The sequence below is a fragment of the Citrus sinensis genome, chromosome 1 (genome assembly GCF_022201045.2).
Source record: "Citrus sinensis cultivar Valencia sweet orange chromosome 1, DVS_A1.0, whole genome shotgun sequence".
Classification (NCBI taxonomy): domain Eukaryota; kingdom Viridiplantae; phylum Streptophyta; class Magnoliopsida; order Sapindales; family Rutaceae; genus Citrus; species Citrus sinensis.
This window is the reverse complement of record NC_068556.1, coordinates 24,020,342-24,089,976: the sequence shown is the minus strand read 5'-3', so window position 1 is coordinate 24,089,976 and position 69,635 is coordinate 24,020,342. Positions and strand designations below refer to the sequence as shown.

The 69,635-nt window shown below is 33.7% G+C and overlaps 9 protein-coding genes, 1 long non-coding RNA gene and 2 other non-coding genes across 25 annotated transcripts in view; 6 read left to right on the top strand and 6 right to left on the bottom strand.

Moving 5' to 3' along the window:
* LOC102612710 (probable pectinesterase 67) overlaps positions 1-1,013 on the top strand; it is a 1,999-nt gene extending 986 nt beyond the window's left edge. The window contains exons 3-5 of the mRNA XM_006488925.3: positions 38-244; positions 340-587; positions 712-1,013. Coding sequence (XP_006488988.1) covers positions 38-244; positions 340-587; positions 712-865 — 609 coding nt within the window. The 3' untranslated portion in view covers positions 866-1,013. The remainder of the gene's footprint in view (positions 1-37; positions 245-339; positions 588-711) is intronic.
* Positions 1,014-3,650: 2,637 nt separating this feature from the next.
* LOC107178368 (glycine-rich cell wall structural protein-like) lies at positions 3,651-12,609 on the bottom strand. Of its 10 annotated transcripts, none has more exons than XM_052442671.1 (3): positions 12,178-12,572; positions 11,827-12,129; positions 3,651-3,853 (listed from the first exon to the last, which is right to left on the bottom strand). In XM_052442671.1, exons 1-3 carry the CDS (start codon positions 12,497-12,499, stop codon positions 3,789-3,791), a joined length of 690 nt encoding a protein of 229 aa, XP_052298631.1. In that variant the 5' UTR covers positions 12,500-12,572; the 3' UTR covers positions 3,651-3,788. The 10 variants fall into 10 exon arrangements, with proteins under 10 accessions (XP_052298631.1, XP_052298662.1, XP_052298641.1 ...); XM_052442702.1 differs by lacking the exon at positions 3,651-3,853 and having other exon boundaries at positions 11,596-12,129; positions 12,178-12,249; positions 12,385-12,609; XM_052442681.1 differs by lacking the exon at positions 3,651-3,853 and having other exon boundaries at positions 11,596-12,129; positions 12,178-12,249; positions 12,298-12,577.
* Positions 12,610-16,393: 3,784 nt separating this feature from the next.
* On the top strand, positions 16,394-18,274 carry LOC102617621 (uncharacterized). The gene is made up of 4 exons (XM_006488774.4): positions 16,394-16,641; positions 16,746-16,801; positions 17,733-17,799; positions 17,892-18,274. The coding sequence occupies exons 1-4, from the start codon at positions 16,510-16,512 to the stop codon at positions 17,970-17,972; spliced, it is 336 nt and encodes a 111-aa protein (XP_006488837.1). The 5' UTR covers positions 16,394-16,509; the 3' UTR covers positions 17,973-18,274.
* A 1,985-nt stretch (positions 18,275-20,259) lies between these two features.
* Positions 20,260-26,160, bottom strand: LOC102617905 (uncharacterized). Of its 3 annotated transcripts, none has more exons than XM_015533496.3 (13): positions 25,318-26,158; positions 24,773-25,187; positions 24,032-24,698; positions 23,670-23,710; positions 23,129-23,200; positions 22,907-23,007; positions 22,633-22,711; positions 22,300-22,398; positions 22,103-22,171; positions 21,919-21,968; positions 21,693-21,774; positions 21,418-21,512; positions 20,260-20,859 (listed from the first exon to the last, which is right to left on the bottom strand). In XM_015533496.3, the coding sequence occupies exons 1-13, from the start codon at positions 25,779-25,781 to the stop codon at positions 20,742-20,744; spliced, it is 2,352 nt and encodes a 783-aa protein (XP_015388982.1). In that variant the 5' UTR covers positions 25,782-26,158; the 3' UTR covers positions 20,260-20,741. The 3 variants fall into 3 exon arrangements, 2 of the variants coding, with proteins under 2 accessions (XP_015388982.1, XP_006488838.1); XM_006488775.4 differs by having other exon boundaries at positions 23,129-23,197; XR_008052991.1 differs by having other exon boundaries at positions 20,844-20,859; positions 21,418-21,523; positions 25,318-26,160.
* A 2,867-nt stretch (positions 26,161-29,027) lies between these two features.
* Positions 29,028-35,674, bottom strand: LOC102618185 (phytochrome B). Of its 3 annotated transcripts, XR_371833.4 has the most exons (5): positions 33,383-35,673; positions 31,831-32,638; positions 31,022-31,315; positions 29,444-29,720; positions 29,028-29,346 (listed from the first exon to the last, which is right to left on the bottom strand). XR_371833.4 is itself a non-coding variant. In XM_025102629.2 (4 exons), the coding sequence occupies exons 1-4, from the start codon at positions 35,469-35,471 to the stop codon at positions 29,410-29,412; spliced, it is 3,306 nt and encodes a 1,101-aa protein (XP_024958397.1). In that variant the 5' UTR covers positions 35,472-35,674; the 3' UTR covers positions 29,028-29,409. The 3 variants fall into 3 exon arrangements, 2 of the variants coding, with proteins under 2 accessions (XP_024958397.1, XP_006488839.1); XM_025102629.2 differs by having other exon boundaries at positions 29,028-29,520; positions 31,018-31,315; positions 33,383-35,674; XM_006488776.4 differs by lacking the exon at positions 29,028-29,346 and having other exon boundaries at positions 29,348-29,720.
* Positions 35,675-38,107: 2,433 nt separating this feature from the next.
* LOC102618571 (ATP-citrate synthase beta chain protein 2) lies at positions 38,108-44,134 on the bottom strand. The gene is made up of 17 exons (XM_006488777.1): positions 43,905-44,134; positions 43,408-43,531; positions 43,180-43,282; positions 42,597-42,662; positions 42,390-42,513; positions 42,128-42,262; positions 41,544-41,604; positions 41,376-41,452; positions 40,914-41,069; positions 40,683-40,811; positions 40,416-40,548; positions 40,201-40,328; positions 39,920-40,025; positions 39,595-39,671; positions 39,427-39,497; positions 39,038-39,322; positions 38,108-38,507 (listed from the first exon to the last, which is right to left on the bottom strand). The coding sequence occupies exons 2-17, from the start codon at positions 43,505-43,507 to the stop codon at positions 38,432-38,434; spliced, it is 1,827 nt and encodes a 608-aa protein (XP_006488840.1). The 5' UTR covers positions 43,508-43,531; positions 43,905-44,134; the 3' UTR covers positions 38,108-38,431.
* Positions 44,135-51,505: 7,371 nt separating this feature from the next.
* On the top strand, positions 51,506-51,701 carry LOC112495672 (U2 spliceosomal RNA). The gene has a single exon (XR_003062003.1). It is a non-coding gene; the product is annotated as a U2 spliceosomal RNA (small nuclear RNA).
* Positions 51,702-52,194: 493 nt separating this feature from the next.
* Positions 52,195-52,354, top strand: LOC112495682 (U1 spliceosomal RNA). The gene has a single exon (XR_003062011.1). It is a non-coding gene; the product is annotated as a U1 spliceosomal RNA (small nuclear RNA).
* A 30-nt stretch (positions 52,355-52,384) lies between these two features.
* On the bottom strand, positions 52,385-53,063 carry LOC102618859 (dirigent protein 11-like). Its single transcript, XM_006488778.4, has one exon. The coding sequence runs from the start codon at positions 52,940-52,942 to the stop codon at positions 52,400-52,402; it is 543 nt and encodes a 180-aa protein (XP_006488841.1). The 5' UTR covers positions 52,943-53,063; the 3' UTR covers positions 52,385-52,399.
* Positions 53,064-54,544: 1,481 nt separating this feature from the next.
* LOC102619156 (receptor-like protein kinase ANXUR1) lies at positions 54,545-58,328 on the top strand. The gene has a single exon (XM_006488779.4). It carries the CDS (start codon positions 55,497-55,499, stop codon positions 58,083-58,085), a length of 2,589 nt encoding a protein of 862 aa, XP_006488842.1. The 5' UTR covers positions 54,545-55,496; the 3' UTR covers positions 58,086-58,328.
* Positions 58,329-59,490: 1,162 nt separating this feature from the next.
* Positions 59,491-60,811, bottom strand: LOC112499523 (TPD1 protein homolog 1-like). Its single transcript, XM_025102471.2, has 3 exons — positions 60,334-60,811; positions 60,154-60,249; positions 59,491-60,048 (listed from the first exon to the last, which is right to left on the bottom strand). Exons 1-3 carry the CDS (start codon positions 60,491-60,493, stop codon positions 59,741-59,743), a joined length of 564 nt encoding a protein of 187 aa, XP_024958239.1. The 5' UTR covers positions 60,494-60,811; the 3' UTR covers positions 59,491-59,740.
* A 6,053-nt stretch (positions 60,812-66,864) lies between these two features.
* On the top strand, positions 66,865-69,210 carry LOC127902672 (uncharacterized). Its single transcript, XR_008055101.1, has 2 exons — positions 66,865-67,993; positions 68,771-69,210. It is a non-coding gene; the product is annotated as an uncharacterized LOC127902672 (long non-coding RNA).
* Positions 69,211-69,635: the final 425 nt, after the last annotated feature.

The window sequence follows — 69,635 nt, the reverse complement described above, 5'->3', positions numbered from 1 at the left end:
AGTTATATTTTATTTTTTTCATATTTTTTGGGCACAGAATGAGGCACCTACGGGAGTTGCATTTACCTCGCAAAATCAGTCAGTGGCAGCGTTTGTGGGTGCAGATATGAATGCATTTTACCACTGTGCATTTTACAGTACCCACAACACTCTCTTCGATTACAAAGGCAGGCACTACTATCACAATTGCTACATCCAGGGCTCAATCGATTTCATCTTCGGCCGCGGCAGGTCCATTTTCCAGGTAACTCAGCTAGACAGCTAATATTCCATTTTTGGATCACAATTTAAGCAAGTTAATTATAGAAATAATTTTGGATTTTCACTTGCTGATTGCAGAACTGTGAGATCTTTGTGATAGATGACAAGAGAGTAAAGATTCATGGTTCTATCACAGCTCAAAATAGAGAAGATAACACTGATAATAGTGGATTTGTGTTTATTGAAGGCAAAGTCTATGGAACTGGTGATGTGTATTTGGGAAGAGCCAAAGGTGCCTATTCAAGGGTAGTTTTTGCCAAGACCTACTTGTCTAGGACCATTGTGCCCCATGGCTGGACAAATTGGAGCTATGTTGGCAGCACAGAGTAAGGAATTTAATTCCATTTTCTCAGAAAAAAAATGATACTAAATCACATCAATTTGAAGATTTAGCATTAGTAATTTTAATTTTAATTTTCTCTAAAATCTTGATGTTGTGAATTGAAACAGCAACCTATTCCAGGCAGAGTACCGGTGCCATGGACCGGGAGCTGAGGCAAAGCACCGGGTCCCATGGTCGAAACAACTTAGTGATCAAGAAGCAGAAAAGTTCATGTCCATTGATTTTGTAGATGGCAAGAATTGGCTACCAGCTTGGGTGTAAATGTTACTTTTAGCAAGAAGTTGATTCCAGTTTAGGAAACCAAAAATGTACTTGATTCGAGTGGTTCTAACTAGCCACCGATTTAGCATTCTTCCTTAATTTAAGCTTGTTAACTTTGGTATTTGTACTTTGGGCTTTAGCCTTATGCTACAGGAATTTGATAGTATCTTAGAAAATGAAGCTACTTTTTACGTATCACATTCACATTTACAGACTCTTACTAATGAGAGAATAATATTGGATTTTGTAACTAATATCTCAATATTTTATTTTAGATATTGACGTGGCACTTATTTATTTTATAAAATGATAAATTTCATAACTTGTAAAATTATTTATTATTCTAATTATATCATTTGATATCATACTAATAAATTAATGTCATTTCATTTGAAATTAAGCGATATACTTGAAAAGTATTGAATTACTTATAATAAAAATTCCATATCAACCATTACTAATATTACTAGTATACATTTATCATTGATCATAATTTATTACTTTTTACAAATCTTTTTTTATTTAAAAAAAAAAATCTTCGGCCACATATATATATATATAAGTAGCAATTCAAAATCTCCTAATAATAATTGGAACTCGAATCTACTCTCATAGGAATTTATATATCTTTCCTCTTTATAGGGATCTACCTAATATATATAATAAAAAAAAAAATTCCGTGGCCCACCACATCTTTGTGTCTTATGCACCATAGAATTAATTGTTCTCCATAAGCAAAACCCAGATCACTTTTATTCCTAGAACCAATCTCATAAACAGTATTCACGATTTCGCATCACCATCAAAATTACCACCAGCAACTTGCTTTTCAACTCTTGCGGCTGCAGCTTCAGCGTCAATCAAACTGCCGCCACTAATCCTTGCACTGTCCCCTAACATTTCTGCAAGGATTCCGCTGCGCGTAACGCCACGTACAAATGCACAATAACAGTAGTAGATCTCACCATAAAAATTATTACTGTGTGTTACTGTGTGTGTAGCTATACGTTACGTTTAACGTAACGTAGCACCAGTCTTTCTGCAATAATATTAGTTGCATGTGGATGATAAATCATCTTTTAGAGCTTCCGGCATTGGCTGTCCCAATCGTCAGTACAAACATTAAAGCCACCAAGCTAACACGTACATTTTGAGTTTTTAGCCATCTTTCTATTGTATCCAAGCAAACGATCGATCGAAAGGAAGAAAAGAAAGCTTGTTTTTATGGCATTGGCAGGCTCAGTGGGAGGCCCCATTTGTAGCGTATGAAATAGTGGAAAATATTAATGCAATCTGTTCATATTTGTTCTTCAAATGTTATTGTCATCGATCAGGAGTACGTAAACGTAATAAACTTGAATTCCGAAGTAAAAATTTTGAAAAGATTTAAGCTCAATAATTTTAAGACGTGCATAGTTGCACGATAAAGATGTATAAGAAATCCTTTTTTTTTTTTCCTTTTTTAGGGGGGTGGCGCAATTGATCCGCTTAAATTTACTGTATGTATGTCTAAAATCTGAAACACAAATAGTATAATTGATTTGAAAAGTTATCTTGGATCCAATACACTAAGGTCATGTTTGGAATTAAGGTATTGTAACTTTTAAACTACAGCTGCTGTAGAAAAAAAACTGTAATTATGAAATAAAAAAGTTAATAATATGTAGTAAATATAAAATTTAAATAATAAAATTATCAAAGATATAATAGATTTTTCATCATATAAATAAAAAATTATATCAACATAACTTCCAAGTTACAACAATTAGTGTTTACCAAACACTTTAATACCGTAACTTTTAAGTTACAGCTGCCTAACCTCAATACCAAACACATTCTAACAATCATCAGTCAAGTAAGTGATTATCAAACAAAATTTGAGAATGGATTCTCATAAAAAAAAAAGGTGATAATCAGAATATAACCCTGGTCCTTTATTTACTTTCACATGCAAATAGTGAGAAAGGGAGTGGAACTTTCTATTTCACTATTCATAAATATTTATTCCTAGTGGGAGAACTTAGTCATATATTTATGCTATCATTGGTTACTGAATTCTAGAAAATTAGGAAATCGCCCACAATTGTATCCCCATGCCACCACATCTTGGGAGCCCTAATTGGTACCTCCATCATTAATAATATTACAACTAGCAGATCCTATACTCCCATCACCATGCATCCAAACCAACTCGATGTTCTACTTTTGCAGCTGCAACACCAACGCCAACATTAATCACAGTGCCTTTTTTAAATCCTCCGTCCATGTGATTTGCCGCCGCGCGCGGCCAACACTTGTTTTTTCTCCAAATCCATCTTCAAAGCAGCCTTCAGAAGTTTCGTTTTTCTCAATTTGCTTCCGGCATTGAGCTATCCCTATAACCAATATTAACCGAAAAGTCACAGGCAGCACGCCGATGTACTTGGAATGTTTTCTCATGTTTTAAAAAGACAACACACAGAATGAGCAATAGATATGATTATGCTCTTGCTTGGTGTTACAACGCTTGGAGTGGTGACCCTTATTTGTAGTGCTAAGAGTAATGGAAATAAATTAAACTTGGGATACATAGACGCAGCTGTTCATCTTTATTCCATGCAGACGAGAAAATTCATGGATCCACGTACGTGCAGCACAAAAATTGTATCGATATGCAAGAAAACATGCATGCAAACGCGAAATGATAATGTGGCTAAACTGGCCATAATTTTACGCGCAAAGTTTGACATAAGACGAAAACATAATTTCTCGCCATTGAGAACAACTGCATGCACAGAGATATTGATTGAGAGCACGCGTCAAATATCATTTTATTTATTCCAGAGATAGGTGTTGTTACTTATTGAGACACTTGGTATGAAACAACCCATGCACGCACAAGCATGGTTTTATAGCAGGCTCGCTAGCTAGGAAAATATTAGAATCAAAAGTTGCCTCCAATTCCCCCACCAGCACCACCACCAAAACCTCCACCACCTCCTTTGCCTCCTCCAATGCCACCACCAGCACCAACACCTCCACCAAATCCTCCTCCACCTCCTGCACCACCACCAGCTCCACCTCCTATGTCGCCACCTTTTCCACCCCCAGCACCACCTCCTACGCCACCTCCAGCTCCACCTCCTATACCACCACCTTTTCCACCCCCAATGCCACCACCAGCACCTCCTCCAGCTCCACCTCCTACGCCACCACCAGCTCCACCTCCTATACCACTACCTTTTCCACCACCAATACCCCCACCAGTGCCTCCTCCGGCCCCACTTCCTAGTCCACCACCTTTTCCACCTCCAATGCCACCACCAGCACCCCCACCAGCGCCCCCACCGCCTCCTATTCCACCACCTTTTCCGCCTCCAATGCCACCACCGGCGCCCCCGCCTAAACCACCACCATGTCCACCTCCAGCACCATCACCGCCTCCAAGACCTCCACCTGCTCCTGCACCACCCCCACCACCAAAACCACCTCCAATGCCTTTAGAAAATTCATCTTCCTCAAGTTTCCTACATTCCGAAATTCCTATGACCAACGCAAAGAACACAACCATCACACCAACAGACTTAAATATTAGTTTCCCCATATTTCTAAAAGAGTCGAAGAAAGACACAAATGCTTGCTTTGTGATGCTAAGCTTCAAAGGCTTAGTGCTCTATTTATAGAGTAACCAAGTGGCACACTTTATTGCGTGTACTAATCTTACTTAATGAAATGTCCCAAAATTCAACTCAGTTTGAATAGAATCGTCAATTGCCGGTGAAATAATAGTGAAGCTGTCACCATTACTCAACTACTAACCTAATGCATGTCTCCACTCACCACCGTCACAAGTAATTTACAATTAAACCATATATTTCTGACCACTAAGATTATCAACTAAGATTATCAGAAGAAAAGCTCAATTAAGAGATTTGGAAATATGATGGCATGGTATCAAATCAAATGGACCGCACTATATATTAGCAAGAAGTTGATTCCAGTTTAGGAAACCAAAAATGTAATTGATTCGAGTGGTGCTACCGATTTAGTGTAAGCTTGTTAGCTTTGGTATTTGTACTTTATCAAAAAAAAAAACAAAAAAACTTTGGTATTTGTACTTTGGGCTTTAGCCTTATGCTACAGGAATTTGATAGTATCTTCCAAAATGAAGCTACTTTTTACGCATCACATTCACATTTACCAGCTCTTAATAATGAAAGAATGATATTGGATTTTGTAAGTAATATCTCAAATTTTTATCTCGAATATTGATGTGGCACTCATTTATTATATAAAATAATAAATTTCAGTACTTGTAAAATTATTAATCATTCTACTTACATTATTCAATATCATACTAATAAATGAATGTCGTTTCATTTCAAACTAAACAATACTACTCAAGAAGTGTTGAATTACTTATTATAAAAATCTCCATATTAACCATTTTTTTTGCCAGCATGGAAGGAGTGGAAAGGGGAAGCATCTATACATTTATCATTGATCATAATTTAATACTTTTAACATATTTTTTCTTTTTAAAAAAAATTATTTTCGGCCATATATATATAGTCGTTCAAAATTTCCATAGGCCGCCAATGGGTTCATAGTCCATTGACATCCTGTTCTTGAGCGCATGGATTCCAGTACTAGTAATGACTCGGACACGACTCTCATCTCAATAAGGATCTATTTGTCTCTCTTCTTAGTGGGGATCTACCTTATTGTAATGCATCAGCATATAAAAAAAAAAAAAAAAATTCCTTGCTCCACTACATCTTTGGTGTCCTATGCATCATAGAATTGATTGTTCTCCATAAGCAAAACCCAGATCACTTTTATTCCTAGAACCAATCTCATAAACACTATTCACGATTTCACATCACCATCAAAATTACCATCAGATCCTTGCTTTTCAACCCTTGCGGCTGCAGCTCCAGCGTTAGTCAAACTGCCGCCACTAATCCTTGCACTGTCCCCTAACGTTTCTGCAATAATACTAGTTGCATGTGGATGATAAATCATATTTTAGAGCTTCCGGCATTGGCTGTCCCAATCGTCAGTACAAACATTAAAGTCACCAAGCTAACACGTACATTGTGAGAATTTTGCCGTCTTTCTATTTTATTCAAGCAAAAGATCGATCGAAAGGAAGAAAAGAAAGCTTGTTTTATGGCATTGGCAGGCTCAGTGGGAAGCCCTATTTGTAGCTTATGAAATAGTAGAAAATGTTAATGCAATTTGTTCATGTTTGTTCGTCAGATGTTACTGTCATCGATCAGGAGTACGTAAACGTAATAAATTTTAATTCCGAATTAAAAATTTTGAAAAGATTTAAGCTCAATAATTTTGAGACGTGTACATTTGCACGATAGAGATATATAAGAAATCCTTTTTTTTTTGGGTGGCGCAATTGATCCACTTAAATTTACTGTTTATATGTCCAAAATCTGAAACACAATTATAATTGATTTGAGAAGTTATCTTGGATCCAATACACTAACAATCATCAATCACGTAAGTGATTGTCAAACAAAATTTGAGAATGGATTCTCATAAAAAAAAAGGTGATAATCAGAATATCACCTTGGTTCTTTTTTTACTTTCACATGCAAATAGTGAGAAAGGGAATGGAACTTTCTATTTCACTATTCATAAATATTTATTCCTAGTGGGAGATCTTATTCATATATTTATGCTATCATTAGTTACTGAATTCTAGAAAATTAGGAAATCGCCCACAATTGTATATATCCCCATGCCACCACATCTTGGGAGCCCTAATTAGTACCTCCATCATTAATAATATTACCACTGGCAGATCCTACACTCTCATCACCATGCATCCAAACCAACTTGATGTTCTACTTTTGTAGCTGCAACACCAACGCCAACATTAATCACAGTGCCCTTTTTAAATCCTCCGTCGTGTGATTTGAAGCTGCGCGCGGCCAGCACTTGTTTTTTTGTCCAAATCTATCTTCGAAGCCGCCTTCAGAAGTTTCGTTTTTTTCTCAATTTGCTTCCGGCATTGAGCTATCCCTAGAATCAATGTTAATAGAAACGTCACAGCTAACACGCCGATGTACTTGCAATGTTTTCTCATGTTTTAAAAAGACAACACACAGAATGAGCAATAGATGTGATTATGTTCTTGCTTGGTGTTACAACGCTCGGACCGGTGACACTTATTTATAGTGCAAGAGTAATGGAATTAAATTAATGCATTCAGTTGAAGATGTTTCTATGACAGAAATTTCTATAATGCGGTGTTTAAAATTATGTTGTCAATGACATAACAAACATAAATTTTGTATAAGATTAGTAAATAGAAGGTAAAACAAGTAAATTAATATAAGAGTGGTAAATATGTGTTTTAAAATAACAAACAAAATAAACAATTATAAAAATAATACAAAATTTGTAAATCAACATTAAAATTTAATTAAAAATATTTTATTCATTTAATTTAATTAACCAAAGAAAAAAATTCACTCATCAATTTGAAAATAAAAAAAAATTGTATTGAGAACAATTGGAATAAGGATTGAATTTTATTGAATTAGTATAACCATGAGTTCTATATTCATCCTAGGACATTTATAATTTTTTTTATCATAGTATTTGTTTATTATGAAAAATTATTTTTCTTGATGTGGATCAAGCCAAAAACAAAAAGATATTCATATATTAGTAGACATATATGATATATGATGTAGGATGTTATGTGTCGCGAGTAGAGTACTTTTCAGAGGCCATAACTTGGACTACATGTGTCTGTTTTTGGCATATAATATATTATTTCGAAGCTTACGACGAGACGAACAAAATTCAAAACTGCCTAAGTCGTTCTGCCCTGTGGTCAAGCTGGAAATTCTACTTCTTTCCTGGTCATTTTATAGTTTTAAGATTTTTCCCTATTTTTTCTATTTTTTCTTGGATTTTTATCTTCTCTTTAGAATTCGAATTTGAGTGTCATTTGTTTTTCTTTTCTTATTTTGATTAGAAAATTTTAATTATTATATTATATTTCGGATTTTCTTATTTTGGTACATTCACGATAATTAGGCTTATTATAAAAGAGGCTCAAAACTCTAATATTATTCAATCAAACTTTCAACAAGATTTACCATTATTCAGAAACCTAGTTTCTTTTATCAGCAAACTCAACAACGTTTGTGTTTTGTCAATATATTTATAACATTGGATATATTTTTGAGTTTTATACATATTTCATGTAGTTTCAAAATTTGCTTTTGACTATACTTAGGGTGCGTTTGGAATTGAGGTGTTATAGCTTTTAAGATATAGCTACTGTGGAAAAAAATTGTAACTATGAAATAAAAGTTAATAATATGTAATAAATATAAATTTTGAATAATATGTTAGTCTAAAGGGCTACACATATTGTAATTTTGATGATAACAAACATATGTATTAAGTGATTTAATAAATATTATATTTCACATTTTCATTAGTTTTTGAAGGGTAATATTTATACAAGTGAATCAAGTGAAATCAAGCTCAAGACACTCAACGGACAACGACGAAATCAAGAATAAAGTTTAGAGCTCAACGGATAAATTAGTGTGATAAATTCTTGTAAAGCCGGTATGATTAAATTGATGCATGATTTAGCATTTGAGAAGCTCAAGAGATTAATTTAATTAATCACTTTTTATAAACTAAAAGGTTTTATTTTTATAAGATAAAGCACCTTGTGGTTTTGAGTAATTTGGACTTAAATGCTAAGTTTTAAAATCTTTGATTTTAATAAGTATTATTATTAAATTTCGGAGTTGGACATTTTTACAAACATTTGAAATGTTTTGGGTCATACTATAATTTATTAATAGTTTAGACTAAAGTGAAAGGTTTCGAGAACTTTGATAAATATGGGTATTATGTTGAAAAGGACTTTTTTGTGAAATAATAATATATTTGGGGCCATGTCATAATTTCAGAAAGTTTTGAGCTGACAATCATTATTAAGAAATTTTGAAATTGGACCTATTTATAAAGTTTTATAACATTTAGGCCATAGTATAATTATATAAAGTTTTGGGCTAAAGTGTAATTTTAATGAACAATGTTACTATAGCAAAATTCAAAAATAACGGTAATATCACTGTTCATGAGTGGCTAGTTGGATAAATCAAGCGGCTAACCGCTTGGGCGCTGGAATTTACCTATAACGGCTAACCGTTTGGGAGCTGGAATTTACCTATAACGGCTAGTTTTCGGACTTTAACTATAAAAACTCAACTCTAACTTCATTTTAAGAACTAATACAAGGAAAAACAACGTCATATAACATATATTGAGCTTCCATTTCGTAAATCATCATTTGTTGAATCATCGTTGAGCTATAATTTGTTATCTACTCTTAAAGAGAGTTTCATTGTTGTGATTTTCATTTCTCATCAAATTGTGAGTGTATAAGTGTGAGAAACACTTGGGGTGAAGAGATTGGGGAGATAATCTCTTGTTGTAAAGGTCCATTGACATCTTGGAAGTCAATTGTAAACATTTGAAGCATTGTGAGGCTTGGATAGTGAAATCCTCAAGCCGGGTGTGCTTGAAGGCGTGGACGTAGGCAGGGATAGTCGAACCACGTAAAAATCTTTGTGTTTGTTTTCTCTTCCTTTACTCTTTTAATATTGTGCTTGATTGAATTTATTATTTTTTATTTGATTAAGGCAATAGATTAAATTGTTGTGTGAATTATATTGCATAATTTTAAAATCCCAATTCACCCCCCCTCTTGGGTTGCATAACTTGCATTTCATAATAATTTTGATAAAATTATTAAAGATATAATATATTTTTCATCATATAAGTGAAAACCCATATTAATATAGCTTCCAAGCTACAAAAGCTAGTATTTACCAAATACTTTAGTGCTGTAACTTTTAAACTACAGCTGCCCAACCTCAATCCTAAACGCACCCTTAAAGATTATTTGATGTTGTTTAAGGAGCTTCAAAATGATAAAAAACATGAAAAGTATCATTTTTTAAAAATCTAATTTTGAGATAAATTTTATCCTTAACAAATCATCACATAAATTACATAAACTCAAAATTATCATTATTCAATTTAGATATAAAATCAGAAAATATATAAGGTAATTATTATTATAATGAGTTTTTAATTTGTATTTGTAGGTTTTTATTTTTATCAATAACTCTTATATTAATTTATTTGTTTTACCTTCTATTTACGAGTCGTGTGTTTTATTTATATAATTTTTGTTTTATTTTTTATTTAATGTTGATTTACAAGTTTTATATTATATATGTAAGTTTTTGTTTTGTTTACTAATGATACACTAATTTACCACTCTTATATTAATCTACTTGTTTTATCTTCCATTTATAATTCTTATATTTCATTTACCTAATTTATATTTTATTTTACACTTATTATTGATTAACAAGTTTTATGTTAGATTTGCCCTTTGTTTTGTTTGCCATTGATACACCAATTTGACACTCATACGTTACTTTAGTTTTTTTTAATCTTCCATTTACATCATTTATAGTTTATTTACACTTAATATTGATTTAAAAATTTTATATTATATCTGTAATTTTTTTGTTTACTAATAATACATCAATTTACCAATATTATTACGTTGATTTTATTTATCTTACCTTCCATTTACAGGTCTTGTGTTTTATTTACATAATTTATATTTTTATTTTACACTTGATTTACACATTTTATGTTACATTTGTAAGTTTTTGTTTTATTTATAAATAATATACCAATTTGCCACTCCTATGTTAGTTTACTTATTTTACCTTCCACTTAAAACTCTTATGTACCATTTACATAATTTATGTTTTAATTTATATTTAATATTGATTTATAAGTTTTATATTAAATTTACATGTCTTATGATTCATTAATAATTAATGTTTGATTATGGTATTAATGCCATGATTTTGATTACGACATCATAAACTGAGATAAAATTAGGTTTTACTTTAAGTTAACATGAAAGTGGCATGTGGTTTTTTCCCCAAAAAAATAAAAATTAAATGGTTGGATTGGTATTTATTAGATTTGAACACATAAGTCCATAATTAATCCAATAACATTGGATTTTCCGTTTTGCAATCCAATACAAAAAATGGTTTGGTTTCGATTAGATCTATTAGTTTGATTGGATTGAATTAAATCTTAAATACCTCTAATTTGTTCAACATCAATTTGTTTCATTTGAATTTATGGATACGCGGGCTCAATTTGATCTTTAATAGATCTCTTCATACCGGACCTATTGATAATATACATGATCTATCCGAATAATATTGGTTCTTTTTAATTTCTTCTTCTCGTAACTTTTATTAAAAAAAAAAAACTACAATCCTCTAGACTTTGCTATATACAGAGGTTAATTAAAAAAAAAAGGTCTTAAAAAATTTTATAAATTAAGTTTCACTTTCAATGGATTAGAAATTTTGAACTTGGGATGCATAGATGCAGCTGATCATCTTTATTCCATGCAGACAAGAGAAAATGCATGGATCCACGCACGCGCAGCACAAAAATTATATCGATATACAAGAAAACATGCATGCAAATGCAAAATGATCATGTGCAAAAACTCGGACGCGAGAGTCACGACCTCTTGGCTAAACTGGCCATATATAATTTTACGAGCAAAGTTTGAAATAAGATGAAAACATAATTTCTCGCAATAAACCTACCATTGAGAACAACTGCAGGTATAGAGACATTGATTAAGAGCATACGTTAAATATCATTTTATTTATTCTAGAGATAGATGCTGTTACTTGTGAGATACTTGATTTTCTCGCTACATATCTATGAAACAGCCCATGCACGCACAAGCACGGTTTTATAGCAAGCTCGCTAGCTAGGAAAATATTAGAATCAAAAGTTGCCTCCAATTCCCCCACCAGCACCACCACCAAAACCTCCACCACCTCCTTTGCCTCCTCCACTGCCACCACCACCAGCACCACCACCTCCACCAAATCCTCCTCCACCTCCTGCACCACCACCAATGCCACCCCCAGCACCACCTCCAGCTCCACCTCCTATGCCGCCACCTTTACCACCCCCAATGCCACCACCAGCACCTCCTCCTATACCACCACCAGCACCGCCGCCAACTCCACCTCCTATACCACCACCTTTTCCACCCCCAATGCCACCACCAACTCCTCCACCATGTCCACCACCAATACCCCCACCAGTGCCTCCTCCGGCCCCACCACCTTTTCCACCTCCAATGCCACCACCATGTCCACCTCCGGCACCACCACCATGTCCACCTCCAGCACCACCACCATGTCCACCTCCAGCACCACCACCATGTCCACCTCCAGCACCACCACCAAATCCTCCACCAGCGCCACCACCATGTCCACCTCCAGCACCACCACCAAATCCTCCACCAGCGCCACCACCATGTCCACCTCCAGCACCACCACCAAATCCTCCACCAGCACCACCACCACCAAGACCTCCTCCTCCTCCTGCACCACCCCCACCACCAAAACCACCTCCAGTGCCTTTAGCAAATTCATCTTCCTCAAGTTTCCTACATTCCGAAATTCCTATGACCAACACAAAGAACACAACCATCACACCAACAGACTTAAATATTAGTTTCCCCATATTTCTAAAAGAGTCGAAGAAAGACACAAATTCTTGCTTTGTAATGCTAAGCTTCGAAGGCTTAGTGCTCTATTTATAGAGTAACCGAGTGGCACACTTTATTGCGTTTACTAATCTTACTTAATGAAATGTCCCAAAATTCAACTCAGTTTGAATAGAATCATCAATTGCCGGTGAAATAATAATGAAGCTGTCGTCATTACTCAACTACTAACCAAAATAGATGTCTACACTCACCACCGTCACAAGTAATTTACAATTAAACCATATATTTCTGACGACTCTTAATTCTTATCAACTTAGATCATCAGAAGAAAAGCTCAACTAAGAGATTTGGAAATATGATGGCATGCTATCAAATCAAATGGACCGCACTATATATTAGCTTTTCAGAGTAGTGGTACACACTGTCACATGCGTATTAATTGATCAGCTCTAAAGAAATCAGAAATATATTGAGGGGCTGTCTGGGCTTGTTTTAGAGAAGTTAAAAAGTGATTACAAAAAATTAAAAGTTGATTTTAGTGTTTGATAAATTTTTTTAAAATTTTTGGTAAAATCACTTTATCTAAAGAATAGTTATTTAAAATTTAATTTTGAAAATTACTTTTTTACTTAATGTAATTCTATATATATCCTCTCATATACTATAAAATATAAAATTATAACTATCATATTCAATTAGGAACTAAAATCATTAAAGTTGAAGAGATTATAATTATTATTGATTATATTAAGATAACAAAATAAAAATATTTATTTTAGTTGTCAACTATTGTCTACACAATAAAAAAAATTATTTATACATGTTTATAAATGTCTATATAAATTTTATTCAACATTATATTTATTCTCATCATTTTCATTCTTATAATAGATTAATATAAAAAGATGATTTAAAACTCACAGTATTTTAAAAAATAAAATTTATCAAATATTTAATTTATTCTCTTTAAATATACTTATTCTTATTGCACAACTAGCATCAATTGTTTTAAAAGTTACAACATTACCAAACTGGTCTTGAGATGGGACAAGGCCTTTCCTGTTGCATGCTAACTTTATTATTGATTTTTTATCTGATAATATTTTATTGTTATTTTTTCAATTGCTGTTGGAGGGATATTATTACTAGCATTTAATTCCAAAACAATAATTTATTATTTTGATACTTGGGAGGCCAACAAGACAAAGATCCTGTAACCTGAAGAATTATTTTAAGAATATTTAAGATATACATATATAATTAATATGAGAATTAGAGACGACAATATTCTGTTAGGTCTATACCCATCGGTCGTCGATTAATTCGGGTTGGGTATGGGTCTCCGAAAAACTTCAAAATTGAAAACGGGTCTATTTAGGGATTAGTCCAAGCTCCAAATATATTTCGGTTTAGGTTTGAGTTATCGGGCCCCAAATCCAAAACCAAACTCGAACTATTATTTTTTTAAACAAAATATATTTTAATTTAATCAAATAATATAAAAATTTAACAAAACCATGTATCTAAACTCACCAATTCACAGCCTCGCCACCTTCTCTACCATTTGATCAATCAAGGTAATTTTTTTTTGCAGCATTTTAACATATGATATCACTGAAAATAAAATAAAAAATAAAAATAAATAAGAAGAAGAATAGTTGAAGAAGGCCAATTAATTGCTTGTGTTTTCATGCACAAATAAGTCCATATAATTTACAAATAGAGATGGCAATAAGACGGGTTCGGGGCGGGGTTCATGATCCTCAAACCCAAAATTAATTTGAAGGCAATCCCCAAACTCGTCCCATACTCAAAAAATTATAATTGGGGATAATTCGCGTATGTCCCCAAAACTCTCCGAATTCGGCAAGAATTAAAATGGGACCCGATCTCCATTTAGTTTCTTTTTTTTTTTTAAATAATTTTAAATATTCGGGATTTTGGGTCTTTAAGTTCAACAAATTAATGATTTCATATTATGTAGCGGGACCTGAAAACATTATCCATATAAATTTTGCAGATCTGAACCATGCTTACATTCTCTTAGATCTTCATGTTAAACATTTTAAAGTAGATTTTGCTGCAAAATCTACTTTGACATTATCAATTAAGCTTATAATCATATTTATGGCCTGGAAAATTACAAAACCCATCAATTTTATAGCCAGCTTTTTAGAAAACCCATTATTCAAGACATTGACATCTTATCCTAGTTCCTAGCTATTTAATAAAATTATCTGTATTATAAATGATCAAAGTTCATGGCGTTTTATCTTGAATTTAAGTTATTCAACAGTCAAAATTTTGTGCATATTGTCTGTATTATAAATTATCAAAGTTCATGGCGTTTATCTTGAATTTAAGTTATTTAACAGTCAAAATTTTGTGCATATGTGCTTGTCGTTACTTCAGATTAATTATAGCATCTCATTTTTCCCTGTTAATCAAATTCATGACTCGTGGATGGAAAAAGAGAGCACTGGTGCATGAATTTTTAACTATATTTTTTTCAATCAAGGTAATTTTTTTCTTTTTTTTTGCATTATTTTAACGGATCAGGCTACGGTGTAACTGTGGTATCGTGCCACAGTTGCATCCAGTCGTTGGATGCACTTGGATTGGTGGGGTCTTGGCATCCAACAGCTGGATACAACTGTAGTACGGTAACACAGTTACACCACAGTTTTCCCTATTTTAACATATAATATCACTGTAAATAAAATAAAAAATAAAAATAAATAAGAAGAAGAAGAAGAAGAGTTGAAGAAGGCCAATTAATTGCTCGTGGTTTGATGCACAAAAAGGCCCATATGATTTACAAAATAGTTAGAAATTCATGCACCAGTGCTCTCTTTTTCCATCCACGAGTCACGAATTTGATTATCAGGAAAAAATGAGATACTATAATTAATCTGAAGTAACGACAAGCACATGTTTACAAAAATTTTGACTGTTAAATAACTTAAATTCAAGATAAGACGCCATGAACTTTGATAATTTATAATACAGACAATTTTATTAATTAGGTAGGATAAGATGTCAATGTCTTGAATAATGGGTTTTCTTAAAAAGCTGGCAATAAAATCGATGGGTTTTGTAATTTTCCAGGCCATAATTATGATTATAAGCCCTAATTGATAATGTCCAGGTAGATTTTGCAGCAAAATCTACTTTAACATTAATTGTTTATCATGAAGATCGAAGACAATGTAAGCATGGTTCAGATTTGCAAATTTTTTTGGTTAATGTATTTAGGTGCCGCTACATAACATGAAATCATTAATTTGTTGAAATTAAAGACCCGAAATATTGAATATTTAAAATTATTATTATTTTTTTAAAATGAGGATCGGGTCCCTATTTTAATTCCTATCTACTTCGAAGATTTTCGAGAATATACCTATATTATCTTCAATTACAATTTTTTGAATATAAAGCGGGTTTGGAGATTGCTTCTAAATTGAGTTTAAATTTGGAGATCATGATTTCCGTCCATTGCCATCAGTAATGAAAATCCCTCTAAATTTTTGTCTGATTCTGAAATTTAAAAACAAAATTGGGTAAAAAATTTGATGAGTGATTATCAAGTAATCTACCCACAATCGCAAAGATGCACTAATATTTAGATTAACCAAGATTCTTATTTTCCATTTTTCACTTGTAAGATAAAAAAACGTGTGAACGAGAGAAATGAAGAGTTCAAAAAAGAAAAAGAAAAATTGACTGCATGTAGGTAAAGTCAAGATTCAAAGACAAAGCTGAGAATGGGCTGAGCTTGCTTACAAGATTGGTCCAATCAATTCTTGTGAGCCCAAAAGATTAATTCTATTGGGCCCCATCAGATTCGTTCGAATCGGGTCAGAAAATTCGGATCCAGTCAAGGGCTAAATTCGTTTACCAACACCACGCTGTCTCTGCTCTGTAAAACTGAGAAGTGTCACCCTTTGGAGTCCGCAACAAAAACAAAAGTTAGGGTTTTCATCAGGACGAGAATCCGATTTTATTATTAAGAAAGATCAAAAAAATGGACGGAGCAGATGGAGGGGAAGTGGATAGAATTGTGGATTCAAAGGACCTACAGCAACAGAGTAAAGCTCTCGACAAGCTTACCGACCGTGTCGAGGATCGCCAGCTCGATTCCACTCGTGTGCAAGAGGTAAATTAATTAATTTAAATTAGATATTAAACGTATTTAAATTCCATCATTAATGTGATAATTTCGTTAAAACAGAATTTTTTAAAAATGTTGTGATATTGCAGGCTATGGCCTCCATTGCTGCATCAAAAGCAGGTGACTTGAATGCTATGAGAATGAGGTTTGACTTTATAATATATTATTATTATTATTATTATTGGCAGTAGCTAGCTAGTTGATTCGAACTGCTTGGATTGCTTTTGCTGCATAGTTTGTTTATCTGGAGTGTGTGGGTGTGTGTGTATATCAACTGAACTATTTACCAAAGCTTTAATCTCCAGAAATATATAAATGAGTAACCAAAGATAGGACTAATAGTCTGAAGATGTTGATTAGTTGAGGAATCTGTTATTTATTGTAATAGCACTTAACAACCTTTTATACTTAATAGAGTTCATTTAGAAGGAGAAATTCTCAGTGAATAACTACTAGTACTGTTGACATTAACATGTACCGTAAAACTGTATAGTTTTAACATAACTGCTAGCAGTTTGAACCGGATACTAAGCACCCTTATCAGAAATGTACTTTGGTAAAACCGATAATACACAATGACCTCTATTAGGCGTATCTTTGTAATAGCAGTTATATTCAGGTCTTCTGAGGTGTGCTACTGGGGCTCATCATGAGCTCAAGTATGACTACTCGTTGAGACCGCAATCATCAGCATATGATGAGCTTGCTGGTTAGACCATCACATCATAATGCAGTTATGTATTCTTTATCCAATGGTTTAACAACATAATTCGCTATAATCGTGATAATTTATTTTTATCTTTCGGGTGTATTGTGTTTCTTGAAGTATCATTTTAGAAATCTGGACTTTTTAGTTATATGATTTCAGTTATTTCCTCTTTTACTTAGGAAGTTGTATTCATATCCATTTCTCAACAGAATTTAGGTTAGCTTTTAGTTGCGTGATCTTGACATTGGTTGACTGTTGCATGAACTCTGAAAATTTAGTACCCTCATTTTGTGAATTTCTTTTATCCATTGACTTTTGTATTTGGCATGCCAATAATTTAAGCAAATCATATTTTTGTTACTTACAGGGAGAAAGAATTAGCTGCTGTTAAGATCAATGCAGCTGATGTCGACATAATTGCAAATGAACTAGAGGTCTGTTTCCCTCTTTGCAAGTCTTTAACACAAATCCCTTTGCATCTGCCAAATGGTTCTAATATTTGTCTTTTCTTTGATGTTGAGAACAGTTGGACAAGAAGGTGGCTGAGAGAACCCTACGCGAGCACAAGGGTGATGCTGTTGCTGCCATACGACACTTGCTTCGCTAGAGAACCACCAGCCCAGAGTTGGAATTTTCTAAAAATTCTGAGAATCACATTTATTTCTGAAAAATCAACCCAAATACATACAGCTAAGCCTTTTATTCCTCCTCGCTGTCTGTATAATCTATAGCCAAAACCATTTGCCTTAGAATTGAAGCATGTTCTCAAGGTTGTTTGCTCTAATGCCCATTGCTTTTGTCATGCCAAATGCTGGTATCATTCGGGGATAGCAATCGATGATTGATGATTGATAATTGATGGTCAACGATTGATGGTTTATAATTGATAGTCGATGATTGTTGATTTAATGCCGTTCTACCTTTTATCCGCATTGCGTACCATCTTATCTTCAACTAATAAATGCCCAAAAGAAATTTGTGGGGCTTAACACTTAGTAGGCCACAGCAATGTTTGGGCTTCTTCCGAAGCCTTAAGGCCCGAAAGCTCTAGCAATCACTTTCTGCTTGCGCAATGTTTCGCCTAATGGAGGCCTATTCTCATTTTGTTTAAAACATTGAGGCCTTTTGATTTAAACTCTCAGGGTTTTAAAGTATCGATCACGTATCTAATCATATTATCAGTCATATGTTTATATCTATCTTGAAAGATTCATATTATGAGAGAATCTTGCTCTAAGAAAGCAGCAAGCACCACAATTGAGTAAAATTGCATTTGCCAAAATATCTTCTTGGAAAAAAAAAAATTTATATAAAAGATATCTCATGTTTTGATTTACCGATATCAGAATAAAGAATTTAAAGGTCATTGTTGGACAAAAATATAATAGGTCCCACTACGGCTCAAATAAATTTAGTTTCTATACAGACCATGAAGAAATAAAAACCTAGTAGAAACCTACTAGGTGGCAAGACTTCAGGGAGCAAAAGGTTCTTAAGGTTTCTAGAATCTTACTTTAAAACAACTACTTAGGATAAACCTTCTATGTTCCAAGGACAAATCATTTAATACAAACCCCTAAAGGTTATAAGGTTTATAGGATCCTATTTTAGGATAAACTTCCGAGGTTCCAAAGTTCTTATGATCACAGGATCTTAGAAAAAAAACAACCCCAGATTAAAATGCTTCCTCGTTTATTATGTAGACAAGCTTGTATGTTCATGTGTCAATTGGCATAGGCACAAGAAGATAAATGTTGCCAAATGTCACAAAAATAATGACACTTCTCATCAAAGTAATTAGAACTCAAGTCGAATCAATTTCATCTACAAATCTCACCAAACTAAAACTCAAGTCTAATCAATTTCATCTATAAATGTCTCATATTCGCATTGAAAGGTAAGAAAAAAATTGACTCAAGAGGAGAAATGTTGACTTTCTTTCTCTAAATTTATATTTTTAAAAATCTAGTGATTGACTCGACCGTCAGAGGGTTTAAGCTGATAAAGCTGGCGCTCTAATCGTTTTCTTATGTTTGCAAAGCATTATCGGGCAAAGATATCCTCATCCCTTGAGGAAGTGGACTTCTAAGAGAAAATTCAAAGGCTTATTAGGATCAATAAGGAAAAATTTATCATCGTATCTAATAAAGGGAAGCCCAGTCTTAATGGAGTCATCTTAAGTTAAAATTATCATATAATTAGTTGGGATAAAATTTACACCAACAATCATGATGAATTTTCAACCATGCGCTGACATGGAAGAGTTATTGCTTCACTAAGTGCACGTAATTAGCAAGATCATGCGTACGGTTTATAGAGAATCTTGAGCGAAGATTATAGCCTCTCGTACATTAGTTTCATAGTGGAATCATACCGTAGAACAGTAATTTTAATTGTATCTGCTCCACAATTGCTGCTTGACGCAGACCGGCAAATAAATAAACAAAGCTAAAAATGTTTTTGAGTCATTACGCACATAGAATCTTTTAGCTGACAATAAAAATCAATGTGGAGTTGGTAAAGAGTTGGTACAGACTGAGACCCAGCAATAAAAGAATGGCAACGCCACAACACCTCTACCCTCATTCTCCATTAAAAAAAAGAAACAAAAAAATCTGTCATGTTTCAATTGGAACATTCCAAATTATTTTTAACTTCAACTTAATAGAAAATTTAAAAATATAATGGACAATCTAAGGTTCTCAACGGAGAGTGAAGGCTCCGTAATCCGTACCAAACAAAACAAAGTTGTAGTGTACACATACTCCAAACGTAAACTAATTGAACATGTACCCCAACAACAAACTTAAAACGGTATGATGAAACGCATCATTTAAAATTACGGGTTTGCTAAAGCTGAAAAAGAAAGCATGTATTGACAGTACAAATGTTAATATCACTAATCACTCTATTTACTGGAGTGAAAATTTGTGCTTTTTTCTGTACAACTTTCGTAAAGAGGTCCTGACATTTCTCTCATGCAGAGCCTCGAATGGGTGACGTGATTCCACCAAACATGACTCCAGATCACAAAGCACTACTGACAGATACTGAAGATTTTTGCTACATCAGGTTATATAAATAAATAAACATTTCACAGCCAAGCAAACTAGCAAAGCAATCACCATCAAAATTAGACAGCTCACATTATGCCAACTACCAACCCTTTGGCCTTTTTAACTTTTTTTTTTTTTATTTCTTTCATTGTCTGGTAGCTATGCGGCGCCAATAGCACAAGCCTTTTGAGTGGCAAATCTGTTGTAACCAGCTGTTTACCAGCCAAGAAAGTAAATCTTTTGTGAAAAATAATGCCTGATTCTTCTACTTGCAATGACGTTGTTTCAGCAACGGAACAGGGAAACAATGTGAATATGGTCTACAATTCCTTCTGGGTGCTATCTCCTACTGTTGATCGAGATGCCTGGAAGTATTGTCTCTGCAGATCTCGAAGCTTGTCCACCAGTTCCTGGAATGATGGCCTGCACTGTGGATCACTGGTCCGACAAAGAGGATCCACATATTAGCCATAATAAAAATTTGTGTATGTTCTATGCTAAGGAACTACTAAAGAAAAATGAATATAAAAGGATTTAACCATTGAATAAGATGATGTCCCAATCATAACTACACTGACTTAATGTAAGGATTCCCGAATTCCAACACCACTAAAGGTATGGGAATCCATGAGATCAAATGCACTTAGACAGCTATTAGTTAAGAGGACGAACTCAAACCTAAGCCACTAATGTTACTCGACTATAAGGAAGTTATTGCACCAAATCATGAGCTCCTTATTGGGCCACAGCATTCTACCCCAACATTCATGGTTTTCAGAAAAATCTCTTGTAAGCTGGGAAAAATTGTAATTGACAAAGAGGAAATGGCAGTATATTTGTTGGTATGCTCATAACATGGGCACATGTAATCAGATTAATTACCCCTAACAATATCTTCATCCATCATGATCAATGACTGAATTTCTCATTTATTTTTTCTGGAGGGCCTTTATGGGAAGGTCAGAGAAGGTTCTAGATAAATGAATAAATAAGCACCTGTGCCAGCAGCTCTCAACTATAGCAGCCCACCGTGGATCCACATCTTTTGGGATCTCTAAGCGTTGGTTCATGAACCCTACAGCTCCAATCACCTGCAAGAATCCTAAAAAAATTGTTGTTCATATACAGAAAATGCATTTTATCATTACTGTTTAACAAGTTGGGGTACCAGAAAGATTCATTTAGAATGCATATCATGACCATAATTCCTCAGCCTGAGTAATTTAACTTAAAAGGAATGTCCAGATAATTTTGCAAATGACAAACTGTACCTGCATTGAGTTGAGATTATCCCAAGGGATCTTCTCAGTGGCGAGCTCCCATAATATAACTCCAAAGCTGTATACATCAGACCTAATTTAAGGCAGCAAGAAAGAATCCATTAAGTTCGGCATTTCAGGGGAAAAGCAGAGGCAACATAAGGAGGGGATTATTTAAATAAGAAGATTCACAGTCAACTAAATTTATTTCTTTTCCCAGTTCAAATAGTTCACTTACTTCTCATCGGAGGGTTCATTTCGGAGAACTTCCGGTGCCATCCATTGAGGCTAGAAAAGTTAAAAGGGGTAAACTGGTTAGATTGGGGGTCAACTGAAAACTCAAATTGCAAGGAAGCATTATATAAAAAGTAAATGGACTTATTAGATTGATAAAATAAAGGTCAGGATGCAAGATAAGTTACAGTTCCCTTCCCAGTCTTGGTGGTGAGATATGTCTCATGCTTCAGACGTGACAGACCAAAATCACCAACCTGTTTCACATCATAATTAGATAAGCTTTTTACTTAATTACAAATATGAATACAGAAATTCCAAGGCAATGGGATCAAAATGGTGAAAAAAAATGGTAAAAACAAAAATATACAAATTAATGGCAGACCTTGACAGTCCAGTGTTTATCAACTAGAAGATTTGAAGACTTCAAATCGCGATGAATGATTGGTGGGTTGCAATGATGAAGATAACTCACGCCACGTGCCTGCAACAAATTGAAGCAATAAAAGAAAACATGAATTAGTCATGAGTTAGACCAAAGGAAGTACTATCAAGCTATACACACACGAGTCACTACCATCATGCCTAACACGTTGCAAAAAGAGACATTACATGAGGAAACAACACCAAACAAGTGCAAACACGTGGTACCACTGTACCCAATATGATCTAATCACCACAATGAAAATAAAAAAATTCAAAAATACTTATTACTTACTATATCCAAAGCCATAAGAATACGCCGTCTCCAGTCCAGTTTGGTTGTGTTCCTCTGGAGCAAGCGAAACAAACTTCCTCTGCATCAATAACATATAAATTTAAGTGATGACCTTCGGCCCAAGGAGAGGACCATGTTTTAAAATTCCAAACATATTAAATCAATAGGAGTTCTACCCTGCAGAATATTAGGAGTCATTGGATGGGTGAACGGGGGAAAAGAATATCATAGTGCTTCTGAAGTGAAGTATTAATCAAGGGATTTAAGAACATACCGTGGAAGGAACTCAGTAACAATGCATAGGCGCTGAGGTGAGGTCACAGCACCCATAAACAACAGAACATTTGGATGTCGAAGTCTTTTCATCAGAGATACCTTCATAGACAAACCATAGAAAAAACAAGGCAAGTAAAAAAGCAACAAATTATATTGAGAAAGAAATTCACAGCAAGCGATAATCATAAACAAGTTAAGAGGAATCAATGCAAAAGCACACCTCCTGTCTGAAGGAATGTATCACTTCATCTGAATATTCCTGCCTAGAGAATACCTTGACAGCCACATCCTGCTATAACACGTAGATCACTGAATTACACATTTTATCACGTGAAAATTTTATTTTGATTGTTCCTTTTTCCATCTAAATACAAAAAACATTAAGCTTAAGAAAAATCCCAGGTGCTACACCGACAGCACTATTTGCTAAAATGTAAAAGAGCAGGGTGAAAACTTATTGCACAAGTACAAACTATAAGTTTGGGTTAATTTGTAAAATTTTATCCATAGGCATAAAAAAAACTGGAAAACCTATATTTGGCATATAAGTGAAGGGGCAAGAGGTCTCGGGTATTTTGTGCAAGCAAAAATCTAGCAACAGTCTGTCATTGGAATGCATGATACCTCATATCAAATAATTCAGTAGGGATAGTATAATCAATTTATGCATGTTAAACTGAATTATTTATTTTTTAAATATTATTATTTTTTAAAGCAGTTAAATGGAATTAGTTAATCAAAAGTAGAGAAATAGGACATACTGATCCATACCACACGGCATGGTACACAGTGCCACAAGAACCTGCGGAGATAGGGGAAAAATTTAGCATTTTATTATCAAAATGACACATAAACAAGCAAAAGCAGAAGCAAAGCCAAGATATCTGCTGAGATTCTGAAAAACAAAAAGGAACCGCAACCATTGGCAATGAACAAAATCATAGCTAATGACCAATTACCGTTCAACAAAAATTCATGATTATCAAAATCCAATAACAATGCTGAGTAAAAATTAGTCATAAATAAGTCATGCCACTTAAGAACGTAATATTCTAGTCATTCATCGAATATCTTGCGAGCTTTAAATGATATTACTATTGCCATTCACTTGAAAGAAGGTTACCTTGTCCAATTTGTTCTCCGATCGTCAAGTCTTCCCACAATATTTCATAATCCAAGCAGTCATTGTCCAAATCCACCTTATTAACAGCACTACTGCTGGTACTTCCACAGCTGCTAACACTGCTTGTGCTGTTAACATTAACAGATGAGGACCATGACCCCCAGGCTTCATTATTGACAGACCTATTTCCTTCGTACATGTGGCTTTCAGGTTTTGTACCATAAGAGGGACTCTTCTGCTGAACTGATTCATTGTCTTGATCACCATGCGACCACGGCCAAGCAAAACGAGCAGTCTTTGCATCTGAACCTTCCCGCTCATTCCCTTTCCACGGCCATGATAAACCTTTCTTCCCCATCCATTGCTCAGCCTTAGATGTAATAATCTTGTGAATAGCAGGCTTTCCTTCACTCTCATCACCAGAATCTCTTACAGATTTTCCTGGGGACTTCTCGTCAACATGAGAAAATACCCCAAAAGGACATGGGGGTACGTCTCCTCTGGGTGTGCTAGCACCACTGGACATTCCATCGTCCCTATGGTCAGAGAGGGCAGCATCAGAGAATCCATGATCAGAATGATGACTATCTCCACTTCCACCTTCGCGATCCATGAAATTATCCCCTGTCCGAATCCTCGACTTAACTTTGTTGCTCACCTTGGTGGCCTGCTTTTAATAGTTCCACAATCAAAATATGCCAATCTAAAGCAAAAAGTGCAAAAACCAAAAGCAAAACTAACCAAATTTGATATCTTTGAAGCAATTGTAGCTTGCAGAGGCTGCTGAGAATCAAGCCCAAGTTTAGCTGTAACAGTATTCCTAGGCCTGTTAATGTTGGAATCAGTATCCGAATTCTTAGTATCCCACAATGCAGCTCTTGTTTCTTGAAACGGCCGAGAATCAGTAGACACACAAACGATCCCAACCAAAGTACCATCATCATCATAGAATGGGGTATTAGTTGCCACAACTAAAACCCTTTCCTCCGTTTTAGTCTTTGCCGGAAACTGCCCTGTCCACCTCTCTCCCATCTTTATACGATGAACTATATCGTAGGCCACATCAAAGTCCCGACCATCAGTTAAAAGTTCAATAGCATCCTGACCAAGTGCCTCCTCAGCTGAGTAACCATAAAGCAATTCCGCTGACCGGTTCCTGCATAAGCAAGCATTCGCAAATAAAATACCCCTAACTTCAAATTAATACTTAAAAACACATTTTCATCTATTCTTTAATTTAATCACAACCTCACTTCATCAAAGCCAATTATAATAGTTATACTCACCAATAAATAATACGATCGCTAAGATCAAATATATGAACAGATTGCCCCATAGATTGCAAAATATTCAAATACTGCCTATCAGTAAAGTTAAAAGCCGATGGTCCACTGTTACTATTTCCAGCAGCATCACTACCACCACTATCGCCGCCTTTGCTTTCGCGTTGCAACGGCGAGGAATGTCTAAACGACGCCGAATTGCTAGCCTTCCACGCTGAAGCAGCGTCCGGTCCCGTCCCGCCCCCTTTTCTCCTGGAAGCGGGCCCCGCCAACCTCGGCCGCCTCGGCGACACCGAATGCGACCTCTGTTGGTGGTGAGTCGTAGTAGTAGTAGTAGTAATAGTTTCCGATTTCGGATCGTTTGAGATTTTCAACTTGGACAGCTCTTGCTTCAAGTGCTCTTGTCCAGCTTCTAGCTCTTGAATCTTTCTTAGGAGCTCTTCAGCTGGCCCCGTGTTTGCGTCCATTACAAGTCAAAAACAAATACAAAACAAATATGTATAAAGTTTCAAAGATTCAAGAAACTTACGACTCCGAAGTCCAAACAAAACGAAGCTTTGTTTGTACAAGGAGAAATGAAAAATCAGTATTCATTTACTGAATTTTTTTATTTTAATTTTCATATATGTCTTGAAAACACTCTCTAGAAACTCCTCTTATCTAATTTGTGCAGTCAATTCATTGCAATGAAAATGAATGAAGAAGAAAACAAGAAGCTCTCTCTCTCTCTCTCTCTTTTATTTGGGGCTAATTTTTATTTTTTAAATATATCTCTTTTTCAACTCCTTCCTTTTCCTTTCTTTTTAGGTCTTCATTTCATTTTGTTTATTCTGCCTTCCTTTCTTTCTTTCTTCAACTTTCTCTCTCTTGTTTTGGGCGGTTTGGTTTTGTTTTTATATTGAGAATAATAACAATGGGATTCCTAGTTCTTTATATTTTCAAAATTAATGTTATTGTTTATCCATTTCTACCAACTAGGTTCCTAACCCCACCACCATCGCAATTAACATATAATATTAGATTTTTAGAAGAATAGTCAAAATTCAGTTTACTTCAATTTTTGTGGTAATGGAGTAAAGATGAAAATTACTAATTTTTTATACTTTTGATTTATGTGTTGATTTTTCTTTTTCTTTTTCTTTTTTTACAATGAATTAAAATCGAACTGAATTGATCAGTCCGTTCAATTTAATTCAATTATGTTATTTTTTTATCCACTTTTAATTATGGTCTTCTCAAAAAATAAGAGTACATGAATGGTAACAAATTAGTTCAGGCCAAAAAAAAAAATAAAAAATAAAAAAGTTTGATTTGATTTTTCTAATTTTGATGATGTTAAAAGAAAATATAATTTAAATCCAAACAAGATAGGGCTCACTGAGAATGAACATTAATTATAAAAATGATAAAATTAATCATAATTATTATAATAAGTGGGATTCAAAAAATAAGTAATTTGATAAAAATAAAAAATTCAATAGATTTTGGAGGATATAAAAATAAGTTCGAATTAATAATGAGATTATTTGTGATTCCCGGAAATTTGGATTTATTTTTGCACAAATGAACAAACTATGTAATCTTTTGTGAAAACATAGAAAAGCAGGGGGATCCTGGTGTTATTACTCCTTTGTGTTTTATTGAATTTCACCTTTTATTTTCTTTTTGTTTCTCTCTCATCTATCTCTCCATTATCATTTGACTCCAACTATTTATTAGACCAGAGCCGGATGTTTATTTATTCTACAGACCAAGCCGCTCTTTCCACGCGCCAAAAAATCACGTGGAAAGTCATGGCCTATCGCGGTGCCTGATTTTTAACTACTGGTCCAATACTCTTGGCGCGTTTAGTACAATCAAGATTGGGAATATGTTGAAACTTATTCGACTTTTAATATTATGGCTTCTCCTTTTCAGCCAAAAGGCCTCCATATTGGGCTGCCCTAAAAGCGTATATTTTCACTTCTGTTTCCGATACTTCCACGACACCCATCTTTTGTGAGTTCATGCAGAGTCATTTAGATAATAATAATATTATTATTACTTTTAATAATGGGTTTAATATAATACCCAAATTGAGGTTAGCTTCATTCTTGGATTACCTAAACAGCAATTGCACATTCATTGGACTGACTTGGATTTCACAACACAATGAACTCACACCATTGTTGAAATAAATTAATGTCAATTGTTACCTAGTAAAAAAAGTACTTCCCCGATTAATTAGCTAAATTCAACTAGTAAAATTTCATTGAGTACTACAAAGGAAAAAAAAAACTCGATTTGAGATAAATTTATAAAGGAATAACTAAATTCAACCTGATAAATTCAAAAAATCATGAATTAAATCGTTAATTTTTTAATTTTATTTGCAAAAGAGTCAAGAATCGATTGATCAATTTTTACATGATTAGTTGTGAAATATATGTGAAAATAATCTAACGGATAAAAAAAACGTACACTAAAAGACCTAAAACTCTCCCCTCTCCTAGTAGGTCAAAACATTTCAAATCGAATTCCACTCGAACAAAGAAAAAAGAGACCTTAAACTAATGCAAACGGGTACAATTAGAAAATGTAGTTTTGTTGTATAGAGCGGCTTAAGAAGAGAAAAATTAAGTTTGCTTTTGGGCAAGTCGATCTTGAAAAATGGGTCCGACTACGGTATAATAGTGGTACCATACTACTATTGTATTCAGTCATTAAATTTAATTAAATAAATAAATCTATTGAGATTTAATTAAATAAATGAATCTATTGAGATTCAATGGTGCACCGTAAAAAAGTTTTCTGCTCAAAGAATTATGCTTGAAAAGGAGAAGAATCTTTATGGCAACACTTTTTAATTATTAATATGTCTAATAAATAAGTCTCCAAGTCGTCAAATTTCAATTCATTCAATCTGAACTTCCTGCAAGAGAAAGCAAGCAGGAATTATAGCTCTGACTTTTTCCTTTTTTTTTTTCCAGACCCATATACAATGTAGCGATTTCCGTGTCCTCTTTCTTTATCTTGGTCTTATCTTATCAATTTTTTTTTTTTGGGAACTTGGAAACGAGTGTCACTCTAGAAACTTGTTTTTTTTTTTTTTCTTTTTTAGGTGTTTAAATCTTTGTTTGCGTGCACAGCATCATTAAGCTCAGGGGGGCGCACGCACACAAATTTAGTGTGACAAGAGACAGAGGCCCAGTTTAATTTATGGCTGTCAAAAAGTTTTCTAAAAAATGGAAACTTCCAAAGCGTTTATTGCGATGCATGCCATCTGCCCATCTCGTTATCTTCTTCATGCGTGACCCATAAATTTGGAGATAATGTTGTAAAACTCAACATTCTATTACAACTTTGAATCGATTGACCTTTTTCAAGTTCTGCCTCATCACTAATCAGACAGCAAATGCCTCTGGCTTTTTCATTTTTGGAACCTGTTTGGTAGGCTGCTTACATAAGATTTTACATTGAATCTCGCCTTGGAATTAGGTGAGCGAACCATTTTGTTTTGGAAAATTAAGTCTATATAAACTTATCAAGTTGTGTTTCTCATTTGTTAAAGATATTCTTATTTTTGCCTGCAAATGGTCATCTGGGTCATTATACGGGTGGGCATTCGCGTTTTGGTTGGTCCTAATTGTTAGCAAAGCTCATGAACTTATCCATATTCTTCTTCTTATCTTCTGAGTTGCCCTATTTATATGGAACGTACAAATTCCACCACGTGAGCAAGAGAATTTACATTATCGAACATGAGATAAAGTTCTAGCATTCAGGGAGTAACACCGGACGATATGTTACAATTATCATGGGAGCTTGATATGGTACACATGTAATATAATCTAGAATACATGCTTACAACAGGGGAAACAAGTAATTTAATCCGCCAGTCCGCCATGACTTTTTGTTGTGAAACCTCTACAACCTACAAGACTACAACAATCTCAAGTGAACCCAGTCATCTGAATCCTTGATACGTGAGGCCGCACAACATTCATGAGATCTGGAAGCTTCATGTGCAAGGATGTTGATAACATTACAGAGCTGGGTAACCAAAAGTTCATAGGATTATTAATGCCCATTGGCCAAATCTACCTGGGTTATGCATTACATCTTCAAAACTATATGGAGGATTAGGCACCTGACGTTAAGTCCGAGAAAGGTCCTGATTTTGTGCATCTCAAGTGGGAATAATCTAGTCAGTGATACTCTTTGAGCCTCTCCGAGGCATGGGAAGTTCAAAAATAATTAAGAAATAGCATCTTTCGGACTCTCTGATATATTGGACTTCACCATTCATTAGCTTCAGAATCTTCCGGCACATGCTCAGCCCTAAGCCCTCCTGTGTCATCCACCGACTGCTATGGAACATGTCTTGCACCAGCTCAGGAGGAAGCCCTTCACCAGGGCATACCATCCTTTGTAAAGTGCATTTATGTTAGTTGACTCAAAGGGCATCAAGAGGATTTACATTTAAAACAATACTGAACATAAACAAATATCCTCACACTGTCACAATTCGTGATTTATACTTTGCAGTATACAATGTCTTCTTACGGACAAAACCAAGAAACAAAATATCCTAATCCAATATCATAGCACAAAACTTAGTCAAGGAAACAGAAAGTAACAAAAGGTTTCTTTACTACACAATCAACTCTGCACTGAGAGCTACCAAAAGTGAAGGTTGTTTAGTTGCTATAGCATGAAATTTCTACATAATAATTCCATTAGAGATTGTTGCAGAACTAAAGGCCGCAGCTGGCAGGTCCAGTCAGACTTGAGAACAAAATTATTTAGATACTGAAATTTCAATATACCAAAGTCAAAGCTCGTGAGTCAAAGTTCAATCAGTCAACTACCTACTTACCCAAAAAACCAATGTCCCAACTGTGGCAACTCGATGCTGCTTATAAAATGACAAAAGCTAAAAAGCAAGATGCAAGAGAAACGCAGCTATAATTTCAAATATTGCTTGAGTCACCAGGCTTGAAGCAGGCTCAGAAGCCACAAAGAAGTCAATGAAATAGAATGCCCAGGGACCTTAACACTTCATCTGACAATTAAGGCTACCTCAAACACACCCAAAAGAAACAAAAATAATGATGTGCAGCCACAAATCTCCAGTTCAGATGTTCGCAGGTGGCAGGCCAACCATGTGGGCCAAAGCAAGGTTATTTACAATGCCTATGAACTTCTACCAAAGTGCATGTTGCATAGCCATATTGCCCTAAAGCAAATTATGATTTATACTTGCTATTATATATATATATATGACTGAAAATATAGAGTTGGTAACTTGATAAATTATCTAGCACAAACAAAAAACTTAACAAAGATAGAGCAAGACAAATGATTCGGTCCAAGTTACATAGAGAGTCAAGCACTTAAACAAGACTCATACCCGTGAAATTAGTGCCAATATGTAGTATGTATACTGACAAGATTGGTTCCCAAATTCACAAGTATTACTCTTGTGAATGATGGAGATAAAATACTTCAAAGGAAATCATATCGGAGAACATTTATATAGCCACAGCCATCACAGTTTCTTACTATGAAAGTACTAGGAAAGTGTTATTAAGGTCATTAGAGTTAAATGTGAGTGGAGTTACTAAGGCCTTATTCTTTTTGCTTTCAATCAATGACATGGACCTTTCCACATGTTATTAGAATAACCAATAAGTATGATATTGAAATGAGGATGGGGCAAACAAACCTGAATTCATTATGTACAATGGTTTGTCCCTCAGAACTTTGCTTCAATGTTGGACGAACATGGATCTCTACCCAACCCTCTGCTGATGGTGAATAACGTACCATATTCAACAAAAAGTCAGCCAAGACCTGCTGAATTCTTGCCTGATCACCATAAACAGCTAGTGTCTTGATTTCCTCTGGGATATCTCGAATCAACTGAAGATTTCTTTCCCTCAGCAACATCATCACTTGGCTAACAACAGCATTTATGACACTCCCGAGTAAAAATTCAGCCTTCTCAAACTCCAATGAACTGACTCCAAAAGTAAATAAAAAATGAGATCATCTTTCTCATTAGCAAAATTTTTCAGGAGGTTCAGATGATTAGTAGAAGAATACACTAGATTATAATAGTTTAGAAATAAATAAAAACAGAAGATCACTAGCAATATGAAAAGAAAACAAAAGTCACAAGGATGATTAATCAGTTCTACACTGGAAGAATGTGGCTGAAATCCTAAAACCACGACACCCTTATATGACATGGCTTACAATAATTGAGTTCTTGTTAACTCTAGTTTCCTACTTGGTATAACTAGGACAGTCTTCTAGCTACTCTTTCATTGTAAACGAAGCTTTTGTACAATACAGAAAGAAAGAAAAGCAAGAACTATCAACAAACAAATGAAGATAATTTGAAAGCAGCAACACTCAAACATGTATATTTACACGAAATTAAAACACTTGTTCCTGCATCACAATAGATGTGATGAGGGTTTTCCATCATGATCAAAGTTAAGACTGTTCACAAGGTGAAAAAAGACTCACCCATCTTCAATGCTTTCTAGGTCCACATCCTTTATGATCTTCAACATCTGCTTCTCACAGGCAGCACTTGTCTCAAGTAACTGTTTCTGATCTTCTGTCAAGTCAGTGGCCTCCAAGAGTGAGTTAGTAAAGCTCACACCACTCAATGGATTCTTTATTTCCTGGCAAATGTAAGCCAACTCTTTCAACCTAGCAAAGCACTTCTTTTCCTGTTGCCTCTGAACTGTAAGAGCTTGCTGCAACTCTGGACTAGCAATTTGCAAGAAGCAGAAAGCTCCTACAATCTGCCCTTCCATATTTACCCTTTTGTTGGCAGTCAAAAGTGCTTGCACATATTTTCCATTCCGGTCAAACAAGGGAAAAGGAAACTTCTCCGTGTCCTGCCCTCCAAATGCATTGTGCAAGGCAATCATAAATTTTGTCAAAGCATCAGGACCCTTGAGACGACAGCAACTTCCGAAAACCTCCCCAACTAACATCTTCCCAATAATATCTCCTCGACTCCACCCAGTGAGCTTCTCCATGGCAGTGTTCCACTCCGAGCAACAAGTGTTTTCATCTGAAGCAAATATGGGAGGGATCAAAGGATTGGGACTGTGAACAATGGCCTTGTAATCACCTTGTATGTGAATAAATTTGTCCATCACCAATTTCTGATCGGTAACATCCTGACCCACAAAGCAAACTCCAACAATATTATTTGTGTAATCCTTGCTGGAGCAAGCATTGACCACCACAAAGACCGCCTTCTTACGATTTTCTGCACCAAATGTCCTCAATTTTATCTCTACATTCTTGTCTTCCTCACCTGCACAAGTGAACTTGAGTCATTTACACTAGTAAAAGCAGTTTCAGAAGCCGACAATAAGTATTCTCTTTCAAATGCTAATTAATTAATCACCAGCCGATGAGAAGTGTGTGACTGTTACCTTCCAACTTATGAATGAGGAGACTCTCACTTTAGACGTATATTTCTCATGTAGAAAACTACTGGGGCAACACAGCCATGTTCCAGCTAATTATTTCAAGGTGGCTGAGTTAGGCTCCTCATACCAATCTCAACACTCACCCCACATTCCTGGTTGAACACTGAATAAATTGACCAGTGCCAATGTACATATATGGAACCACATAATGACTTCAATCAGGTTTGAGACTCTATTTTACATCTTTCCCATCTCAAGCGTCTAAAATGAACTTTACCATTTCATAGCATGTGCGGACACTATTTAAGTACAGTCAATCAAAAGGCACTCAGAGAACACATGCAAATTAAATCAGTGAAACATGATTTATATTGCATATTAGCTACCCAATTTTCACCCTCAATAGCATTGGAGAGCAAAAATTGACCTGCTTTAAGTTTCCATTTGTCATTTCTGTAAACGATTTTGGCAACACCCATTTTCATTTTGGAAAGGTTTCATTTCTGATATGCACACTCAACTGACAAGGAAAATGGAATAGAAATTATACATACCTACAAGATGTCAAAACATACTTGGAAAATGCTCTGAATTAGCACAAGTTAAGATGCTGGATAAAGGACTACCTTTTAAAGCATGATGAAGAAGATTGTCAACGATTTCTTCATATTCCTTATAAACAAGATCATGAACCAAGGACTTCCCCATAGCTTCCTCAACTGACAGCCCAGTCAACTCTGCAACTTTTGCATTCCACCCATTGACACGGCCATGAACATCAACAGCAAATATGGGGGCAGTTGCAGTCTCTATTAATCTTACCATTTCCCTGGCAACTGAACTGAGCTCATCCACCCCTTGCAACTCTAGATCTACAAGCTGGGCATTTACAACAGCCTTAGAATTGCTTGCTTCAGCGTCCCTAAATGAGTCTCGCAGAATCAGCTGCAAAGAATGAATTGCATCCATTTCTGCATTATCCCATGGCAAACTGCGGCTCTTCACCACTTCCAGAAATGCCTTGAATGAAGAACGTGGATGCATCCTTTGCCCATCATCCTTGTCCTCTGGGTGATGTTTTGCACCACCCCATTTGATCTCCTTTGCTGTGTGGGACCGGAACCAGAATAGAAAATCCCTTTTAGTGATGTAGGCAACAGCCATTCCACAAACTGCATCACCAAGTGTGGCTGCCTTAGGGTACCCAGCATCAGCCAAACTGTCTGTGCTTAAACCAGTTGAGTCTCCATGGTAAGTCAGCAGCCATTCCACTATATCCTTTATCTGGGTTTCAGTTGGGGTTACACCAAGTGGGTAATATTTTCCTTGGTAGTACAGTGCTGCCCCATCACACTTCACAAGGTCCATAATACTAGGGCTCTGAGTAACAATTCCAGCAGGAGAGTCACGAAGAAGCATATCACACAAAAGAGTCTGGGTCCTCAGAACATGCTTCTCAGACAACTGTGAAGCTAATTGCAATTCCATGTTCAGTTGGAGTCCAAAAGCTTGCATTAGGAACTCACAGGCATAACGAAGTGGAAATGGAATGCACCGTGCAGAAGTGTGATGGCAAACAACCAACCCCCAAAGCCTCGTAGTGCTCCTCCCACCAACAGCTTCCTCATCGTTTCCATTAATAATAACAGCCAAAGCCAATGAAGCAATCGACCCCATATTAGCCATATACTGAGCGTGACAACCATGCGGAGCCCTAAGTGTTGAACCTACTAAACACAAAGGTTGCATAAGCCCTTCATCCTGAATGACACAAAGTGGAGTGGCGTGACAATCAACAATCATCCTAACCCTATTCTGCTTGAATAAAAACCGTGAAGCCTGCGGAATATCAGTAGCCGGATAATGTAATCCAAAATAAGGCTCCAAATCAGGCCTTTTACTCTCAGCCACAACCTCACCATGTTCATCCTCATGAAACCTATACACCATAACCCTGTCGTACCCGGTAAGCTGTCTCACACTCTCAACAACAGTATCACACAACAATTTAATATCCCCACCAGGAAGCGATTGCAATTGAGAAATCGCGCGCACAGCCAATTTCTGTGACTGCACAGCTCCAGCAATAGACAGAGCAGGATCCTCTGTCCTTGCAGGCTCTAAATCAATAACTATCCCTACATCGACCCTATGCAAAATCGCGTAAAAGGGTTTACCCGTGTTCTTCGAATGAATCCAAATTGGGTTTAACAAAGTAATTTCCCTAGCGCCAAAGGCTTTTTCAAGCAGAACTGAACTTGATGAAGTGAAAAGCGTGCGTACGTCGGTCCCAATTGTTAAAATCTCTTGCTTCTCAAGATTAGGCACAGATTGTGGAGCTAATCCTAACATTTCGCCCGCGTTTTCACTGTAAGCAATGACTCGAAAAGTGGCTTCATCAACAGCTATAGTACAACCAAAGGGCTGAATATGGCCACCCCTTTGAATTTTCGACAAGTAAGCACTAATTTGCTGCTCAGGAACTGAATGACTCGTCGTTCTAACTGACTGTGAGTAATCAAACGACTTACCGGACTCGCCCGACTGTTCAAACACAGCGTGAAGCCGAGCATCCACTGTGTACTGAGCAATGGCTTTGCTTACCGTCATTGATTCTGTGGCGTTGTGGTGGGCTCTTATGTTGCTTGTGCCTGAAGATTGTGCTGCTGATTGACTTCTACGATGCTGCTGCTGGTGCTGTGAATTCGAAGCCATTTCTTTTACTATTTAGTTCTTCAGTGTTTACAGATTTTGCAAAATCCTCAGATGACTGAACGTGAAAAAATTTAGTAAAGAGAGCCAAATGATCAAAGAAGCAAGATGAAAACAGAGGATTTTTGTCAATTGGGAATTTTGGATCAAAAAGTTGGAGGGGGTGAAAGGTTTAAGTTTTAGTGCTTTGATACCCTATGGCAGTCAGGTTGGTATTATTTATCTAATTGTCTTTTAAGTGTTTAATTAATTATTTAAAGTAAAATCCTCATTATTTATTTTATATTTTTATAATTTTTAATTTTTTTATTAAAATAATTTTTTAATATTTAATAAAAAAATTTATTGACACTTAAATAATTAATAAAATTATTAATAAAATTTCTAATTAAATAAATTTTATTTAAAAATTATACTGAACAGAATCTTAATTAATTTAAAAGGTTTGATATATTAACTTATCCTCCAGGCCTGATGAAATTATAAAATAAAAATGTTGGTGTTTGTTGGTTTTATTAGTAAAACTTGTAATAAAAATTAAACTATATCTTTATTTGTGGATTGACCAACAATTAGGAATCCAAATATTATTATGTCAAAAGTTCATTTACCTTCTTCTTTTTCTCTTGGGAAGGTATTTTATTTATTTATTATTATTATAATATTGTTTTTAGTTTGGGCACGTGATTTTTCTTTTTCCTTTTTCTGATCTGGAATTATTTGTGGGCGTTAAGATAGCTACGGTGGTGGGAAATGAAAGGGAACCATTTGATTGGCTGGCCCCTTGCCTCCGGTGTTGAGCCCTCACAGCATATAATATTTTATTTGTTCTCTTTTTCTCCGCATGCTGTTTTACGTGGCCATATAATTTTTTTTTCCCCCTAAAATTTGAATTGAATCTCATTTTTTCTCAAGTCCAAATGAATTTAAATATAATTGGCTAAATTACATATTTATTTTTTAATATCTGAATATAGGTGTTATTCCGTTTATTTTTATAAATAAAAATATCTTAAATATAGTAATTTGATATTTTATTCTTTTCAAACAAAACAAAAAAAATTAGGTTTTATAGTTTAAAAAATAAATATATTTAATAGAGATTTTTTTAAACATAATATTTACTTCACATTCAAATTTTTTTTCATTTAAATAAAGTTAGCAAAAATTTATTTTTTTATGTAAATGTCTAAAAATTAAACATAAATCACTAAAAATAAATAAATTAATTAATAAAATTTCAAACTTTAAACATTTAACTTTAGTCTATTCATTTTATATTTTAATCTAAATATACGCCATCATGAGCTTTTTTTCCCCCTTTTTCTAAAAGTTTTCTTCTTTTTAAACTTTGGATTATGAAATATATTCGGCCAATGCGCTCGTCTAAAATGCTTCCACCTACACACTGTAAAATGAATGTTTGAGGCTCGATCAACTAAGTATCTAATAATAGAGTAATGATATAGCCACAAATCCTTGTACAAATTGATGTGGCACGATAAAATTGGTTGAATTAAATATCACTTGACTCATATGATTTATTTTTATTAATTTATATTTTCATTCAACCAATGAATTAATGACACGTCAAGTTGTACAAAATAAGTTTGTACAAGAGTTTATGGCTGTATCATTACTCCTAATAATATAATGTTAAATTAGTGTCAAATTATAGAACTATAATTGGTCAATCGCCAATGGATACTTCTTCAGCGCTCAGACATGTTAAAATAAGAATTTAAGTCGGATCACACATGCCTTCAATCAACGTCTTCTTTAATGCTAACGTTAGCTCTTTTTAAATATATAAATTAGGGCATTAATCATATAATGCTTGGTGTTAAATTAGAGAGTTTAATACTTACATTGAAGCATTTTAAATATATAAATTTAGGTCTCAATCATAATGAATCGAGAGACAAAATAACATAATCTATCTTCAAATCCGCCTTTCCAAAATTACAAATTTAGGAATTCTCAAGTCTTTAATTATGGAAGGGCCTAAGTTACATTAAACGTAACGGCCCTCTCACAGTAACGACGGCGCAAGTTACGTTCAACGTAACTTAGCGCTAGCCTTTTAATTATTGCAGCTAGTACAATAATCATAAAGGCATCGATACACAGTATAAAAGAGAGATGGTTTTGTTTTTTTCACAGAAAATGTCAACTTTGATACCGGATTTAAAACAAAAAACAAAAAAAAGGCGTCCCAATTCAGTAATTCACCGCTGATAAAAGCACCGATACTGTTAGAAAATATGGACAAAAAACTTGGATAGATAGTGTATGTCTTTGTAAAGCGCCGTACCTTTCAAAATTTCCACCAGCGCATGAAATGCCATAACACACAGCGACATTTGACGCTCTGAAAAGCACAAAATGCATTCCAGGCAACGTGACGCCCACGTGAATAGATGATCAACAACATATTAAAAAGTAGATTCCATTACAAGAGCATCAATGATTTAACTCTCCAAACGCTTTACATGGATTCCAATGAAAGTTTTACATATATTTTACTTTAAAAAGATAAATGGAACTGCATGCTATTTTAATTTAAATTTATACATAGCTATATCATTCGCAAAAGTAGAACGATTCCACGCGTACGGAATTTGTTGGAACATCTTGGCTCTTACTAAAAGCCGTCCATTTCTAATCATGGTGGCTAAAAATTTTATTCAAATATTCAAGAATGGAGAGATCCTTATACAACAATGCAAGCTCTGCATCTAGATTTTGAAACATCACTTCGTTCAATTAATGATCTGAGAGTCGTATCTTGATGAACTTTCAACTTACAGACCAAAGTTTTCGGCTGGTACTTCAAATTACAAAAACAGTAATCTAAAAACCCAACAACAATTCCAGCAAAATACAGATTTAAAGACTTCAAAAGGGAAAATGTTTTGGAAAGCATGTTGATTATGATTTCCCACCTGTTGCCGGGAAGTGAATTACTTGGTGTAGAGAACATCTTCCCATGGGTGACGGTATAGAGGTTGTTTCAATCTCTTCTGGTCAAAGGTATGCCTGAGATTTGAATGAGAAGCAATAAGTCAGATGCAGGATGTGACGAAAAAGAGGGATAATATACAGAGAAACTGCAATTTTCTCTATATCTATGAGACACCAAAATTGGACGTCAGAATCACAGTCAAGTAATCCCAAAGTACCAGATAGCATAAGATTAATGGAACCGTTCATTTTCCGTTGTGAAGAAGTTGAAATCACTATCAGCATGCATAGCAACATCCTAATCTACAAAAGAAGTCATCTGACCCTCACAGCATCACAGCCAAGTGCAACATAACTAAACACCCTAAACATATCGAAAGGCATAAAAAAGCCACATTGCTATCACTATTCGTAGCAAGAAGCAATTCCAGATAAGAATCATTGTGGTAACAAACACTAGAAACCAGAAACTCCAATTTTCATTATTTTTTGTTCTCTTGATAAACAAAGTCCTATCCCAATATCAACAGCAAAGTTTTGCAAAGAAAGCAAAAGTTAAGCATATAGCCCAAATGAGCTTAGAAAAGAAGTGTAATTTTACTTACCCAATCAAACCGATGGAGCGTGCCAGAACAAAGAGCCCATTCAGATATCCAATTTCCACTATCTCATCGATTTCTTGCTTGCTGAACATTCCACTGCCAGCAAGAAGATCCAAGAAAAGGGACCCAATTGCACCATCTACATTAAGAACCAGGTTGTTTGCTTTTGATAGAGTGTAGGTTTCAACTTGAACAGCATATTCCATATACTTCACAGAAGGGAAATGAGTGCGTGCAAATTTTTGTAGCAGCTCCACTCTTTTGTCTCTGTTATCTCCTCTCTTGATCCTTTTTCACAGAAAGCAAATAGCATATCAACATTGATTTACAATTAGCAACTAATGCATGAACATTAAATTTCATAGATCCAAGATTTAATAACACCTACATACCTGTGCCCAATTCCTGGCACACGTATGCCCTTCTTTTTCATTGATTCAACAAATTCATAGGCTGAAAGACCCTGATAAGACAGCAAAAGAATAAAATTTCAGAATCTAGAAACTATCAGAGCAATCAGAGTATTGCTTAATCATCTCACGTAATCCACTAAACTTTACCCGGTCATAAGCATCCTTGAAATATCGGGCAGCATCATCAATGGCGCCACCAAATCGGGGACCAATTGTGAGCAAACCTGTTTCAGAACCTCATAATTTAGTTCTGTCGTGTCAATTCTCAAATGATAACTAAACTATAAATATTTTTAAAATGGGTGGGGTTTCCTTGACTTAAATTTTTTAATTGGAAAAATCATGACTTAATTTGTCATCCATTGGATCCATCCAATCCAATAGTAGATGGATGAACACTTACATGCAACTTTTTAACTTTAGATCCACACCATTGGAAAAGAGGATAATAAAACCAAAACCAGTTGTTTACCTGACACGAGGCTGGAAACAAGATCCTTTCCAGCTCTTGCTGTCACTATAGTGTTGTGAGCACCAGAAACACAGGGGCCATGATCAGCGCATAACATTATGCATATCTGTCCAAGATAATGTGTATTAATGAAAAAAAAAAATGAGCACCATATACTATTAATCATGTGCTTTGACGCTAATGGGGAAAAAGAGGAATAAGAAAGCTAAACTGAATAGAACTTTCCATAGTACTTCAACGGTAGAAATTCAAAAAAAGCTCTTCATTGACAATGAACCTACCTCAATAAATTGGGTACAGTAGCGGGGAAGGCTGCGTTTAAACCACAAAAGGGAAATAACATCACCCACACCATAACCTTGTTCTACAATTGAAGACATTGGTACACCAGCATAGCATGGCTCCTCACCTACAGATTAGCATAAAGAAGAATTTAAAGTTATCAAAGCCAAACACCCAACTGCCGATCAAATCAAGACCATAAAAAAATAAGTACCTCTGTCATCAGAGATGGTTGAAATAATATGAGTTGGAGCCCGTACTTTCCCACTCTTAATGGCAGTGTTAAGATCCTCAGGGATTTGTGGTGGTGTAACTTCCTTCACTGGTGGAATCTTCCCCTCTTCAACCTAAGGTAAAATTCATCCATCCACATGAATAAGATTAGTTAGGCAGCATTAAAGAAATTGTAGCCCTTTTGTCTTCCCTTGGTGGGAGAGGAAGGGAAAGGGGCAGGGGCAGACAAAGGGTCTTAGAAACTAACAAGTTTCTCAAATGTCTCCTTAATTGCAGATTCAAAGGCTTCATATGAAGTAGGAACAACAGCTCCAGCATCCCTTAGTGCTTGATTCTTTGCCTGAGCAGACTCCATCTCACCACCACTTTTAGCACCCTGATTTAGTTAATGACAAGGAAGATTATGGATATGCAGGCCTCAAGTTAAGAATGCTATGGTATTGAAAAATTATCCAGGAAAACTTGAGTAATAACTTACAGCATGACCAAATTGCACTTCTGATTTGAATAGTCGAGCACAGGTTCCACTGACCCATGCAACCACAGGTTTGTTTACCTTTCCCTGTTTCAGAGCTTCAACAAGGGAGTACTCATCCCGTCCTCCAAGTTCACCAAGAACAACCATCATTTTAACCTGGGGTCAGCCCCAGAAAAAGACATTAGAAGGAAGAGAAAAATAAGAAGAAAACATTATGTGCAAAAAGACTAAAGCAGAAAAAGCGGTAAAAAAATTCTTATAATTTTCTTCAAGCATGCCCTCTAGAGCAAGTAAACTGAATTAATTAACAACTTCAAGTTGCAATAACACTTCAAAAAATCAACATTCACCACCAAAACAATGTCTATACATACTACTTGCTACAGGTATCCACATGGCTTTGTCAAGACATAATTTTTCATCAGGAAACACTCAAAGAAATAAATAGAAACACAAATTTACCTGTGGGATGTTGTTAAACCGCAAAATGTGATCAGAAAGAGTGGAGCCAGGGAACACATCTCCTCCAATTGCAATACCTACAGAATTTTGAAAAATATCCCCACAATATGTTCAATCCTAAATCATTTTAGGCAGGCAAAAGATGGAATAAAGATGCATGCAGTGTACCTTCATAGATTCCATCTGTTACACGAGCAATAGTGTTGTATAGTTCATTAGACATGCCACCCTGCAATTGTCAAAAGGAACATTATTTGTCAAAGGTTCAATCATATGGCATATTCAAACTATGCATCTCAAGAAAATTACTGGTCATAATAAGAACTTAATGAATGGGTAGGTTCCATTTTGAGCTCTACATACAGACAAGCTCGATCTCACTCGTCAAAATTGTGGGGCAAAACTGTTACATAGTCAACTACATTGAAGATCACATGATTTATGTCGAGAAGGCAGTAAATGATACTCCAAAGGTTAAAGCAATTTAGAACCTCATAAATGCAAGCAGCATATAGATTTTTACTATGAGAATATATAATCAGAGTGATTAAAGCTATCCAAAAAGAATGAGCTTTTCCGTAACTATTTCAACCAAATTAGTAAAAATATGGACCAGTCAGTTTACTACTTGTTTCCCTCATTAAAATCTACTCTTTTTTAGGCCATAACTTAAAATGACTGAGCAATTTCAAATTTAAGTTTTTAGATTCCCAACTGAACCAAATGATAATGCTAAAGGAAAGAGTACATACAGATTTGGAGACAAAACCAACAGATCCAGGCCTGTAGAGTTTGCAATGAATGATGTTATCAATGGTTCCGGCTGTGTCACCTATCTTAAAAGCTCCAGCTTGAATTCCTCCAACAGTTGCTGGGCCAATAACAACCTGCAAAATGATCATTATTAAATTTTGTTACAGGTTAACAAGACAGGTAATTAATCAGTAAGGATGACTACTAGTATTGAAATTAAGATACAAGTTAATTAAAATAGCTTCATATTATTCTCCTCACCTTGTTGTTAGACCGAGCGTATGCAATCAATTGCTTGGTGTCTGCCTCAGGCACACCTTCGGCAATAATTGCCACTACCCGAATGGTTGGCTGTTTCAGGGCAGCCATAGATGAGGCAGCCGCACTGCAATTATATTTAAATGTCAGACTGATGTAGTTCTCACAAAGCATTCAAACCATGATATTAACTAACAAATGAATATTTACCTTCTAAATGATGAAAAGTTGATGAAAACATCAGCCGTTGGATGAGCAGCACAAGCTGCCTCAACACTGCAAAATTTTAAAAATACAGGTTAGCAAACTCAAAGCCCAGGAATATGCAACTTCAGTGCAAGTATACTGCTTCAATTGTTAGGCTAACAAATTTGTAAACTAAATGTCCAAACTGATATAAAGCAGTGGACTGACTTTAGCATAAATAGACCAATTAGCAATGTACCATAAAATTGACTGACGGAATTCTAAAGATTTCTGCTCGTGACATCAATATTTGACACGTAACATGCCAAAAATGCTCATGACCACAAGTATACACTGACCAAACTGTACTTACAATTTATTATTCTCACATAAACACAAGAGTATAAAAAATAACAACACCACCAAGTTTTCACAAAAGAGTAAAATATTAAATAAATTGTGTGAGGATAACGAGTACTCCACATTAGACGGCCTAGCTAAATCAACAGGAATCAGCTTTCTTAACACCGAAATAAGTAAGATGTTTTACTTAATAATACAGAAGTGACAGATTCATATAAATAGAGAAAGAGAAACATAATCTTACGTTGAATGCACAGGAATGGCAATTTCCTCTTGTCCAAAAAACAATTTCTGAAATCCCTCAGCCCCAGGATTTATAATTCCGGCAACTGAAGGTGTTTCCCTCCCTAAAAATACAATTTCAGATATTCAAAATAATGCCACACACCATCAATTAAGATAATGCGGTTACCTTATCCATATTTCACATACATAAAATTAATAAAAAACTGCATTTGCATATCATACACACCGCAAAGGAAATCAAAATCAAGCATCCGTTGGATTGGAAGCTGCTTATAGTTGTAAAACAAAGCTTGTGTGGTTTTTGAAAACAGCTGTCCTGTAGCCATGGCGTGACTAATCGCTGAAGACACCTGCGATGAACAACACAATTCAATTCTGTCAAATTTGTAAAATTAGCAAGTGTGATTAGAGTTCATTTGGTACAAATTCAGTCGAAATGGAGCAGATCTACATTGTTCAATTAGTTCAACAAACACGCACCTAACTTAAACCAGAAGCTAACCAGATCGCAAGTTACAACTAACAAAAAAAGAATAGTAAAACGGCGACGTAGAGGCAAAGCAAACGGTTACATTCATTTAAATAGAATTCATAATCAAGAGTTTTTTCACTAAACAACAAAACGAAGCATATCGTTACTCTATCCTCGTATAAATCGACAATTGTAATCAAACAGACATGAATTGGAATCAAAGAGAGAAAGGGATCTGAGTCAACAACTACCTGACTCGGAGTCCCTGCCTCGTGAACTCAGCCGATACAATGCGAGACAGGGTAAAAGAAATGAGACGATTCGAAATTCGGGGGGAGAAGAGAATAGGATTTTATAGAAGGGGAGAATGGCTTTGGCAGCTAGACTTGGAAGGGAAGAAGCCAGACGGCACGTGGCGTTTGGTAGTTAGATCATTCATGGCCTTGCTATCATTGACTCAAACTTACCCCTTCTGCATATTTTCGTACCTGACCTTTTATAATTTCTCAAGTAAGAACATAATTTATCCATTTGTATTAAACAAGCCCTGTTCTGTCCGTCAAATAATCATTTATGAAATGACAAACTTGCCCCTTACTACAAATGTTGATTGGGTTTTTTTTTCTTTTTGGAAAAATGAATTAAATTATACAAATTACTCTCATATTATTTTTACAATACTTTCTCATTTCTCTTATAACATAACCTTAAAAAACTTGTATATTGAGGTGATTTTAATTTTTTTTGGGTAAAATATGATTGAAAACTGAGGAAGTTAAAATCTTAATGTCTAGAAGTTCTATCATTAAATTTACACGAAGAAGCTTCATTTTTTTTTCTTTTTGGAAAAATGAATTAAATTATACAAATTACTCTCATATTATTTTTACAATACTTTCTCATTTCTCTTATAACATAACCTTAAAAAACTTGTATATTGAGGTGATTTTAATTTTTTTGGGTAAAATATGATTGAAAACTGACGAAGTTAAAATCTCAATGTCTAAAAGTTCTATCATTTACACGAAGAAGCTTCATTTTTTTTTCTTTTTGGAAAAATGAATTAAATTATACAAATTACTCTCATATTATTTTTACAATACTTTCTCATTTCTCTTATAACATAACCTTAAAAAACTTGTATGTTGAAGTGATTTTAATTTTTTTTTGGTAAAATATGATTGAAAACTGACGAAGTTAAAATCTCAATGTCTAGAAGTTCTATCATTAAATTTACACGAAGAAGCTTTATTTAAAAAATTATATCAAATGAATTCTTATGATATGTTTACTTTTCTAGAATCATAATAGTCAGAAATCAGAATAAGATGTATTCCCATTAATTTATTTAATTATCCTGTAATTGAAACAAATTGTTTAAAGTTACTAAAATGCCCTTAGGTACAATTATGTACTTGCTCACTAATAAAATAAAGAGTAAATATTTTTACTATAAGTATTTTTAATAATATTATTATTATTACAATTATTATAATAAAAAATTTGTTATTACCATTATTATTATAATATTATAATAAGATAATGACAATTATTATTAAAAATATTAATAATTATTACCATAATAGTAATAGTAATATTCTAATTATTTTAGTTATTATATTAATTATAATTAATAATAATCATTATTATTATTATAACGACAATTATTGTTATTGTCATTATTATTATTATTGTTAATTATGAATATTAATATAATTATAATTATTTTAATTTTATAAATAATTTTTTATTTAATATTTAAGGATAAAAATGTCAATTTATTCCCTATTATTATTCCCACCTCTCATATAAATGAGATTCTCATTCCTTATTTTTAGGTTTGTCAGCCCCACCTAAAATTCATTCTCATTCTTTTGGATTTTTAGTAAGTAAATATATCAATGAAGAATAACAATCATTCTTAAAAGTAAACACACGATAATTATATAATGCAATTAAACTTAACTAATTTAGTAAATTAGATAAAAGTTACAAAAATTTATTTTTTCTATTCATATGCAAATAATTGAAAATAAAAAATAAATTATAAAAAATAAACAAGTAAATTTTTTAAAAAATAAAACTTTAGACATTTAACAAACAAGCCTTAAGAACATTTATTTTTCCAACTTAATAGGGAAAATTGTTATTTTTAAATACGTCATTTTTTCCTAAAATAATGATTTTACTAAATAATTTTTAGAAAAATATCTCTAATTAATTGTTTTATTTGCATCCTCTCTACTCATAAACTAGAGTTAAGTTCTCATGAATATGATTTATGTTAATACATGTATGAGGGTACTATTTTATTAAAATTTATAATGACGCAAATCTAAAAGTATAATAAATAAAGGATAATGCTTTGTTTAGTCACTTTAAATACTCGATTAGTAGTCACTGATATGACATTTTACATCCTTCATTTAACTCTTCATATTTGACAATTGAGACTAAAAAACAAACACCTAACTCAACACTTACGAGTACTTTAGTCATTTTGAAAGCAGTAAGGACCAATATGGTATTAATGGAAAACCGTGGCTATATCTAAGAAATTACAAAAAGTTAGAGGCTGCAAATTTGTATTTGAGATAGAGAAGTGCTGCTGGTACGATCAGGTTGGTGGTTGGTGGGAGGAATCGTTTGCTTGGGGGGGAAAATTTTGCACGGATATTTTAATTTGGCTAGCACTATTTTTTTATTTATTATTATATGAGTTCATATTACAATCCATATTTTGAAATATTATAATTAATATTTACAATCAGATAATTACTAAAATTACATTCACTTAAATTTAAGGAATGAAATTAAACCCCCACAATAATATTATGGGGGTTTGAACCATTACCCTCGTAGTTATGAGGGACTGGATCTAATTTGGACGAGTGGTTTGAGTAGTGCTATTTGAGTTTATAAATTTCTTCCTTATATTATTTTTTAATTAAAAATTTTATTATCTAAATAGTTTTAAAAAACTACTTAATTAATTATTTATTTTCTTCTTCTTAATTTCATAAATCCTCATAAATTCATTGAGATATATATTTTTAGATGCAAATAATTAGTATCACTAACTAAAAGGAGCAAAACTACCATTTTAAAAAAATATCAATAAATTTTTATCAATCATCAAGGTTAATATATATCAAAAAATTAATTTTTACCAAACACAAAAATTAATGCATATGAAGAAAAAAGATCCTTATATATAGAAATCATGAGATATAGTTTGTGGTATACTAAAAAAACTAAAAAAATGAGTTTGTAAAATGTGGGAGTAGAGAGAGAATATGTAATTGTACGATAAAGAGAGAAAGAGATTAATGAAAGGTAATTTTGACTTTTTGAGATTTTTAAATTTTAAACTCTTAATAATGAATTTATTTTTCTAAATAGGTTTTGAGAGAAATTTGATAGATTCAAATAACCCCATCCCTATCTTAAAGTAATAGATTTAAGTTTAGAAAAAAATGTGAACGACCCTCAGATGGAGGATAACTACAATCTTGCCACCAATTACTAATCTAAAATGGTACTCTCCTAAGACGGCAATTATACATGTGTGTAGAGTCGAGACCACATTTAACGAGCAAGCAAAAAATATTATTGCACTCAAGTGAGTATTTCTCTCGTCTTTAATACAGAAAATTTTAAATTTTCATTCCAAATGACGTAGTATATATCAATTATATGGTGAAATAATATAATAAAATCACTTGAAAATTTTAAAAATTTATCAACTATTCAATAAATGATATGTCACCTAAGGTTTAGTTTAGTTCAATTTCAAAAAGGTAAAAAAAAAAAAAAGATAGATATAAGAAAAAGCTAAAAAAAAAAAAAACACATTATAAAAAAATCGATCGGTTTAATTCGATTCAAAACTAAACCATACTAGTGCCCACCCATAAATATTAATGTCATCAATATTTGTCGCCAAATTAAACAGTGAATTAGGCTGTGAGTATTGCTATTTGGTTGGTTGAACTGATAAAATCATTTTAAGTAATATAAAACATATAGAATAAATCGACGTTTGTTCGACAATAAAATTAAGTGTGACAAAATAGATTTTGACTGGATTTTAATGAAAAAAATGTCCTTGTTCCTAATAAAAGGATAATGTAACGCGCGCGCGGAAATTTTTGCTTTGCTTTGTTGTCATTGCGTATGATTAGAACTTGCAAAGCCAGCAATCTACACTGTTTCCTCCCCGTAAGCTACAGTGGACGACGTGGCCAGAAATATCAGCGTATGGGTAAAATACCACTCACTCTTTTTGCAATTTGCACAATGCCATCACTCATCAACGTAACCCACTAGTTGTCGTTTTCTCCATATGAATTTACGATTCGATAAGATAATGAATTTTTTTTTTTTGGGTGCTTTTTGGGTGGAACTATGACAACGATAGTGTTGATGGTCAACAAATGCATGACATTAACCAAATTTATTATTCATTGTGATCTTAGCTTATGGCCCCACGTGTAAATCAAATTTTGGTTAACACAGATTGTTAGGCATTTAAAGCTTTAAATAATAATAATAACAGCAGCGGTGTCCCTAGGTTTCCCAAAAAAATTCAGACATTCCTTCAATTAACATTATCATATGTACAAATACGTATATATAGTTTCCAAATACTCGAATTCTAAAAGTTGGTTTTCTTGAGCTGGTAATTTCTGATTGAGATTTGATTATCACGATACAACCGTCTTATGTTGTCGTTGGTCACAAAATTCGATGCCTTCTGAGTATTTTTTTTTGTCCAAATTTTTGTCCACACGCAAATGGTCAATTAGTATTTATTTTCGCCTAACAAATATAATATGTATGATACATCAATCTGGTTAACTAACCCCTCTGAAGACATTACACCTGGTCGATATTATTGGATTTGAATAATTATTTTTTATTGTTCTTTAATATGAAGACTCATTATAAGATTATATTAATTTCGTCCTACAAAGTATCAAAGATTCCATTGCTCGTGTCAATGATATCGTTAAGCACGAAACCTATTTTGCTTAATGGCTCGTGAGCCTCGTGTTCATTCTTTTTATGGTTGACCCAACTATTTTTGTTTACAGTCACTTTCTTCATTTTGATGACACTATGATTAGAATCTTTAGCTTCAATGTTTAGTCAATATCGGATGGCAAAAACATATTGTTTACTCGATGTCTTTTAATTCCCGCCATTGAATTAAATGAAAGATCATTTTCATGCATGACATATCAATATCAGTGCTTTACTTAATTACTATGTACTATTGATCTCCTAATGATCATTCATTATTATTGTTGTTGTTGTCGTATTTAAAATTAATAACACATGTTATTAAAGTAAGAATGACTAACAATACATTAATGTATAGAAATAAATATAAGGTCAAATCAGGCTTAAATATAAACATATAGAATAATGCTTAATATTCAAATCTAAGTTAAGGTGACATCTAATCACAAAATCACTTCATATACTATAAATTTCTAATTCAGGAGGAGAATAAATGGGTCCATACAACAAAATCTCATGAAGCATCGGAGGAAATTTGCAACGTTAACTTAGTCTACTAACCTCAATTATTATAAGTAAAAACCACCTCTCAATCGGAAAAAGAAAACCAATATAGTACCACGACAACACAACACTTCTACAATAACAAAACACAATGTTGGTACGTATTGAAAATGCAATGAAGAAGAATGGATAATATTTTTCCATCTCAATAGCACATGGTAAAGCGAAGGGCCTGAAGGCTGTAGCCGCTGGGCCTTGTAGGCTGTAGCACAGTGATAAATCTCAGGCCCTCAATATGGAGTGTTAAGTGGGACAATAATTTTTAATTAGTGCACCAATTGCACCAACATCATTTTAGAAAAGGCGGCTAAAATTGAACTTGGGGCGAATCCCCACGAATTTGATGGTACTCTTAATCAATAGAATTGAATCAATTTTGTTCCAATAAAAACACCAGCCTCAGCAACAAAAAGTCGTTGGTCCACAAGAACTTGTACTTTGGTGGTTGAAAGTCGAAACGTTTGAAATCCTCCGAAAACAAAAAAGTTAGTTGGTGTTTCATATTTGGCTTATATATAATTCGTTCACAATTTTTTAAGGTAGTTAAAGCATTGCTATTGACAATAATTTTAGGTATTCTAACAATCTAACATTTAATCGGTTCTCTGTCATTGACTCTTATATTGCGGTCACAAATCTTTCCAAATACATGACCATATATATTTTTTCTTCCGTCACATGAATTTAATTTCATTTCACATAAATAAAAAAAAAGAAAATTCTCAATGATGATTTTGTCATTTAATTCAATAGTGTAACAGATAAATTCATAAACTAATAAATAGGATCTAATTAAGTTTTCTTATGATGTCATTGAATCAACAATTTGAAGTGCCTTTCTTTTGTATGATCATAATGAAACAGTGTTTTATATGTAGATGGAGGAGACCGTTTGAGAACACCTAATAATGCCGAAGCAAGCAACATATCAATCCTGAATTGTTATGTTATGTTTGTGACTAATTTTTATCGAATGAGTAAGGTTCATTCGATACTTTATTTTTAGTTAATATATAGAATAATTTGGTGCCGTGGAGCTTGCATCGTTTACCAGTTGCCACACTTGGCTTTCTAAAGTTGAGTCTAATTTTGAACTCATAGCCTTCATTATTTACTTCTAAATAAGCGAACAAATACAATTATATATTTTATCCTAGGCTAGCACTAGCAGCCTTCACACTCCACCTCAAACTCCTTTTTTTTTCTTTCTTTTAAGCAGGGGTTCTGGAAAAAAAACCAAATCATTTGTTTAGCTCTTAATTTCCTTGGATTTTAATTAAAAGAGTCATTCAAAGAAGGGTAACTGTAAATCACTCAGACAAACTCCCAAGACGGCATTATTTCTATTTACACAAGCGAGTACAAATTAATTATACAATTATTTACATACCAATATTAAAACCAAAATGAAATATAACATCCAACTATCTTTCAATCTTTTTCTGGTTTTTTTTTTTCCCAGATCATTCAAACAATATATCTCTTTAGATCAAAATAGCAATAAGGAGGCCTGTAACCACATTCTTAAAGTGAATGCGCATGTTAAACCTGCCACTGCGAAGGGAGATGGAAGCAAATCTGTACTTTTTGATGCAAGTATATATTCTGGCCAAAGAGTAGAGCAAATTGGAGCTGGAGAAGAAATGGATATTGGTAAGCAAAGTGTGGGTAGAATTGCTTGCTGTCATATGTCCAACAAGTAATTATTAATGGCGGAGAGCTTATAATTTAAGTTTTGTATGGCCATTGAATGGCTCATCTAGGTCTTGGAGAGCAGTTCAAAGCAAAAAAGGAACACAGTGCTCTGATGAATTTTGCGTTGTATTTTGGTGTACAAATTAACTGGAGATCAAATATAATTTCTATTTTTTAATTAGAAAAAGAAAGGGTGCAAATTTTGACGGTTTATGTTAGTAAAACACTAAAAGCTTCCTATTAATTGTATAAATTGGGGAAATTGAAGTCTTAATCTCTTGTTTTCATTACAAGAGGTCAAATTATTGGAGAAATTCAACCCCTACTGTTTATTTTCACTACAAGAGCCTAAACTAACTTAATTGTACCCTCATACACAATGAAATAAAGCAAGCATTCATTAAACTATGCTATTGGTTAAAAAGTTGTATTAATTGAGAACGTGGAGCGCCTAATTTTAATTAGAGGGAGTTCCCTGAGAGTTTCCAAATTACCACATTGATTAAGAGAGAAAAAGAAGGAGAGGTCAGCTGTGTATAAAAGAAGCAAATGCGCAATCACTAATCTCATACCTTTCTCGGCCTTTTGGCTAAGATCAAGTGTAGTATCTGTTCTTATCAGTTTAATATCTGATATGTGAGCCAATGGCTCACACGATATTAAATTAATTTTTTAAGGGCGAGAGCTAAATACGGTAGCTTGCTACCGGGGCTCTCAAGCGTCGCCCTTGCCTGGCACTACTGAACGGGCCTGGCGCACCCTACCAATACAACTGAAATTTTTGACATTATTTTTTGTATTATTTATTCTTAAATAAATAAATATTGTAGTGTGAGAGAATTTAAATGGTGTCCTGCTTTGTCTTCTTTCTATCAAAATAAATTTACTGGTCAAGGAGGTTGTCGACTGATACAAATTTATTGGGTGGCCACTCCGGTGGGGCTTAATTGTAAATCATAGATGAATTACTTGTTGTTTCCTGATACAATATCAATATATCATGAAGGATCCAGAAAAAAACAAAAAACATAAAAAGAATTTGAATTTGCTTGACCATTGAATCCTCTTAAATGGTATGTTAACGTTGCACAGATTCAACCTTGCATGACCTGCTTGCTGAGAAAATCAACTTATATGGCGTGATATTGACTTGATATGAGCTATTCGACATTGCGTAAATATCCCACATCGGAGAAAAGATTGAAAAACAAGAAACCTGACGCCATACAAATAAAGAAGTTTGATCAGCGTTAGAACTTACTTACCTGGGCGGGGTCGATGGGGATCAAGAAGGCCCATGGCCTAGGATGGTGGTTCTTATTGCACTTGGAGAGTGCACCACCCTAAGGTCTCCCCAAGTGGGAGAGCCTACGTCATAATTTGTGGCAGTGGGGGCCTGCGTTCGCGCGGCCCCTGCCCATTGCTAGTCGGTCAAGTTTTTATCATTCAAATAATAAAGATACTAGTAATGTTTAACTGTTACATTGAGCTTGATAATACCATTCAAATTAGCAACATCAAGGAACTGAGTCTCCATAATCCCATAACCCTTAACAAATCTAAAATGCCCAGTACCAGATACAACACCAAACTCTCTTTGCTTCATTGCAAAGATATCAGATCCTTGAATCTCCAAAGTGCTTCCTTTAAATTCTCCGTCAGTAAAAATAAGACTGAAAGCCATGTACAAGGCCTTACCATCTAACTGAGAGTTCACATAAATGCCTTGTGCCCTGCCTATTTGTTTGGAATCGATCGTGGGGCCCTCGGTGACTGCATCGTCTACAACCGCGATTGTGCCGAAGCGGAGGATATGTGATGTGGGTCCATCTTTTCCAGCGACGGTGATTGCTGAGGTGTCACGGCCAGTGAAATAGTCATGCACGTACAGGACTAAGTTGCTTTCTTTTGCTTCTTGTCTTGGGAATGTGTAGGCTATGAAAAGGAGTGCTGCTGCGAATATGAAGAAGAAGAAATTGGAGGTGGGGCTTAGAGGAGTGGCCATGGCTTTTTAGGGTCAATTTGGAGATGAGAATCTGGTGCTTTTGAAGTTTGAGATGTGTAGATAGATGAGTTGAAGATGCTTGGTTGAGGAATTGGAATTCTTGATGAAAGAAAAAGACAAAGTGGGGTTGTGAAAGTCCAGGTTCTTTCTAGTAGCTTTCCCTAATGTTTGATGTCTTAGTCATTGGTTTTATAAACATTATTTTATCATTGCTCTTATTTTATTTTAGTTTGAGAATATCATTGCTCTTATTATTTATTAAGAGGGTGGTTCCCCACATTTCGTTTTAATGTTTTCACATTTTTCTTTAAAAATAAAAAAAATAAAACTCTTAAAATTCATTAAAAGACAGAATTTCCGTTACAATTTTATCATGGCTTTATCCATTCATCATTTACCCAACTCACTAATCAAATAATAACATCAAAGTCCTTTGTATTTTCTAAAATTTGAAAGATATCATTTATTTACATAATCAATCAGTTTCATCTCTATAAAACTTTACTTTTCTTTAGTCCCTTAGATTCTTTCATTGTTTATGAGCATTAAGATTGCCTTAACATAATATTAATTTAATTAGTTTAATTTTATAACATAAATTAATCAAAAGCCCAAAAAGCTATGTGCAATTATGCCATAATATATTAGAATCATAAAAAGTTACATTAATTAAAATGTATTGTGGGCAATTTCGTCTTGTAATATTAAAATCACTAAATAATTAAATTAATCTTCTAGGAAGCCAACCTTATTGCTCAAGATATGAATTAAAGAAAAAAAAAAGATATTTAAATGTGAAAAGAAAATTATGAAGGATTTATTTAATTAATTGTATAAACAATTAATTTATTTAAAATATTGGCAAATAATACGGACCTTTATATAAATTACTCTTTTTTGGGGGGTTCGGGGGTGCTTGGAAGGGATGTTTGGGCCGATTGTATTTTATAAGGTGGGGGGAAACATCACCACTGTTTAAAAAAAAAAAAAAAAAGAGGGTCCAAAGGCCTGTAGGTTTATAATCAAAAGATGTGTTTGGTACATTACATTGTATTATATTATTTTAATACAAATATATTATATTATATTTTATTACATTAGTACTGTATTATAATAAAATTATATAATATTTGATGTTATATTGTACTGTATTAATTTTTAATTATATTATATTTAATATCGCACTGTATTGTATTAATTTTTTGTGATAAATTTAAATTATATATTTAGAAAATAATCCAAGTAAGAATTATATAGTATATGTAATAATATTTTATATTATTAATTTCAAATAAATATTATTCAAATCTATTATTATTTAAACATTTATTATTCGTTATATTAAATTGTTGAATAATAATAAGTTTTTATATACTGATTACAATAATATAATTAAATAATGTAAAATTAAGCTATATTTTTATTTTTTATGTAATTAAGTATTTATTATTAGTTCTATTAACTTATTAAATATTAATCAATTTTATATATTAATTATTATAATATAATTAAATAATACATTATTTAGTTATATTTTTAATATAATAAAAAATAAAATAAAATAAATTATTATTTAATAATAAATTATCAATTTATTAATTTATATTATAATTATAGTATAAAAATAAAAGAAAATAAAAATTAATATTATATTATATTAAAAAGTTATACTTATTATTATTATATTGAAAAAAACTAATGCGGCAACTGCCACATTAGCACACTTGCCAAGAGCAAAGATTAATGGTGCCCACTGCTTTCCAATCAATCGCTAAACATGTGATTTGTTCAAGTAATACTGGACCCACACACTAATGCTACGCAATACCATACCCCAAACACACTCATAGAGAGGTAGAGCCTAATAAGTACTTGTTACATTAGTTTTACATTATTAATATAATGTTGCACATACTAACAAGTGTCACATCCTATGCTCTTAGTTTGTTGCTCATGCAAATAAGAAAGCTTTGGATAGTGTACATTATATATATAGTTCTCCTCTATTATTGGATTATTGTCACATGTAACTTTTAATTAAATATATAAAAATAAGTATCCATGTATTAATGTATATTACACAATCTTGCATACTGTGATATGGTTGAACTTGAATCGAAGATAAACTTAAAACCTGAAGAAACGGTTAATGAACTCTTAATTAAGCAATGAATGCAACAGAACCATTTTTGGCGTTTCTCTCTTTCCGTTACTCCCTAACCGCCACTCTTTGTTCTAACGTCATCTTAAACTCCCAAGAAACAATACACGAAAACAACAACACTAGAAACCATTATCAATTTTTTTTTTCCATTTTCACTAATATTCAACAATTTTTTTTTTAACATGCCGCAATTTCAATCCAAATCTTTGTATTCCTAGATTATATTAATTTTATTTGATAATACAGTAATTTTTTTCCCCCTCATTTCCTCATTTTCTTGCTCCCCTGTTTTCCTGTGCTCTGGTTTTTATTCTTGACATTTCCCTTATCTTTCTCTCTCAATTCTCACACTTTCTCTCAATCTCCTCAAAAGGGTTTCCCTGTTCAGATATGAACTCCGATACCCAGATTTTATTTTCTATATTTTTCTTTTCTCTTACGTTAAGCAACATTGCTTGTGTTCTCAGCCAAGGCACTCAATCAGATTCTAATTCTTATGTGCTTGCATGTGGAGCTTCAAGTGATGGCACCGATTCGAATGACCGTAAATGGACATCAGATTCCAAGTTTCTTACAAATTCAGGCAACTCAATAACGGCAACAGCGCAATCTCAGGACTCTTCGTTGCCATCAACGATTCCTTATATGACCGCAAGAATTTTCAAATCCACGTCAAGCTACAAATTCACTGTTTCATCCAAGGATCGTTTCTGGCTCAGGCTTCATTTTTATCCGGCTTCTTATGGCAATCTTGATCCATCGAATGCTTATTTTTCTGTCAACGCAAATGGCTTCACTCTCCTTAACAATTTCAGTGCCTCAATAACAGCAAAAGCATTAACGCAAGCATATATTGTAAGAGAATTCTCTCTTGTTCCTGCACAATCTGGTGACCTCATCATAACCTTTACACCTTCTTCGGATCATAAAGATTCATATGCTTTTGTTAATGGGATTGAAGTGATTCCGATGCCTGACATTTTTGGGTCTGCACCTTTGGTTGGATTTAGTGATCAATCTGTTGAAGTTAACAGCTCTACTTTACAGACAATGTATCGATTAAATGTTGGCGGTAAATTCATTCCATCAACAAATGATTCAGGCCTTACCAGAACATGGTACGATGATTCGCCTTACTTGTTTGGTGCTGCATTTGGTGTCACATCTCAAGCCGATAACAAGACCAAGATTGAATATCCTAGCAATTTATCACAAGAAATTGCACCCTTGAGTGTATACGAGACAGCAAGGTCAATGGGTCCAGATCCAAACGTTAATCGGAATTATAATCTGACCTGGATTTTTCAGATTGATGCAAATTTTACTTATATTGTCAGATTCCATTTCTGTGAGATTTTGCTGACCAAGATTAATCAAAGAGTGTTTGATATTTTTATTAACAACCAAACAGCACAAGAAGGTGCTGATGTGATTGGCTGGGCCGGAGAGCAAGGAGTGCCTGTGTATAAAGATTATGCTATTTATGCTGAAGATTTGCCCGGTGATGATGAATTATGGGTGGCATTGCATCCTAGTGTGTCGATGCACCCCGAATATTATGATGCAATCCTCAATGGATTGGAGATTTTTAAGCAGAATGATACAATGGGCAACTTGGCTGGTCCAAATCCTGTGCCATCAGCTATGCTGCTTCATGCTGAAGCCACAAAGAAGAAATTTGCTCCCTCAAGCTCAAGATCCAAAACTGTGGTCCATGTGATTGGTGGCGTTGCTGGAGGTGTTTTTGGTATTGCTGTAGCAACTGCTATTATATTTTATGTCTCCAACAAGAAGAAGAATAATGATGGAAGTCGGTGCTCTACGAGTTCTTGGCTGCCACTCTATGGAACTTCCCACACAACCGGCAAATCAACAGGAACTGGTAAAAGTACGAGTAGCCATCTTACCAATCTTGCAGCAGGACTTTGTCGCCATTTTTCATTAGCTGAAATTAAGCATGGTACCAGGAACTTCAGCGAGTCACATGTTATAGGGGTTGGAGGATTTGGTAAAGTATATGAGGGCTATATTGATGGAAAGACAAAGGTCGCCATTAAAAGATCCAACCCGTCTTCAGAACAAGGGGTACATGAATTCCAGACGGAAATTGAGATGCTTTCGAAGCTGAGACACAAGCATTTGGTGTCTTTAATTGGGTTTTGTGAAGAAGATGGCGAGATGATTCTGGTTTATGATTACATGGCCAATGGGACATTAAGGGAGCACCTCTACAAGGGTGATAAACCTGGCTTGCCTTGGAAGCAAAGGTTAGAAATATGCATTGGAGCTGCCAGAGGACTTCACTATCTTCATACTGGCGCTAGGTACACAATCATTCACAGAGATGTGAAAACTACAAACATTCTGTTAGATGAGAAATGGGAAGCAAAAGTTTCTGATTTTGGACTGTCAAAAACTGGTCCTAATCTCAATCAAACCCATGTTAGTACCATGGTGAAGGGCAGCTTTGGTTACTTGGATCCTGAATACTTTCGGAGGCAGCAATTGACAGAAAAATCTGATGTTTACTCCTTTGGAGTAGTTCTTTTTGAAGTGTTATGTGCAAGGCCTGCACTTAACGTAAATTTGCCTAAAGAACAAGTTAGTTTAGCAGATTGGGCATTACATTGCCAAAGGATGGGAACTATTGAGGACATTATTGATCCAAATCTTAAGGGAAACATCACTGATCAGTGCTTAAGAAAGTTCACAGAGACCGCTGAGAAGTGTTTATCCGATCAGGGGATCGATCGACCTTCCATGGGCGATGTGTTGTGGAATCTTGAGTTTGCACTTCAATTGCAAGATAATCCTGATGGTGATAAATTGATTTCAATTCAGACCGATAAGGCCAATGACACTTATGCCATGCATAAAGCCATGTTAAACATTGATGAAGAGAGTGTTTTGAGTGACGAGATTGATACCTCAAATACTACCGATATATTCTCACAGATAGTGAATCCAAAGGGAAGATGAGTACAAATGAGGCATTTTGCCCATTATGCCAATTAGACATAGGATGTTTAGTTAGATTTTTTTTAGTTTGGATTTTTAAATACTAGTGTGCTTATTGCTTGGGTTCACATTGTACACTTTACAGAATTACAAATTGGAAAACCGAAAACATTTGCTTAGGTTCCTGCAAATACGGCTTTTACAGGATTGCTTATTGCATGTGCGACTTTGGCTTTTTTTTTTTTATTCTGCTTATGGCTTTCTCATAAAATATTCCTAAAATTTCACTTGCTCGATCTTAAATGCTACTACTTTTTTTTTGAGAAGCTTAAATGCTACTACCCGAAGGCTTTAGCAGTAGATGAATGAAGCTGACCCCTGCATCAATTGCACGAAGTGGATGCTCCAGAATTACTACTGCAAGATGGAGAATCAAAAGTATATTTGCAATTCACTTTGAAACATTCCAAATTTGGCCAATATTGAAACCTCTTTTTTTTTTCTTTTTAGTAATAACACGTATTAGAAATGTCTAAAAAACAAAAAACAATGTATCTATCATACTTACGTAATTACAAGGCCATATCTAACTTAAGTACTACAATATTATTGGTACTAAAAAAAAATTACAGAAAAATTAACACAAACCAAAATAAAAATGGTCCATCTCCGGCCGGAATTTGTTTGTTTTTCGGCCTCTGTCGCGGCGGTGTCTAAAAGCAAAGAGTCACCAAATTTCTCGAAGAGATCCAACAAATATTCATAAATAGATTTTGGCTTTTTTACCTCACTAGGCAATTTCTGTTCTCGAGCAGTGAGCCTCGATGCTCACATTCAACTCATGAATAAAGAGATTGAAAACCCATTTCATACTTTCACTGCTTTTGCTTATTTTTTCTATGGGAAATTTTTGTCATTTTATGTTACATTATTTCCCATCACATTTGCCTTACTTGACAAATCTCTAAACTTGTCCAAGCATCCTTAGCAAAAGAAAAATGACCCAACATCTACAAACCCAAATAGAAAACAACTCAAAGCTTCCGAGTCACTCAATCGTTCTCTTTTGGTTTTAAAAGAAAAAGGAAAAAAAGACACTGCAATGAGAGGGCACACGAGATGCTAAAGAAACACTGAGTTTCAGACCTTCCATACGCCAATCCATGCATACGGGATTTAGCTTTTGACTTGACAAATTTTGAGAAATTTACTAAATGATCAAAAATTAGAATAATGCACATAAAAAAATTATTTTAAATAATAATGGCTTTAAGTAAGATATTATCCACCTTGTCAACAGAACTTATAGGTGCAGTTAGCTGCCATGTTATCTAGCAGCATTACAGTCTAAAATTCACAATTTTTACTACTAAAGTAAGAAAATGGCAAACCAAAATGTTGGGCCATTAGTGTACTTTGGCTTCAGAGTATTGAAAACTCAGGACTTTTTATAGGATGTCAAAATATTAATAATAATGATAAAACTCTATTGACATAAACTAATTAGTATCTTTACAAAACTCTATTATTATAGGTTCAGTAGGCTATGTACTAGCTAAGCCATCAAAAAGCTGTTGCTGAATCACTGCTGGTTCTTCTTCATTGGTATTTGAAATTTGGGTTTGGGTTAGAACTTTGTCACCCATCAGTCACAGTGTAACTATTCTTATCTGAAATTAAGCACAGCAAAATTTGGCTGACTTGAAAGCAATGGGGTACATGAACGAGTTGGAATAAGTGAACCTGATCACTTGACTTGGTCTTAATGGCATTCCTCCATTCACCAAGCAATCATCATAAGACACCCTTTTGAAAGTTCTTGGGTTCACTACTCTTGCAGAAGCAAACCAACCACAGTGAAGATGAATGTCTGAAGGAGCACACCCAGAAACACAAGTGTTCACAATTTGAACTATGTATTGTGGGATCCCAGATGTTGAATCTTTGCTTTGCGAGATGCTTATGTCCCTGTTTGTGCAAGAACCTGAAGATAAAATATAAGTAATTAAGATATTCATAAAGAAATCCAATGACTTGCAAAAAAGGGTATGAAGTGCGAATTAGGATGACTCTACAATGGAATCTTTACCATGCACCAAAAGCTTTCTGTTGTGTGTGTATACTTTTTTCGTAGTCCAGTGACTTTTGTCTTCATGGAATGAATGCGAAATCTTGTTTGAAATTCCTGCATGCCAACGCAAACAAATAAGATAAAAGCAAAGAGAGATAAATAAATTGAAAAACCAGAGCTTCTTAGCAGTATCTGAACCTGAAAGTTCGCCAAGATTGCAAAATATAATGATTGTAAGCATCATCAACATCAAGCAGCTGAAGAAGCAGCACATATGACAAGATTTCATGATGGCTTTTGGGTTAAGTTTCAGAAGAAGATGAATATTGTTTTGACTTTGGCAGTTTGGCCCCTTCATGAAAACCTGTAGAAAATTTGGGGTGAAGTGATTCAAATGAAGCGAGCCGTGGGTAGAGTAGAGATTTTTGTCGGCTTATATAATGCAAGACAGCAAGAGCGACTTGGAACTTGGAAGAGTTTGTAGTTGAACCAACAGCACTACAGCAGCACCAATTTCATTCCAACCGTCTGCAGTCCAACTCTAATCCCATTTCATTACTTTTTGGCCTGCACCACGACAATTGAAAGACAGCAGCAGCAGCCATTTAATGCTTAATGGCAAGGGGTCGTTTCCAAACACTGTAGTGTTCAGGCCCATTTCAATTACTTTTCTTTTTCTTTTGACTTCTTCCGCTGAACTTTGGTACCCAAATAATTCATTTTCCACTATGGTCAAGAATGATCAAGATCAGATGAATAGTTGTGCACGAGAATGACCAAGATATATTTGAGTAGTTGATCCCGAACAATATTATTATTTTCCTGTGCATTTGTGGCTTCTACTGATCCTTTTACTTCGATTACAGTTAATATCAATGGAATTATAAGTTTTTTTATATCAGGATTTTAATAATTTAATTGACAGCGTAGCCAAGAAGGTGAGTATCTTGTAACTCATCACTTTACATAATGCATGCTTGCTGTTGCAGTTCATATCATATGTAGACTGTAGTTGACATCCCACAGCTCCAAGCCCAAAGGGAGAGAGAAGTGAAAGAAGCCACCATGCGTTTTAACAATAATAATTTGGACGGAAACAAAATCTACCCCCATTAGCTTCATTCTTTTTTTATTAGTAGAAAATTCCAATTTCTCTCTTTTTTCTCTAAGCAATCTGCATGTGTCTTCTCAAGACCCCACAACTACTGATCCAAGCAGCGGCATCTTGAGAAAAGAGAAAAAGTCTACGATTCTCCTGAGCTTTTAAGAAGGGAAGCATTAATGGCCTCAAGCACCCAGCCTAAACTAAAGCAGAAACTCGTAGGAAAAGCTAGGCAATAGCCTCCCACTCTTGTAGGTGCGTGCATGCATTTGTTTTAATTGGTTCATGAGGATTATATTATTTACTGATATTATAGTAAGAAATTTGTTAGGACTAGTTTTGATCAACTCAGATAAAATTATTGCAACCCAAAAATTATATCTTATATGTTAGAGAAATCTACTCACAGTTTGCCAATATCGGAGATTGAACCTAGCCACCCAAGATCATAAGAGAAGAATAAATAGACACAAGTCTTTCAAACTTGAGTTTCAAGCTTGATGATAAAGAAGAAATCTGTCCTCATAAAGCTGTGGTGGATTTATTAACTTAGGTTTATCATTTAGAAAAATTAACAAAGCTAAATCATATGGAAAAACCTATATGCAAGGTACCTAATTTTTCTCAAGCTATATAAGATCCTCTCATCTTGATAAAAATTTTTCTCAGGTCTTGAGAAAACTAGCATCACCTATTAATTGACGAGCCAAAATTTGGTCTACTAACTCTGATCGTATAAAAAATATACTAAAGTTGTGCACGTGCGAGAGTAATTAGTAAAGGCTCTTGGCTCCTCAAAGACACATGGTAATGAAAATGTTTAAAGTTGTCCACATTAGCACTTGTCGCTTGTGAGTGCAGCTGAAGTAAATATGTGAAAGCTACTTGTCCTAATCTCCTTCTTTAAGAAACTCACCAAAAAGACCTGATTATGAAAATAAAGTGCTGAAGGACGGAGAAATGCGCTTTTTTTGCTTCAATTAGAAAAACATAGCACGTTGTTAAATGACTGACGACTTTCTCTCTGATGCTAAAAGTTAAACCTGTCTTCAACATGTGTACGGTTAATTTAATTTCTTCACTGTTTGCTTTCTGTGTATAGGACTCACCACATGTTGTCATCAAGAAGGCACAGGCGATCCATTTGGGTTCAAATGAACAACTATTAAATCCTTTATTGTTTTGAATACATGGCAACCTAACCAGGGTTTCTAACTTTTCTCCATTGGAGAAGATTGAAGAGTTCGTCACGGAACAAGAAAGAAAATGAAAATCAAATTAATCTCCATCGTGTATATTGTTTCATTAATTTCATCAGAGTTAAATCTTCAGCTAAATTATGGTGTCGCGTAGGCCATTAACACATGATAAATTAATTAAGACTGTTATCTTATTAGGGAAAGAATAAACGAGACTCATCTTCATATAATTTTTAAGTTCGAAGCAAATCTCATATATGTTCAATATAATTAAATTTTCGAAGTATACTAAAAAAACCTCACATTATATTTAAGAAAAAAAAAAGGAAAGGTAATCAAAATTGAAGTCAAATATCAATTGCTGTGCATTAAAAAAAAAAAAAGTTTGATCAATTGCTTGTTGGAGAAGCTTCAACTCGTGCTCCTCCCCCATATGGTTGAAAACAGTGAGTCACTCGTCCACTGATGGCCATAAGCTCGACGGCGCTTCTCTTTATTTGATTCTGCAGAATGGGTGATAAATAAAAACTCACGTACGCATTTGAGACCAGGGAACTGGGACTGGGCTGCTGTACCAATCACATGATGCATGAATTATGATCAAAGTCACGTGGATAGATGTCTGGGCTCGCTTGAAAGTGAAAGCTCGAGTCCTATCATCAGAGTTGACTATCTTAAACTTAAATATGCAATCTGTCTTCGTTGAACCTAAACCACCTATAAGTTATTATTCCCAATGCCCCCTATACCCCGTGACATTCCCGTATTCGGATCCAGCTACCTCGCAACAAGGTACCATCAATTTTGTCCTTTGTGACGTTAATTTTATTTAAATCTTTACTATTTTTTATTTATATTTTTTTATATGGTGATTTTTTAAAATATAATATAATTTTGTTTAATATTTTTTTTACTTTTTTATCCACAGTTTATTTCTTAATTTATGTGCTTTGGCTGATGATTTTCTAAAATATAATTTTATTTTATTTAACATTATTTAGTTTTTTTAAAAGAATAGATATAATAACAAGCCTATGACTAAATAATATTAAATAATATTTCTTTTTTAATAGTAAAAATAATATTAGTTTTTTAAGACTCGCTACTGATTATTTTATTTTATTAACATTATTTAATTTTTTGAGAGAATAAGCCTATGGGGCTATGACTATGTAATGTTAAATAAATTAAATCAATAATATTAAATAATATTTATTTTTAATAAAATAAATAATATTAATTAAAAATAATATTTATTTTTTAGGACTCACTACTAATTATTTCCTTGTATTTAATATTTTTAGTTTTTGAAAGAATAAATATAATAATAAAATATGACTAGATAATATTAAAAAAATAATATTTATTTTTAATAAAAAATAAATAATATTAAAATTTATCCTTTTGAATAAAATCAATAACATTAATTAAAAAATTATATTTATTTTTTAAGTCTTACTACTGATTATTTCATTTTATTTAATATTATTTAGTTTTTTGAAAGAATAAATATAATAATAAGCCTATGAATAATAATATTAAATAGATAACGTTAAATAATATTTATTTTATTAAAATAAATAATATTAAAAATTTATTCTTTGAAATAAATATATTATATTAAAATATTAAAAATAATATTAATTTTTTTTATGTCTCACTTCTAATTAAACAATGTAAATTTGAAACAAACTGAAATTATGTGTTAAAAATTTTAATTTTTTTTTAGTTTCAACAAATATCAATGAGTATAATGTAAATAATTAAAAAGATAAATCTCTACGATCGAAACTATCTTCCGCTAAATCCAACTGTAAAAGTTGAGTCCCCCATATTCACATTCCTATTGTATCTCCACGAAGATATGGTAAAAATTGTCTTTAATCTATTTGTTGTGTCTGCCTAAGTAAAAAAAAAAAAAAAGAGTAAAAGAGCCATGGGTCCGGTGGATCGCCTAGTTGTAAATTATGTTTAATGTAATTCAAGGAGACTTTTATTTGTGGATAATATTAAGTTTCGTATTTATTTTTCATTTTATTTATAATTAAGTAAAATTTTTCTCTAAATTATGAAGAAAATGAATAATAAGAAAAGAAAGAAAATAAAGAGAAGATCGTAATCCATATTTGTTTGATTGTTTCGATAATTATTCCAGACAAAATTCAAGTGTTTTTATCGCTATGTTTATTTGGGTTTCTTAGAATTTTTTTTTTTTTAACGTTATTAACTAAACTTTCTTTTTCACGAGGAAACTACTCTCTGTACAATTTTCTTCCTTTAAATCTTGATTATAATATTTCTTTCCCCAAAATATCTTCATCTTGATTTGAATGTCAGCATCCCACGTGGCATGTCACGTGCAAGTCGAGACATCGTATACTTGTTCACTGCAGATGTAAATGACTTGTGCTGCTTGCCAGGACCGGCAGCAACACAAATGGATTTTCAGATACCGATGATACGCATGCACAACCATGTACCCGAGCCAGGGACAGGACCGGAACTACTTTAAACTGTCGCAAATACCGACAGCTGCTCGTACGATGCCCACAAGCTACAAAGTATGGTCTATTACTAATAAAAAGACCAAAATGCCCCGTCAAATTATGCATAAATCTTCAAAACTTATTGGCCTTTTAGGGAAGCATGGGTGGTTCTGTTTCAGTCAACCACAGTGTTTACCAAATTGTTAGAACTGGAAGGAGCATCTTTATCACTGGAAACAGAAGAAGAAGGAAGAATTGGCGAGTAGTAAATAAATGCTCCCGGCGGCGTCAGGATGCGTGGCTTATGCGCTTGGGGTTCACAAATAGCCGACAGCACGAGCATGTGACTCGATACAGAGGCGATGTTTGGGTCCTGAACCGAAAGTTAACCCTGTGCAGCATCTGTTGGGTTCGTAAAGTTAGAAGCTGGGGTGAGAGTCTATCTTTAAGATTAAAAAATTGATGGATGCTGTGGTAAAGAATTGGTGTTAACAAATTAAATTAAATAAGAAGAATGATTATAGCGCAGTCCTCGTTAATTTAGGCACCTTTTTTTTTTTTTTGAAATTTTACAATCTATCTATATATTTTGAAAACCAAATGCGCTATTACTTTCATTAATAATATTGGATTAAAATATTTTTGCTCAATGAGTAGGATTAAATCATGCGCGCAAATTTGTTTTGAAAGCCTGTTTAAAATAATTAAACCAACAAATTGTCTTTGGTTTTTAATCTACTGATTAGTACGTAAGATTATTGCTGATTAATTATTGGACCAGCAAAAGTCAATGGCAAAATTAATAAGATATTAATTGCTATGAGATCACTTATTTTTTTTTATTGCAATCTAACTATTTCATGTCTGTGTAACTAATATTACTTTTTCTTTTTTAAAAATAAATAAATAAATACATACAGGTGATTTATTCCAACAATGTCATTATGTAACGATTGTAATATTACTGACTCCGTTGACATCAATTTTGGACCATTGCTCAATTTTTTTAATTTTGCACACATCAATTTGCTAAATAAAACTTCTCAATAAGCATTTGCTTTGCTAACCTAATCGGTTATCATCATTATGTCTTCAACCCTTCTCTTCATCATCAGCATCCTCTGCACACCCATCACTACTACAAAAATGTAAAACAATGACACATACATTATGACGGTTTATTTAAAAAACCGTCATTAAAAATATTTAATGACGGTTATTATATGAACGGTCATAATATGTACTATTTATAATGACGGTTCTATTATAAAACCGTCATTAAATATTATGCCAAACTATAATTTTATTTTTAATGACGGTTACTTGTAAAAACAGTCATTATAAATTTTAAATTTTTAATGACGGTTCTATTATATAACCGTCATTAAATATCAAGTTATTATTTTTAATGACGGTTTATAAAAAAAACCGTCATTAAAAGTAATTAATTTTTTTGACGGTTTTACTATATAACCGTCATTAAATATCAAGTTATTATTTTTAATGACGGTTTTTTTTATAAACCGTCATTAAAAGTCATTACATATTAAACTATTATTTTTTATGACGGTTCTATTATATAATCGTCATTAAATATCAAGTTATTATTTTTAATGACAGTTTATAAAAATAAACCGTCATTAAAAATCTTTACATATTAAATTATTATTTTTTATGACGGTTCTACTATATAACTGTCATTAAATATAAAGTCATTATTTTTAATGACGGTTTTTTTTAAAAAACCGTCATTAAAAATCACTAATGACGGTTACATATATAAACTGTCATTAACTATAAAATGTTATTTTTAATGACGGTTTTGTTTAAAAACCGTCATTAAAAAGCCACAATATTTTTAATGACGGTGTTTAATAACCGTCATCGAATAGAAAGAATCATTTTTAATACATTTCATGACCGTTTTATAATAACCGTCGTTATATGTTATTTGCCTTAAAAAATTTTTATAAAAAAGCCGATAAAAGGAATAAAGGAAACGCGCAATCCCTAACCACTCACATTCGTTGTCTTCTTCTTCAATTTTCACGAATTACAATCACAACGACTCACTCAGTCACACACACCAGCCCTAACCCTACCAAAGCTATCAAACGCCAATGCCGCTGCCACTGTCAAATCGATTCAAGTGCTCCGGCGCTGAGTCTAGCCGTCCTTGAGCCGATTTGCTTCCTTTTTCTGCCGCCGCTGTCAATCTCTGCCATTTTTGAGCCGATTCACTTCCGCAAAACAGCTGCTGTCATCTCTGCCGACATTGCCTCTGTGTTCGTTCACCGTCAGATGCAGTGTTATTGTGGTGACACTGCCTCCGCTATCAAGTCAGTTCAAATTTTCTGGGTGCTATCTCGAAAATGTTGGTGAGATTGTTGCCAATGATATTCTAAAATTTTGAATTCAGGGTTATTGTTTCACCACTGTGAGTTGCTTTCTCCAATTTTGCAATTCTTTCCTCTTAATTTGCTTTGAAATATTTGCTCGTTGGATTTATTTCCTCTTCATTTATAATCGATTTGGTGATTTTGTGTTGTGTAGCTTGTACCTTAGTCTCTCCTTTTCCTTTCATAATATTATAAAATATGTCGTGCACTTTGGCCTTTCGTTTCTTGATTTTCTTGGTTAATGAATTTGGAAAAAGAGTGAATTATGGGTAAGGGGATAGAAAATCACATTGACAGAAAAGAGGACTGAAACGCCCTGATTTTTACTAAGTGGAGTTTACTTATTTGTTAAAAAAATAAATTTTAAATTATTAATGATTTAATTGTCTTATGCTTATTATATTGTTCGTAAAATTTTTGTTACAAGTCCAGCCCATGAACCTCTTTATGTTTTAGCATTTCTTTATTTATTTACGAAACGAAAACCAGCGTTCGAATTCAAAAGTAACAAAACAGAAAAAGGAAGAAAGGAAACAAGAGGATAACAGGACGTGAGAGAGGAGAAGAGGGAGAAAGAAGAGAAAGACAAGAGAGGCTAGGTGAAGGATTTGGATTTAAAGAGAGAGAATTCAATTTCAGAGCAAAATATTAAATATCTGGCTTTTTAAATTTGTAAGCCTTATTCAATTTCAGAGCAAAATATTAAATATCTGGCTTTTTAAATTTGTAAGCCTTCTTTCTCAGTTCACTTTATTCTTTTATTTTTCTTCAAAATTCTTGTTTAAATTGGCATGCTTGTTGATGTTGTTAAGTCATTTCTAAATTAACTTGCATACATGATTAAAATTCTGTTTATTTAGGTATTATGTCATTGAAATTAGTCTCTTTTGCCATGCTTGTTTCAAGTTCCGATTCTTATTTGAAAAAAAAATTTCTATGTTCGTTCCATAATCTGTTTTGGGTATTAAAGTTGATACTACCTAGCAAATTCTAAACTGTAATGGCTGATTTCTTCTGTTATTTTTGTTTAATCTATTCAAATTCATGTATAAATTTACAGGTGTCAGATATTTGCCTAATTATCATGTATGTGTTAAATTCATTTTGGGTGAATTTTTATACTATTTAATCAACTTCAAAGTTACATGGGTTTGGCCAATTATCACATAATCTCTTCTTTGACTATTTGATTAGATTTTTGTTCATTCGTGGCTTAATTAATTTCGAAATCTTCTTACTTGTGAGTGTGGTCAAACCCCAAACAAATGAAGAAGTCTTCTGGTTTTATGTCTTAAATAGAGTGCCTGTAAATATAAAATCGAGATTGAGCTAATGAGTGAAAATGATGATACTTGGATTTTTTGAGGCTCTGTTTTTTTTTCTTTACTTTAAAAGCTAATTTGTTTAGCTTTACCTTTGATTTGAATTTTTTGCTTCTGTTCTTTGCAGCCAACCTATGAAAATGGTGATAATCGGGCTCCAATAAATATTGATTTAATAGGAACCACATTGGTAAGCCTAGTTGCAAGACAAGAACTACTTTGCAAAGCATGCTATGTGTATAATTCTGAGCATTAAGGATTCAGTTTCTGAAGGGCAAGCTTGCTGGCGGGGTATAAATGTTCCAAGTGCCAATCCCACCTTATGTAAGCACAAAATATAGTCTCCATTTCCTTTTTGGATTATATTTGTTTGTATAGTTATATGATACTGGATTTTAATTTAAGAATTTGTGCAGTACATTTTTTTACTGTTAGGAGTTAGTTTGATCAAGGTTATTTAAGTACTAAACTGTTATAATTGAGCTTGTATGCATTTAAGTTCTTTATATGTAAATGACAATTATATCAATGTGTAATGTAAATTGAAATTTGCCAATGTGGCTTCAATTGTACAGTTTAGAATGTGAAAATAACTATCTAAATTTTAATTTAAAAAAACAATTGAAGTATAGTAATTTTAAATTGTTATTTTTTTTTTATTTTTACTCGTGCAAAAGATGACGGTTCTTATATAAGAACAGTCATCAAAGAGCGATATAAGATGACTGTTATGATACAAAACCGTCACTAAAAATTAATATTTAATGACGGTTATTAAAAATCCGTCATTAAAAGTATATATTTAATGACGGTTATTGGCAAAAAACGGTCATTAAAACTTATGTACCTATAGCATATAATGACGGTTTATTAGAATAACCGTCATAATAAGTATACATTTAATGACGGTTTTTAAACCGTCATAAAAAATGTACCCCTTTTAATGTCGCTGCCTAAGATGACGGTTTTAAAACCGTCATCTTATGTCTTTT

Coding starts and splice junctions, on each gene's coding strand:
- LOC107178368 (XM_052442668.1), bottom strand. CDS start 12,499: ATGGGGAAACTAATATTTAAGTCTGTTGGTGTGATGGTTGTGTTCTTT. Junction 12,250..12,297: donor ATTTGGTGGTGGTGCTGGAG/GTGGACATGGTG, acceptor GTGGTGCTGGAG/GTGGACATGGTGGTGGCGCT.
- LOC102617621 (XM_006488774.4), top strand. CDS start 16,510: ATGGACGGAGCAGATGGAGGGGAAGTGGATAGAATTGTGGATTCAAAG. Junction 16,802..17,732: donor TTGAATGCTATGAGAATGAG/GTTTGACTTTAT, acceptor TGTTACTTACAG/GGAGAAAGAATTAGCTGCTG. Junction 17,800..17,891: donor TAATTGCAAATGAACTAGAG/GTCTGTTTCCCT, acceptor TGTTGAGAACAG/TTGGACAAGAAGGTGGCTGA.
- LOC102617905 (XM_015533496.3), bottom strand. CDS start 25,781: ATGGACGCAAACACGGGGCCAGCTGAAGAGCTCCTAAGAAAGATTCAA. Junction 22,712..22,906: donor GTTACTGAGTTCCTTCCACG/GTATGTTCTTAA, acceptor TTATTGATGCAG/AGGAAGTTTGTTTCGCTTGC. Junction 21,969..22,102: donor CCAAGACTGGGAAGGGAACT/GTAACTTATCTT, acceptor TAACTTTTCTAG/CCTCAATGGATGGCACCGGA.
- LOC102618185 (XM_006488776.4), bottom strand. CDS start 35,471: ATGGCTTCGAATTCACAGCACCAGCAGCAGCATCGTAGAAGTCAATCA. Junction 32,639..33,382: donor TCTTCATCATGCTTTAAAAG/GTAGTCCTTTAT, acceptor TCACTTGTGCAG/GTGAGGAAGACAAGAATGTA. Junction 29,721..31,021: donor ATTGTACATAATGAATTCAG/GTTTGTTTGCCC, acceptor CACTTTACAAAG/GATGGTATGCCCTGGTGAAG.
- LOC102618571 (XM_006488777.1), bottom strand. CDS start 43,507: ATGGCTACAGGACAGCTGTTTTCAAAAACCACACAAGCTTTGTTTTAC. Junction 42,263..42,389: donor ACGCTCGGTCTAACAACAAG/GTGAGGAGAATA, acceptor ATCATTTTGCAG/GTTGTTATTGGCCCAGCAAC. Junction 40,549..40,682: donor AGGAGACATTTGAGAAACTT/GTTAGTTTCTAA, acceptor ATTTTACCTTAG/GTTGAAGAGGGGAAGATTCC.
- LOC102618859 (XM_006488778.4), bottom strand. CDS start 52,942: ATGGCCACTCCTCTAAGCCCCACCTCCAATTTCTTCTTCTTCATATTC.
- LOC102619156 (XM_006488779.4), top strand. CDS start 55,497: ATGAACTCCGATACCCAGATTTTATTTTCTATATTTTTCTTTTCTCTT.
- LOC112499523 (XM_025102471.2), bottom strand. CDS start 60,493: ATGAAGGGGCCAAACTGCCAAAGTCAAAACAATATTCATCTTCTTCTG. Junction 60,250..60,333: donor CAATCTTGGCGAACTTTCAG/GTTCAGATACTG, acceptor GTTGGCATGCAG/GAATTTCAAACAAGATTTCG. Junction 60,049..60,153: donor CAGAAAGCTTTTGGTGCATG/GTAAAGATTCCA, acceptor TTTTATCTTCAG/GTTCTTGCACAAACAGGGAC.